The sequence below is a fragment of the Sorex fumeus genome, unplaced genomic scaffold (assembly GCF_029834395.1).
Source record: "Sorex fumeus unplaced genomic scaffold, SorFum_2.1 ptg000006l, whole genome shotgun sequence".
NCBI lineage: Eukaryota > Metazoa > Chordata > Mammalia > Eulipotyphla > Soricidae > Sorex > Sorex fumeus.
In genome coordinates this window covers 55,197,488-55,258,435 of record NW_026606063.1, presented here as the reverse complement: position 1 = coordinate 55,258,435, position 60,948 = coordinate 55,197,488, and the positions used below count along the sequence as shown (strand labels likewise).

The 60,948-nt window shown below is 38.6% G+C and overlaps 2 protein-coding genes across 2 annotated transcripts; both read right to left on the bottom strand.

Moving 5' to 3' along the window:
- Window positions 1-2,228: 2,228 nt before the first annotated feature.
- On the bottom strand, window positions 2,229-48,415 carry PNPT1 (polyribonucleotide nucleotidyltransferase 1). The gene is made up of 28 exons (XM_056123249.1): window positions 48,239-48,415; window positions 45,146-45,206; window positions 43,896-43,970; window positions 42,656-42,761; window positions 41,513-41,562; window positions 40,724-40,787; window positions 40,565-40,612; window positions 39,068-39,181; window positions 36,744-36,930; window positions 35,723-35,774; window positions 34,758-34,815; window positions 31,304-31,400; window positions 30,670-30,772; window positions 21,687-21,757; window positions 19,594-19,630; window positions 18,184-18,250; window positions 18,011-18,100; window positions 16,767-16,820; window positions 13,777-13,883; window positions 13,272-13,343; window positions 13,134-13,197; window positions 12,251-12,334; window positions 11,620-11,703; window positions 10,310-10,416; window positions 10,178-10,233; window positions 7,680-7,758; window positions 4,203-4,250; window positions 2,229-2,535 (listed from the first exon to the last, which is right to left on the bottom strand). Exons 1-28 carry the CDS (start codon window positions 48,397-48,399, stop codon window positions 2,377-2,379), a joined length of 2,355 nt encoding a protein of 784 aa, XP_055979224.1. The 5' UTR covers window positions 48,400-48,415; the 3' UTR covers window positions 2,229-2,376.
- A 2,917-nt stretch (window positions 48,416-51,332) lies between these two features.
- LOC130035852 (60S ribosomal protein L23a-like) lies at window positions 51,333-51,747 on the bottom strand (the record flags this gene model as incomplete). The annotated part of the gene is made up of 1 exon (XM_056127775.1): window positions 51,333-51,747. A coding segment is annotated over one exon (372 nt), but the record flags the coding sequence as incomplete, so codon positions are not given.
- Between the last annotated feature and the right edge of the window lie 9,201 nt (window positions 51,748-60,948).

Below are 60,948 nucleotides of genomic sequence, written 5' to 3'. Positions count from 1 at the left end.
ACCACTAATATCCCCGGTATCCCCCTACCCCCCTCCCACACATCCACCCCTCCCCCTGCCCACATGGCAGGCAATTTTCCTCATACTCTCTCTACTTTTGGGCATTATGGTGTGCAATACAGATGCTGAGAGGCTATCATGTTTGGACCTTTATCTACTTTCAGCTCACATCTCTCATCTGGGACTATTCCCCTAACCATCATTGACTTAGTGATTCCTTCTCTATTCCGGCTGCCTTCTCCTGCAACTCATGAGGCAGGCTGCCAACCATGGAGCAATATTCCTGGCCGGTCTCTATTGTCCGTGGATATTAGTCTCATATTGTTATTTTATATTTTACAAATGAGTGCAGTCATTCTAAGTCTGTCCATCTCTTTCTGACTCATTTCACAAAGCATGACACATCCATGTCCATCCACTTACAAGCAAATTTCATGACTTCATCTCTCCTAACAGCTACATAGTATTCCATTGTGTAGATGTACCAAGTTTCTTTAGCTAGTTGTCTGTTCTTGGGCACTTGGGTTGTTTCCATATTCTGGCTATTGTGAACAGTGCTGCAATGAACACACAGGTGCAGATGTCATTTCTACTGTGTTTTGCACCCCCAGTATATGTTCCCAGAAGTGGTATTGCAGGGTCATATGAAAGCTCAATTTCTAGTTTTTGAAAGAATGCCCATATTGATTTCCAAAAAAAGCTGGACTAGTTGGCATTCTCACCAACAATGAAAGAGTGTCCTTTTCTCCCCACATCAGCGCCAGCACTGGTTGTTCTTGTTCTTTTTGATGTGTGCCGGTTTCTGTGGTGTGAGATATCTCATTGTTGTTTTGATTTGCATCTCCCTGATGATTAGTGATGTAGAGCATTTTTTTTCATGTGCCTTTTAGTCCTTTGTATTTCAGTTTTGAGGAAGCTTCTGTTCATTTCTTCTCCCCATTTTGTGATGGAGTTGGACGTGTTTTGCTTGTACAATTCTACTAGCGTCTTGTATATCCTGGATATTAACCCCTTATCCGATGGGTATTGGGTAAATATTCTTTCCCATTCTGTGAGCTCTCTCTGTATTCTGGTCACTGTTTCCTTTGAGGTGCAGAAGCTTCTTGTAGTCCCATTTGTTTGTTTCCACTTGCTTGGTCAGTGGTGTTTCATCCTTAAAGATGCTTTTACCTTCAATGTCATGGAGGGTTCTTCGTACATTTTCCTCCCTGTACCTTATGGACTCAATTCTGATATTGAGGTCCTTAACCCACTTTGATCTGACTTTTGTGCTTGGCATTAGACAGAGGTCAGAGTTCATTTCTTTTGCATGTAGTTTTCCCAGCACCACATGTTGAAGAGGCTTTCCTTGTTCCACTTCACATTTCTTGCGCCTTTATCAAAGATTGAGTGATCATATACTTGAGAGTCTGTGACAGAATATTTAACTGTTCCATTGGTCTGTGGGTCTGTTTCTAATCCAATACCATACTGTTTTAATTACTACTGCTTTGCAGTACAGTTTGAAGTTGGGGAAGGTGATGCCACCCACCTTTTTCCCAAGGATTGCTTCAGCTATTCATGGGCAGTTATTTTTCCATATGAATTTCAGGAGTGTTTTGTCTATTTCTTTAAAGAATGTCATGGCTATCCTGATAGGGACTCCCAATGCAGAATCTTAATATATAATTTTGACTTAGCGATGTTCCTCTCTCTTCCCTTCTCTCTTGAAATTGAGATGATTGTGAGGTGGATACACAATTGGTTATATTACACATTGTATTCACTGGGGTTTGCATAATTTTTTTGGAGGGGGCAGCTGATTTTGAATCCAGGCCTCCTGTATGTATAGTTTGTGCTTCAGTACTTTGAGCTATCTTCCTGGATGGGGGTGGGTAGCTGGGGGGCATACCCCACGGTGCTTCTGGATCTTTGCTCAGGGATCACTCCTGATGGGGCTTGAGGGAGCATGGAGGTTCCAGGGAATTGAACTAGGTCATTCGGCTCCAAGGTAAATACCTTGCCCACTGTACTCTCTCTCTGGCTTTGTACCACTTTTGAGCTGTGATGCTCAAGCACATTTTGAATAAACTTACATTAAAATATATAAAGAGAAAGTAGGAAGAGATCCATTATAGCAAATCTGATGTTTCTAATTTTCTCAGATATCTCAGAGTAATCTTTTCTAACACGTAAAAAGGGCTTTTAATAATATTTACTGATTTATAAAGTAAATAAGAGAGTATAGGTTCCTTTGAATAAAATAAAAATGACACATGTAAAATGAGTATTTTAATACAAATGATTAGAATATATATTATATATAAATCTACATATTAGAAGACTCTAGTGAACTTTTGTCCTACAGAGCATCACTTTAGAATTCTCTTTTATAAATCATGGGGAAGAATTAGATGATGACTGTGGAATAGATTCTCCAACTACAATGCTACTTCTGTCATTTAGAGTTTTGACAACAGTTGTAGCTGGAGATTGTAGGACTTTCCGAGAAAGTCTCATTCTTCCATCAGCTGGATCACGTCCAAAGTATTTCACCTGTATTAGAGAAAGAAGGTGAAAGTTAAAACACAACAATTGACATCTGAATGAAAAGACATATTAGATAATGTCATCCAAATAAGGGGGAGATTAAAGTTTCTATTTGTTCTAAGTGAAGGGATATGCTAACGTAATCTGGTTAAGCAGTGAGTAAAGAAAAATAAGACCAGGGCCGTTTTATAATCTTCTGTTAGATTCATCCATGCCTTTTATTTTTCTATACGTAAGTATCTATACTGGAAGTCCAATTACAGGATATACAGGATTACAACTAGGTCACCTGGACTCTACTGCAAATTGGAGGTTATTGGAAATACAGTGTTAGGTTCCTTCTGAGGCTGAAATAAAAAATAAAAACAACTCTCTATAGAGATTTGTCTTAATTCTCACATCTTACCCTAGAGGTTATTTGGACAATAGGACTACAGAGTGACAATAAAATAGAAGACTTAGTTACTTAGTTTATAGGTATTAAGTATAATTGGAAGAAAATATGATGTGGCCAAAAACACCAGACTGCAGTGACATCTTTCACTTTTTGAAAAAAAGTCACTTTTATTATCAGAATTCTAGGACTGAACAATGTGGTTTTCGTCTGCTCAAAAACATTTTTTTTTATTTCTGTGCTATACCCAGCAGTGCTCAGGGCTGACTCCTGACATTCAGGGATCACTCCTGGTGGACCTGGGGGGACTATATGGGGTGCCAGAGACTGAACTGGGATCAACTGCGTGCAAGGCTGTACTATCTTTCTGGTCCCAAGCTCAGAATTTTTTTTTTCCCCAAAGCTCAAAGTTTTTTTGCCTCAACCAATGAAAAAGCAATTAAAGTCTTAAATCTTCAATGATGCATGCAAGGCCTTCAACAAAGTTTTATTATCAGGGTCATGGATTTGAGATATAATGGTATTATCATGGATTCTAGATAGCCATCGATAATTTCGTGTATTTTAAAAAATCTCTGAAGGTGACTATTATTCGAACAAAACTTTAACCTCCCGGAGCTCTTTTGGTCGCACCCAGCGATGCTCAGGGGTTACTCCTGGCTCTTAATTCAGGAAATCACTCCTGGCGGTGCTCAGGGGACCATATGGAATGCTGAGGATCGAACCCAGATCGGCTGCGTGCAAGGAAAACTCCTTCTTCACTGTGCTATCACTCCAGCCCCCTAGATTAAGTTATTTGTTGAAAGTAGTTTAAATTCTTTGGCTTGCTCTACAAGTCAGTGTTCTTCCTTGTATATGTATCTTGCTTGACTGTCTATGTCTCTTTGCTTTTTCTACTCTGAAGCCTGTGTTCTCTTTTGTACAGATTCTTCCTCTCTTTCTCTCCTCTCACATCTTTGTAAATTTTTTTTTTTTTTTTTTTTTTTGCTTTTTGGGTCACACCCAGCAATGCACAGGGGTTACTCCTGGCTCATGCACTCAGGAACTACTCCTGGCGGTGCTCTGAGGACCATATGGGATGCTGGGAATTGAACCCGGGTCGGCGGTGTGCAAGGCAACACCCTACCCGCTGTGCTATCGCTCCAGCCCCCATCTTTGCAAATTTTAATAAAAGCTATCTTGCATTACAAAAAAGTTTAATTTTTTGAAATTTAATTTCAGATGCCAAGTACAGTAAGTACAATGAACAATTTAAGGCTAAAGTTTGAATATAAAGTACCTGAATTTCTTGACCAACTTCTAATCCTAGAGCAGTGGGGTGTTTAATCTGAAAGAGAAGTTTAATTTATCAGTTATACATAACTACCAAATAGTCATATTAGTATACATTTTCCCCCAGTAACAAGTTTTATTAATTCTTCTGATTAATTATAAAGATTAAAAATAACACAGAAATGTTTAGGTTAAAGTAAAAATTATCCACAATTCTTGTTATAAAAAAACTACTGCTAGTGTCTTTAGTGTGATGTATTTCATTATAAAAGTCAATGGAATGAACAGGGTAGGTACTTGCCTTGCACAAGACCAACCCAGGTTTGATCCTTGGCACCCTATGTATATGCTTACAAAACTCTAATCACATCACAGCTGGGAATGGTTTAAAAGACTCAAGTGCATGATTTGAATGTGGGAGTCCAGGTCTGGTTCAGTTATTGGCACCTATACTGCACAATCTCCTGAGTACCACCAGGAGCAACCCCTACGCATAGACAAGTTGCTCAAACCCCCACAAAAGACACTGAACTTTTTTTGGGGGGGGGGGTCACACCTGGCTCTGCACAGGGGTTACTCCTGGCTCTGCACTCAGGAGTTACTCCTGGAGGTGCTCAGGGGACCATAAGGGATGCTGAGAATCGAACCCAGGTCGGCCGCGTGCAAGGCAAACGCCCTACTCGCTGTGCTACCTCTCCAGCCCCGACATTGAACTTTTAAATTCAGTAATATACTGAGAACATCTTTTCACATCAATAAGTGAAGTCACTGTCACTGTCCTCCCGTTGTTCATCGATTTGCTGGAGCGGGACCAGTAATGTCTCCATTTTTTTTTTTTGAGACTTGTTTTACTGTGTTTGGCATATTGAATACGTCACGGATAGCTTGCCAGGCTTTGCCGTGCGGGCGAGATACTGTGGGTAGCTTGCCGGGTTCTCCGAGAGGGGTGGAGGAATCCAACCTGGCTCAGCTGGGCTTGCTGTGCGCAAGGCAAACGTCCTACCACTGTGCTATCGCTCCAATGATTTAAAATATTATAAATCCTGATATCACAATAAAATTAATATAGTTAAAGATTTTTTAATAAGGAAGTACAGAAACAAGCTATATTGAGCATCACAATATAATTTTACATACCAAGGTAATATCTCTGACTTCATATTAATTCTTGCAATTCTATCGAAACTATAATATTTTTATCTAAAATAAGCCTTTTCACACTTCGTACCTCACACATTTACCTCTTCATATTTGCATTACTGATAAGATCTTTGTAACATTTTAGTAATCACCATAATCAAATACCATACCCTAAAAATGATTATTTTTAAAATTAATTATTTTAAAAAGATGATTATTTTTAAAGATGATTGTTTTAAATTCTAGTTAGTGGAGTTCATGCACAATTTAATCAGCTAATCAGTGGCTGAATAAATAGCAGTACTCCTACATAAAAATAAATAAATAAATAAATAAATTCTAGTTAGTTTTGGACGAGAAGTCTAATTCAGTGGGCTGAAGCTCATACTTTGTAGCAAGAAGGCTTCATGCACTAAACTGGGAATAACCCTTGAGCATCACCAGCTGCAGTCCCCAAACCAAAATAAACATGTAAGTTCCAACGTTGCCAACTGTTATCAATAGGTATTCTAAATGAAAGGTATATGGGTGTTCAGTACATATTATATATGTGGGTTTGCTATTTATTTAGCTTCCAAGGGTTCTCAGGGAGACTAAGTGGTATGGGGATCAAACTCAGGCCTCCCACATGCACTAAGCACATGCTCAGGCAATTAAGCTAAATTTTTGCCCCCCCAACCCATGTATATATTTCTATTATTCTGTAGGTACAAATTTTTCAAAAGGAAAAGCTGAGAAACAGTAAATTTTTCAGCATTTCAATGGCTCTGTATTAAAATTAGAATAAAGGTCTAACACATGGCAATCTAGGTCCAAAATTACTCTTGCACATTCACAAACACTCTCCAAAAAACTGTCAATTTACATTTCTATTAACATTTCATATGACAGTATACAAGGCTCTCCATTTTTTCTCCACACTCGAACCTATACAGGTTTTACTTGCATTTAAAAAACTTGCTAGTGGTAGAGTATCTTGGCTGAGCTAAACACACATACCCACCCCACCCCCCACCCCCTCAACACCCCCCTCCCTTCAAACCAGGGAACAGAGAAAGTGTGTAGGGAGGTAAGACACTTTGCCTTGAATGTGGCCACTCTAGCCACAACCCTGGTTTGATTCTATGCTCTATATATTATAGTTTCCCAAACCTCTCTAGGAATGACTCCAGAACATACAATCAGGAGTAATTCCTAAGTACCACTGGATATGACCCCGAAATGAAAAAATAACTAGAAGACAAAAAACCCAACAATTTTCTCTGCTAAAGACACAGTTTAATTGGATGGAGTCCATGCTTTGCATGCAGCAAGTAAGGGTCAGTCCCAGGTACCACATGATTCCCCTGAGCACCCCTAGAAAGCAATCCCCAATCCCCAAACCAAGACACTGTTTATTCAGAAGGGCATTAGGTGATGCATCACCATTACCATCCTGCTCCCCGATGCACACCAATTGAGACTCTCAAGTCAAACTAACATACAAAACCCCCTTCTTTTGGGGGGGTGGGGGAGGGGGCAGGGATTTAGCTCAGCAATGGAATACTTGCCCTGCATCTGGATTTGACCGCTGGCAAGATGAGAACCAAATAAAAAAAAAAAAGTTTTCTTTCTGTTAAACATTTTTGTTAAGTTTTATCTTTTTTAACAAAATTTTATTTTTATTAAAACACTGTGATTTGCAAAGTTGTTCATATCAGAGGTTTTTTTCTACTGATATATACAAGTATATTAAGGTTCTGTCATGTCCACTCCTGGTGGACTGGGGGGAATTGGGGATTGAACCTAGGGTAGCTTAATGCAAGTTAAGAGCTCTAAAGCATAAATAAGATTTAAAAAGAAAAATTATTTTGGGTCACACCTGGTGGTACTCAGGACTTTAACCTGGCTCTGTGTTCAGGAATCACTCTTGGTGGTGCTTTGGGGATCCTGTGGGGTTTGGTTAGCCACATGCAAGGCAAGTTCCTCACCCACTGTACTAACTCTCTGACCTAATCTAGGTACATGGAAAACATCCTATGATTTTATTACAAGAAAAAATTTGTAATTATTTTGATCAAGAAAATTTGGGAAACAGACTATAGCTACCTACTATTGGTAACATCTGTATTTTAAAATTGAAGTAACCACCTTAGATGTTACTCTACCTCAGAATACACATTCTGTCATGGAAGGAGAAATTATCAGCAGCACACAATGTAAAATCTTTGTCAATGGCATCTGTTAGTTTTTTCTTTTCTTCTTTTTTTTTTTGGTGATACAAGTCATGGAGAAAACATATAAACACTGATCACATTTCACTACGGTTATTTTCAGGCAGTTTTAAAAATAAATCTTCTTTTACCTTCCGCTGATCAAGTTGTGTGTTATGAAGAAGTACTGCAGTCATATTTGGGTATAGTTTAACCATTACTCCAGTGTCTCTATAGAAAAAGAAATAAATCTGATTGAAACAATAAATACTCTGCATAGCTACGGATAATCAAACTATGATAATGTTTTCATAACAGAACAAGTTTAAAAAAAAAAAAGGAAATCCTACCAAACATGATCTTTTTTCTTTGGGGGGGGGGTGGTGTTTGTTTTTTGGGTGCCACCCAGCTGTGTTCTGGGCTTACTCCTGGCTCTGCACTCAGGGATCACTCCTGGAGAGGTTTGGGAAATAATCTGGGGTGTCGGGAATCAGACCTAGGTCAGGAGTGAGCAAGGGAAGTGCCCTACCAACTGTACTATTGCTCCGGTACCCCAAGAACATGTTTTTATAACGTATGTAAACATGTAAAATTTATAATAATGTATTGACTGTCACTGTCACTGTCCTCCCGTTGTTCATCAATTTGCATGAGTGGGCCCAGTAACATTGTGAGACTTGTTACTGTGTTTGGCATATCGAATACGTCATGGGGAGCTTGCCAGGCTTTGCCATGCGGGCGAGATACTCTTGTTAGCTTGCCGGGCTCTCTGAGAGGGGCGGAGGAATCGAACTTGGGTCGGCCATGTTGGCTGCATGCAAGGCAAACGCTCTACCCACTGTGCTATCGCTCCAGCCCATGTATTACGAATACTTAGTTTTTTCTTTTTTGCTTTTTGGGTCACACCTGGCAAAGCACAGGGGTTCCTTCTGGCTCTGTGCTCAGGAATTACCCCTGGCGGTGCTCAGGGGACCATATGGGATTCTGGGAATCAAACCCAGGTCGGCCGAGCCCAAGGCAAACACCCTACCCACTGTGCTATTGCTCCAGCCCCAAGAATACTTAGTTTTTCAAATTGAAATAATATCCTATATTTAAATATTTAAGAATGAAAATGAAGACTGTAGTAAATATTGAATTTTAGAATATAGGATTTTTCTCTGTATTTCTCTTCGTATTTTCCAAAAATATTTTAAATTACTTTAAATATTTTGAAATAATGTAGAAGTGCTGGAAAGATAATATAGGGATTAAAGTTTTCCCTTGCTTCAATCCTTGGCACCACACATGGTCCCTGAACTTTGCCAAGGATCATTCCTAAGTGCAGAGCCAGGGATAGGGCCTGAGCACTGCTTGGTGCAACCCTAATACCAGTAAAAAAAAGTAGTGTAGATTTATCACCAACCAACTAGGTAGTAATTTAAAAGAGTGTTAAGAAAATGGGAAGCATGTTTTATTAAATTTTTTCTACTCCTACCTGACTGTGAAGTCTTAGGTTTTGATAGAAATGACATGCATTTATGCTGCCATTCTGGTGTGCAGATACATTAGTGATGAAAATTTCTGCTATGGAAATGGTGATTGCTGAGTTAAGCAAGTCTCCTCGATTCTTTTTTTTGGTGGGGGTTATTTGTAAAATGAAAAGGGGAAATTTATAGTTTAAAACCACAAGGAATAAAATGCTGGGGCTGGAGCAATAGCATAGTGGGTAGGGCGTTTGTCTTGTGCACGGCCGACCCGGGTTCGATTCCCAACATCCCATATGGTCCCCTGAGCACCGCCGGGGATAATTTCTGAGTGCAGAGCCAGGAGTAACCCTTGTGCACTGCCGGGTGTAACCCAAAAAGCAAAACAAAACAAAAACCTAACTTACCACTTAAAAAATATTATTTTCCTAAGCTTTTCCTACTCTGTTAATTTTCACCTGTGTTAGTAAACAAATTATCCCATTACCTTTTATTATTCTTTTCAAATAGCTTTGAACAACCATAGTACCTGTGATAAATTTTTTTCTTAAAAGTGGATTTTTCTGGGGATGTAAGGGGGAAAGGCACTTGCCTTGCATGTGTCTGAGCCCTGGTTCAAATCCCCAGCATCATATATGGTTCCCCGAGCACCACCAGGAATCAACTCCTGAGCTCCTTCCAGGTGTGGCCCCCAAACAAATGGGGGAAGTGGAGGGTAGGAAAAAAAATATGAAGTCTCTTTTGGGTCTGTGTGCTGAACTGGGAAAATTAAAGTGGCAGATCTGATTAAAAAGAAACCGATTAAAAATTTTTATTTAGAAAAATTTTTAAAAAATTTAGAAATTTAGAAAAATTTTATTTATCCATTAAAAAATTTATTTAGAAAAAGTCAATTTAATAGAAGCATGTCATAAAGTTCTATACAACGATATATAAAAATAGTACTAACATGAACTTATAAATTTATAATAATCAGCACAGCAGGGCCAGAGATGTAGCTCAACAGTCTGGAGCACATGCTTTGCATGCCCAGTCTAGATCCCTGGTACCAAATGATTCCCAAATTGCCAGTAATGATCCTTGAAAATTGGGATAGCATGAGTAGCCCCAGAGCACTGCTGGGTATGGCTCCCTAAACAAAAACAAAGTAAAAAACCCCAGCACAGCATATTACTTGATATTACCTAATTTCGGTTATTGTGGCAGTATACACAGCTCCAAATTCCAACTGCTGCTCTTGCTGTAAGTACAAAATAAGCCATCAGGTTCATGAAGGAAATAGTAATAAAAAGTAACTACTATAAATCTATACTTACATCATCTTTGCAGATTTCAGTAATGAAGTCTCTTGCTTCATGCATAGCACTGGGTGTTGGGGCAAATATAGAAAATGTTTCTTCATCCACCTGACTAATCGTTACTCCTTTAAAAAAAGATAATTTGACAAACTGAGATAAAAGTACTTACTTTGGTGGAGACTAGGTCCAAAAGTTAAATTTAAGCACAAAGGAGTGATCAGAGAGAACACAGAAAGATTGTGATGTGTTTAAGTCCTGCTTTAGAACATTATTCATATATTCACATATGTTGGTGAATGAAGGGACTTATTCACCATCATATGTGTCCAACATGTGGTAGGTTCTAGAGTAAGTCAACAGTAAGTCAACGAACTTCTTAGCATTTACTATCAAAGGTGGGATATAAAAGCAAGTAAATTCTAATTTTGGATGGCTTAGTGTGGCTGTCTTTTTTCTTTTACTGGGCCATACAGATCCAGCTCTGCAGTCAAGAATCATTCCTGGTAGGTTTTGCGGGACAATATGGAATGCTTGGGATCAAAGCCAGGTCAGCATCCTGCAAGGCAAGTACTCTACCACTGCTCCAGCCCCAATTCTGCTGTCTTGAGTAGAGACTGAACTAGTTTGAACCCTTTCTGTACCTTTTCTTCTTTTTCCCTTTCCCTTTTAGAATATCAAAAGGATAATGAGAGGCAAATCTAAAGTTTTTCAAGCAGAAGAAATTTCTACAGGCTGAGGGGACTCTGCTTCTCCCTCTCCTTCAGTAACCTCAAAGCTGGTAAGTACTAGCTAACCCAAAGATTGTTTCCATAAACAGAACAAAACAAATTGAGGAATACTATTTCTATACAATGTAGATTACCTAGAGTAAGTAAGAATGAAAACTAGTATAGTAAGATAAACTGCCTTCCTGAATATTGAGTTTATAACACGGCACCAAAACAAAACATACCTGATTAATTCTAGGTCATACTTCTTGAATATAATTAAGGACAATCATTTGATTTAATTAATTTATAATTTATTAAGAGGCATTTAGAAAACTTAAAAGACATGTCAATGGGGCTGGAGTGATAGCACAGCGGGTAGGGCGTTTGCCTTGCACACAGCCAACATGACCGACACAGGTTTAATTCCCAGCACCCCATATGGTCCCCTGATTCCTGAGTGCATGAGCCAGGAGTAACCCCTGAGCATCACCGGGTGTGACCCAAAAAGAAAAAAGAAAAAAAAAAGACATGTCAATGTTAATCCTTATCAGAGATAAAATGGCAAACTTACATGACCTAATTTAAAATAAAAAATCCCAAACTTCATACAACTCTTACCTGTTTCAGCCTGAAGTTTTTTTAAATGATATCCACCTGGTCCAACAAATTTTGCTCGTTTTGATAATGGAACCTGAACTGTTTCTGAAATGTAATACAAATAAAAATATAAATATAATGAAAACAAACAATTCAAATGCACATGACTCCAGAACACTTAACATTTTATTTCTGGTTTAGATATATTAAATGACATTTCAATGTAAAAGAGAAAAAGTTTTACACTTGACTAAAGTTACTGCTCAAATTTTTTATTTTATTATTTTAAAGTTACTGAAAATTTAAAACTATCCCACTTTAAAAAGAAATAGGAAAAAAGGGAAATAAATGCTCTCTAAAACTATTCCATCTACCTGTGGGATGGGAGAGAATCTAGAAACTTTGGTGGAGGAGAGGGAAGCTGACACTGATGGTGGTACTGGTATTGAATCACTGTATGCCTGAAACTCTATTATTTGTAAATCATAGTATCTTACAATAAAACAAAAAACAACAACCTATCCCACCAACTATTTTAACTATAAAAGCATTTTATATTTTTGTTTTACATATAAAAAACATTTGAAAACCGCATTAAACTTTCATATGCTAAGGTTTATTTTATCTGAAGTAAGTATTAATAGTATATTACCTACAACTGGTCCATTTTCTTTTCTAGATGCTCGAGGTTTTGAAATAGTTTTGTTCATAATTTGTAGTATCTCCTTCTTTGCCACTAGAGAAGTAGAAACATAATAAAAAATCATTCCTACATAAATATAATCAGATATGGCAGCAATCTTAGGCTATCTTTTTTTTTTGAAGGGGGGACTATTACCAGCATTTCAACCTAGGGCCTGATACATACCAGTTGTACATTCATTTTACCATTGAGCTAGCTCTTTATTCTTAAATTTCTTGCATCAAATTCAAATTCTTTAGTTTAATTATATAAGTTCTTCACATTCCAATTACCCTGATAAATCTCTACTCTTTTCCCCATAAATCCTATGTTTGAGTTAGTGTATAAGAACATATTTTCACTGATCTTTTACTTTAGTGATTAGTTATGTACCCCAGAACTTAATAGTCGTGATCTAAGTTATGAAAAAAAATTATTTTTTGGTGTTGAGAATTGAACACCAAATAGTTCAATTAGTTAGTTTTGTGTCTCACATGGGAGGCAAGCGCTCTTCTACTAAACTATCCTCCACCCCTGAAATTTTCATTTTGATTAGTCCTATCTTTTCTTGGCAGTGGGGGGAGGGAGTGATCATGGAGACAGTCAGTTGGTGGTGTTAAGGGATTATTCCTGGCTCTACACTCAGGCAGGATTCAGGGAACCACATGAGGTGCTTGGGACTGTACCTGGGTCTGTCATATGCAAGGAAAGCATGTATCATATCTAATTCCAAATTTCATTTTAAAAGCAGTATTTTAAATTAAGTCTACTTATTCATAAGCCTAATGGGAATTATTGCTCTACTGCCACAGACAATGTTGTAAGGACAATCAGGCACACTGGCTCGTCTTACCTGAGGCTTGTTGAATGGCTTCCATTACAATTTTTAATGGTATTCCAGGTAATTTAATGTCAGCCTGATATGGAAAATCAAAAAATTATATACTGACCCAACATAGTTTTATTATTATAAAAATGGGTTTAAAAATACCTGTAATGCAGTTATTCCCTTATTAGTGCCAGCTATCTTGAAATCCATGTCACCGTTGTAATCTTCAATCCCCTTCAGGAATTGAACAAATTATGATATAGTTTTTGAACAAGAAAAAAATTCAGTCAGGATCACTGTTAACTGTACTTTGAAATTTAAAAAAAAACATAGTTTTTAAAGTATGCCATGTCATCTAAACCTACATTAACTACTGCTTCAAAGTTGTGACTTTTTAAGATATAAACATTTAATCAAAGTCACTTTTTTCAGATCTTTCCCCCCATAAATGTATAAAAATTAATTTAGGATCATCCTAAAGTGAGGCATTATAGATACTTGTTCTATTTACTTTTAATTCATAACCTAAAAATTTAAGGCAAATATGCAGCAGAGAAAAGAACAAGGACCTCTATTCCTTGCATACTAGCCTTCTTCTATGCAGATGATGCTTGTAAAGTTTATATAATCTTCTCCATTAAATATTTCAAAATGTCAATATACATGCCAGAATATCTGTCAGCAAGCGATAATCTTCTATTTCACCCTTGTCTGGATTGTTTTTGGTGACTAATCCTACTGCAACGCCCGCAACAGCAGATGAAATCGGAACCCCTATAATGGAGAAAAAGATATCTGTGTTCAATATGTACATCCATTTAAAAGACATATTTATCATCTTTTAAACATTTATTTGAATGTAAAGGAGTAATGTTCTAAACTGACAATCACCAAAACTAAACTGGAGAGGTTTTAATATAGCACCTGATTATAAAAATTTCTTCTCAAACGTAAAAACCAATAGAATAAATCTAACGATTCTTATTTAATTCCTAGTTTTCTCTATTCTCAGCAAAATCCTTTAGTTTTTGAAAAAAAAAATTTTTTTTCTTAAATTTTAAAAAAAATTAGCAAACTTAGCTTTTAGTGTTTGCCTTTTTGCTTTTGATGACTTTTTCTTCTCAGAAAAGTTCCCATGTATTTTAATTTTTTAAGCTGGATAACTGTGAAATATTGTTGTTCATGATTGGACTTCAGTCATACAATGTTCCCATACCAGTCCCTTTACCAGTGTACAGCTGCCACCACTGATGTCCCCATTTTCCCTCCTATCTCTCCCTCCCACCACCTGCTTTTATGGAAGATACTTCTCTTTTGCTCTCTCTTTTCCATTTGATTTTAATCCCGAAGGTCTGAATGTTTGCAATGTGTTAAGGGTTCGAGTCCCTTGTTTTTTGTTCTGCTTTTTCCCGATCCCCCTTCATGGAGTGATTATGTTGACAAAAATGTAAAATGTACTTTCTCTTCATTCTATCTGCAGAATTTCTCTGGGCTTTTAAAAAATCTTTCCTCTTTGGTTTATGATTCAGCACTGCGTTAAAGGGGATGTTCCACTGTATTTTTGTAAATCAATCTTTCAGTCTACCTCCCCTTGAAAATTATTAGTCATTTTGTATATTCTTAGAAAGCCCCTTTATTCATCAAAGCAATAAATGCATTTATTACCTGCATCTTGTTTTTAACCTTGGATTAAACATCGTGGATAGAGACATACAACCCACACAAAGCTCCACCTTATTCTTTCAAATGACCGCATAATACTTCTTCCTGTATTATGTTTTGTAATAACACACTCAATAGAAGTGGTATTTGTTTGGAAGGCCAGGAAGAGTGTATGGCTGGATGTGGTCCATAAAGTTTAAAAAAAAAAAGAAAAGCCATGATAATCAGTGCTCTGGGATCATTCCAGGTGGGGTCAGGGACTATAATGGGTGCCAAGAATCAAATCCAGTTTGGTTGCAAGGCTTGCGCCTTATCCATGATACTCTCTCTCTCTCGCCCCTAAAAATGGTATTTCTCCACATCAAAGGAGATGTGAATTTATATTTTTATAAATACGTATCATTATTCATGAGGTTTTTTTCATGGCTCTAAAGATTTCTGCTTTAGCTTATCTTTCTCAGGCCTTGTTTTATATTTTCCAATAAAATTAAACCTGATGAATGGAGGTTCAAAGAGGACAGGATTTTTATTTTGTTTGCCAGTGTCTGCCAGCTGTTTAGATCAATACTTAGCATATAGTTGTGAATAAAGCTTTGTTAAATGGATACAAGAACATGAAAGTAATATTTTACCTGTGATCTTAATGATGAGATCATATTTTCCTTCCACTGAACAAAACTAAAAATGTACTTTTTTCTTTTGGTCCAAGTTTTTTTTGTTTTTTAAATTTAGTGACCATGAAATTACAAAGTTATTCACAATAGGACTTCAGACATACAACATTTCAATACTAATCCCTTCACTAGTGTCCACTTTCCTCCACTAATGCCCCTCCCTTTGCCTCCCACCCAACAGTCTGTCTCTATGAGAGGCCAATTTTATTTATTTTTTTAAATTAAGTTTTTGCATTGTAGTTTACAGTACTGTTGCTGACAGGGTTTCATACATAGCACTTCACCACTTTTCAGCACAGGCTTCCCTCCACCATAGTCACTGCCCTCTCCCTGCTCTATCCCCAAGCCCCCACAAGTGGCTTGTTTCCTACTGAACACCAGTTCTTACCTTCTTTCTTTTGATTGTAAACTTGGCCTAGTTTTATTCCTTCTTGATAATATTATACATTCAAACCATGCTTTCATTTTATACTTAGTTATGTAGTCTTTTGTTTCATACCTGTAGTGTGACTGTGTAAACTATCACAGAATTTTGCACAAGAACACTTGATTGTCTTTAGGCTTCTCTTTATTCTTAAATAGCCTTGCTGGTGACTTTTTTTTTTTAAAGTTTAACACGTTGATGCCTTTTGGTGTTTTTAAAAAATCCATTGTAGGGGGCAGAGCAATAAATAGCACAGCAGGTAGCGCACTTGCCTTCCACATGGCTGATCCAGGTTTGATTGATCGTTGGCACCCGAGAAGCTCCCCCAAACCCACCAGGAGTGATCCCTGAATGCAAAGCCAGGAGTAAGTCCTGAGCATTGCTGGTGTGGCCCAATAAAACTCCAAAAAAAAGAAAAACCTGTTGTGAGACTCATGCCAACTGATGTTTAGAGGCTTTCTTTTGGTGTTTTAGATCAAGGGATTATACTGAACCATTTGCAGTCTTATTAAAATTCTGTATATGCTACTATAAGGTATGGTTTTATGCATGGGTATAAAATGGAAGATTAACTACATGGTTGCTTTCCGTTATGAGTCCTAATAATAATTTCTTTAGTGACTGGAACCAACTTCAGACCTTTTCACCTTTAGAAGAAACAAGCAAAATGGCTTACCAGACCAATTAAACAGATTTACCTGCTTCTAAACCACTAATAGGAATCTTAACATATATATGTAACTGAAGCTGCAAATGCAACTCTTTTGCCTCTGGCTTATTTGGTAATTATAACATGACTTTTCAAGTTCTGTCAAAATCCAATTTTAAAGAAATCCTGTATTTTCTACAAATCAGATACTACAAAGCAGCAATAGTTTTGAAGCATAATTCTTTTACCTGCATCCATTAATGCTAAACTTCCACCACATGCAGATGCCATAGAAGATGACCCTATTAAAAAAGAAATACTTGTTCTGTAATATACTGATCTTTAAAACATTTACTATTAATATTTCCTTAGCACATTCAATTATAATAATACATATAATATAATAATAATAAATTTTCTTTCTGGGCTGGAGCAATAGTACAGTGGATAGGGTGTCTGCCTTGCATTTGGCTGACCTGGGTTTGATTCCTGGCATCACATAAGATCCCCTGAGTATGCTAGGAGGAGTGATCCCTCAGTGCAGAGCCAGGAGTAAGCCCTGAATACTGCCGGGTGTGGTCCCCTAGCTCCCAATATTTTTTTTTTCCTTTTATAAGCACTTAGGAAAATCTGTATTTAGATATTTCTAAATATTTTCCTTTTTTCCTGAATTATAGTTAATAACTATAATTATATTTAAGAAACATGGTTGACTATCTTTTCTTAACCACAAATGTGTAGATCTGCATGGCATAATATAATAGCCATTAGCACGGCTACTTAAGCTAAAATGAATAAGTCTCTCAAATGAGTGGCTCAGTGATAGAATTTCTATCATGAGAGAAATTTCTATTAAACAGCACTGCTACAGAGAGTCTGATTTCAAGACTTCATAGAAAGACCAGCGTGCCTCTTTCATTGCTTAACTGGCAAAGATACAGGGTGCTGGTTATCGCACTGGGCCACATCCACAGTCCACTTACACCTGACGAATAAACATCTCTTATTTAAATTTGTTTTATTTTATTCTTTTTAATTAGTGTCAGCTACATCTTTGAGAATTCTTGACAATCTTCAAATAGCCTTGCTCTATAGTTTATAAAACATAAAGACATGTAACCTAAACAATCTATTTTAACATCTTTACAGTAAACTGATACATTGCTTTCAAGCCAAATTATCATTTAAGAACAAACAACACTATGCTTAGTTAAATGCATTTTTTTCACCTGCAATGAACTCAGACAGTAAAATAATACAAATACCATTACTTTTGAAAGTTAAGAGCATGACAGAGCCCCGAGGATTAAATCTAAGGTTCTACATGTCCCTGGATCAAGTGTATCCCTGACTAGGGTAAACATAGTTCATAAAAGTCTTTATTTTGAGGCAGTGTGCTGGCAATAAAACCCATGACCTCATACATGCAAGGTATACACTCTACCACTTGAATCATGTCCTGTCCTCCCCAAAACATATTTTAATACCATACCATTTGATTCTAGGACTTCAGATGTAACTCTTATGGTGAAAGGAAAATCTTTGGGAATAACAGGATACAGTGCTTTCTCGGCAAGAGCACCTAGATTAGAATAAGAAACAATGATCAAAAGTGTACTAATCCATTATTAAGAATACCATATAATTTTACAGATTTGTACTTACCATGCCCAAGTTCTCTTCTATTTACACCAGTTACTTTGCCAATTTCATTAGTTGCATATGGAGGAAACTATAATGAATAAAACAAAACCCAACAAAGATGTATATACTAGCAATATAGAGATACCTAAGAAATAATACCAAAATCACAGAAATTGTAAAACAAACAAAAAAACCCCAAAACCATGAAGGCGTTTTGGGTGTGACATTCCAGAAATTTTGACCTGAGTGGTGATATATAAAATCACTGTACCACCTTTTATCTTGTAAGGTTTTCAGAATCCATATTTTTTGTTTTGGGGTCACGTTTTGTGACTCAAAACCACAGGTCACTGTGGCTTAAAGGGCTTACTTCTGATTCTGAGTTCAAAGTATCAATCCTGCTGGTGCTCAGGGGACCATGTGTCGTGCTGGGGATCGAACCCAGGTTGTAAGCATGCAAGATAAATGCCTTACCTGTTGTATTCTCTGGCCCATTTCACAATAAATACTGAAAAAAAAATGGGTGGATGAGGCAAAAGTTCATTATCCTTCTCCTGCCTCCTCTCTAATAATCAGCTATAGTTGCATTTTTCATGGTTGCCTCTTTTAAAGTGTTCCATGGTTCTTCAGCTCATGAGAAAAAATGCTTTACTCAATTACAATTTCTCTTTGGCTTCTGTAGCATTTAGTTATTATCTAATAAAGAATATTTATAAAGGATATAAACTATGAGAATTCCCAAGTTTATGGTTATTCTCTAGCAAACATTTTCTAGCTTAAATGTTTTCCAATCATTTAAGTAGATTTAACAGAATTGTTATTAGGATTCTGGAGAGCCAACAAGAATCACTAAAAAGTGAACCAACATTCTATTTTATATTAGTCTTCCTGGGCATATGTTTCAAATAACTAAAACCATAGGTATTATATTTGTGTTTGGTTCATTAAATTAGTTGGTTATATACACCAGAGTGATAGTATAGAGGGTAAGGCATTACAGAGGGTAGGGTATCTGTCTTACACGTGGCTGACCCTGGTTCGATTCCCAGTACCCCATATGGTCCCCCAAGCACAGCCAGGAGTAATTCCTGAGTGCAGAACCAAGAGAAATCCCTGAGCATCTCCAGTTGTGGCCCAAAATAAAACAGCAAACAAAAAGATCAGCTATGCATAAGTTCAATCACAAGCCCAATTATGTAATTTCATATAAAGTAACTTAATATTTAATACATTGACTTTTAAAAATTATTAACTGAGTATATAAATAACAGCATTTAAATGAATTAGATGGATAAAATGACTTGTCAGATGAGATATTTCAAAAGCCCTACTAGTGTTAGGCACAGCTGTGAATAAGTGCAAGTTTTTGCTAACTAAAACTACACTGTCTACTATATTTTAACTTTCAGGAATGGGAAAAAGTTGTCTTACCTCATAGTGCAGCATGAAATTTTTATCTTTTATCCCACTACAAACAAAAAATACACATTAAAGTAAGTTACTTATAGTAATAAATGAAATTATTAAGGGGATTTAAAAAGACAACTGGGTGTTAATGAAAGATAGCCTGAAATAAAAAATGTTAAGAATTAGAAAAATGAAGGTCAAAACAGTGCTTATGAATTTAGAAGACAGATGTGAATATTCAGTTGACATATTATTCTATACTCAGGGGTCACTCCTGGCAGTTCCCGGGGAACTACATATGTAGTGCTAGGGATTGAACCTGGATCAGCTGTATGTAGGCAAGGTCTTAAGCACCTTAAAACCCTTGCACTACTTCTCTGGTTCTATACTTATCACAATTGAGGAAAAGACCAACACACACAGGATCTTAGCGCAAATAATATTCTTTTTTTTTTTTTTTTTTTGCTTTTTTTGGGTCACACCTGGCGATGCTCAGGGGCTACTGCTGGCTCATGCACTCAGGAATTACTCCTGGCGGTGCTCGGGGGACCATATGGGATGCTGGGAATCGAACCTGTGTTGGCCATGTTGGCTGCATGCAAGGCAAAAGCCCTACCCACTGTGCTATCGCTCCAGCCCCACAAATAATATTCTTTTCAGACAAAATCACAAAAGGTATACTTCCTATGCAGAGGATTTAGCGCTAGAGCTGAATATGTAGACTATAAATTGTAATCTTGGGAAAAAACATCTACTAAGACTAAAGAACAATACATTTTGGCAGTTTAGGGAGGGGTATAGGAATTAGCACCTTTCCTGCATTTTACAAAATGAGGATGCCAAAGGCCAGCAAAACTGAGTGATGTATGTGCCCTCACGTATGCAGGTTATAGACTTAAGATCCGCACATAAATCGATGCTCTGGTCAAGTTCAATGCATACAACTTTTGGCCAAAAGAGGAACTAAAATGTAGAGAAGGTAAAAGATTTAGAAAAAGGGAATATGATTACAAGGAACACTTCACAGTTAAATATACAGTTGAATGATCTATTTATCACAGGTGTAAAAACAATGGGTGATGCTATCCTGAAATTGCTGGAGATGTCCTAATTAGATAAACATATGAAAGGGAGGCTGAATTCAAAAGTCTTCTGAGACTCTTCATCTGACAAAGGGAAGAAATGCTTTCAGTTGCAAAGGAAGGAAGAACCATGGCTGTGAATCCAAGGACAATGATACAATAATGTTGGTAATATATATTCTCATCACCTAAAATTCAATCAACACATATTTATGTTATTGTACCAACATAATTAACAACAATTAACAACACAGAAAGTCCAGTATTTCTATACACAAATTCAAATTATGAGTTGGGATTAGACAAGGATCTCTATATTCTTTTCAGCAACTATATATTTGCTCCCTTGCATATTACAGAAAAACCTATACCTAGGAACTCTGTCTTAAAGTATAATTCTAGAGACAGAATATATAAAATGTACCATCAAACATTCATGACCTTTTGGGACTGGAGTGATAGTACAGCGGGTAGGGCGTTTGCCTTGCATGCGGCTGACCTGGGTTCAATTCCCAACATCCCATATAGTTCCCTGAGCACCACCAGGAGTGATTTCTGAGTACAGAGTCAGAAGTGACCCCTGAGCATCGCCAGGTGTAACCCAAAAAGCAAAAAGCAAAAAAAAAAAAAAAAACCCATGAGCTTGCCAATATTTGTTTGACTAAATGGGTTAAAACACAGGGGCTGGAGTAATAGGACAGCTGGAAGGGTGTTTGCCTTGTATGCAGCCACCTGAATTCTATTCCTGACATCTCATTCCTGGTCCTCTGAATACCACTGGGAGTAATTCCTGAGTGCAGAGCCAGGAGTAACTCCTGAGCATTGCTGGGTGTGACCTCCCAAAAAGCAATAAATAAATAAATAAATAAATAAATAACTTAAAAGACAAACTACAACAAGAAAAATCCTTTGAAATCACCATTTTGTAAATAGAAGAATGAAGTATAGAGATACAGGTTTAAAACAGTAACAAGTAACAATGTATCACAAGAACTTCAATTTTATGTGCAACATCAGTACTAGAATATAACTTACTTTATAGCTGTTATAATTCGGTCTGACTTAATACTAGATTCTAATGAATCAAATGTAACAGTACAAAGCACCTAAAAAAGAAGGAAAAATTTCTTAGTTTTAAATTTACAAACTCACAGCTGCTTCTCCAGAAGGGAGCATAAGATGAGGTCCCCATAACCATGCCACCAGACTCCATGCCAGGCTGTTTTCATTTGGGGCACCCCAGAGGGGGGGTGGGTGAGCCCCCCCTCCCCCCCAGGGATCCAGCCCTGGAAGCCGACCTCCACTACCCAACTGCCGCCATGCTCCAGGCTGCTTTCCACAGACTCAGGCTTAGCCTCACATATGAACAAAGTCCCACGGAACCCAGGTAATGTGAACTTTGTGACCTTGGACTCTGGGCTCAACAGACCGGGAGCAGAGATTCTCTGCCCGCTTACCCAGTCTCCAGCAACCCAGGGGTCACACCCATAAGCTACCTCCTGCTGGCAGCCACTTGACACATCATAAGACACTCCCTACCCATTTTCCATACTCACCACACCATATTTGATGGGGTTCAGACAGTAGGTAAGAAATCATACAGGGAAATTATATATATATATCATTGTATCACCGTCATCCCGTTGTTCATCGATTTCCTGGAGCAGGCACCAGTAACGTATCCATTCATCCTAGCCCTTAGATTTTAGCAAGTGCCACATTGGAGGCTCTATCAGGGTCAGGGGAATGAGACCCATCATTGTTACTGGGTTTTGGCATACTGAATACAGCACTGGGAGCTTGTCAGACTCTGCCATGCGGGCAGGAGGGCAGGATACTCTCGGTAGCCTACCGGGTTCTCCGAGAGTGAGAACTAGACTATAAAACCAAGCTCCCGGAAGTGGGACTTTACTGGTGCCTGCTCGAGTAAACTGATGAGCAACGGGATGACAGTGAGACAGTGAGACAGTTAATTTACAATAACAAACAAAATCTAAAAATGTCTGAAGAACCCTAGTAGCTCTTAAAGAAATGGGATATATTCATCTTATACAAAGGTTGACATGATAATACTGATTACAGCAGACACTTAGTTATCCACAAATATTAAGAGTTATGTATAAACCACAGTTAACTAGGATAGATAGTATAGAGGGTAGGGTGCGTGCCTTCTGTGAGGCCAATCTGGGATCAATCCCTGGAATTCCATATGGTTCTCTAACACCACTGTGTAACTCCTGAGCATCTCTGGGTGCGGCCCCCAAACAAAATAAAAACCACAGTTAACTAAAGGTCTAACATTACAAGAATCAAAGATATATATATATATATATATATATATATATATAAAACTTTGGGAAAAACAGGAAAAAGGGCTACTTACAAAAATGTACCATTAAAAACACCCTACCCACTGTACTATCCTTTTGGCCCCTAGGATTTTTCTTTTGAAGCTACTTTCTGGTCTTCACACAAAGATTTGAGAACTATTGTAACTGTACTAAAAACTTCTTCCCCTTTGTTTTTAATTTTGGTGTCATACTCAGCTGTGCTTAAGGCTTACTCATGGTCCTCTGTTCATGGATCACTCCTAGTTGTACTCAGGATACAATGTGTGGACCGGGGATGGGTAGGGATAGGCTGCTTGCAAGGCTAGTCTTACCCCTATACTATCTCTCTGGCTCCATAAAAACATGTTTGAAGAAATTATGACTAAAATGCTTTAAGTTGACTTCCATCTCTCCCTTCGGGACCTCAGGCATCCCGGCAGACGCCTGGAGAAACGCAGCCGTGAGCGGCTGCCACCCCCTCTCCGGTAGTCACGCGGCACTCCTCTCTTCTCAAACCCAGGTCAGCCCTGCCCCTGGTGTGTGGCCCCGGGACTTCCATCTCTCCCTTCGGGACCTCAGGCATCCCGGCAGACGCCTGGAGAAACGCAGCCGTGAGCGGCTGCCGTCCCCTCTTCACTACTCATGTGGCGCTCATCTCATCTCAAACCCAGTTTTCCGTAGAGGTGTGGCCTCTTCAGAAGTGGGCGTGGCTTCAGAGTGGGCGTGGCCTATTTTCCGGCCAGCAGCCGCAGGTTGTTTACTAATTCAAACGAACCTAGTTCCCAAGGAATTTAGTCCCCAACTTACTCAGCAATATGAAGAAACAAAGAAAATCCCCACCTCAAGTGGAGGAGAACAAAAACAATCCAGAATATTCTGTCGATACAGCTCACCTAAGGGATCTCTCTGACACAGAATTCAGATATGAAGTCATCAAGATGTTCAATCAACTCAATGAAACGGTCAGACAGACAGCCAGTAACACCACAGAAAAAATCGACAAATTACGCGAAGAAATGAGAGCAGAAATGTCACGATTAAAAGATTCCATAGATGAAATGAGAAACTCAGTTTCTTCTCTTAAAAATAGAATGACCGCAGCTGAAGAGAGAATCAGTGAGCTGGAAGATCAGCTGCAACAAACCAACACGCAACAACAAACAGTGGCAAGGGACCTCAAAATGGCTCTACAGAGAATCAGAGTCCTAGCAGATGATTCCAAGAGGAACAATATTAGAATCATGGGACTACCTGAACCTCAGGGAAACAAACCCCAACGAAAAAAACACCGTCAAACAAATCATTGCTGAAAAATTCCCAGAGCTCTGCAATGCAGCCATTCAGGTTCAAGAAGCCCGAAGGGTGCCAGCTAAAAGAGACCCCAACAAAAACACTCCAAGGCATATCATAGTTAGAATGATTGATGCTGCCGATAGAGACACAATACTGCAAGCAGCAAGGGCAAAGAAGGAAATCACATACAAAGGAGCACCCCTTAGATTCACAGCAGACCTATCAGAGGAAACCCTGCAAGCCCGAAGGCAGTGGCAAGATATAGTCAAAAAACTCACTGAAATGAATGCTTCCCCAAGGATACTCTATCCAGCTAAACTCTCCCTCAAAATCGAAGGAACAGTACACTATTTTATAGATAAACAGCAGCTCAGGAACTTCATAGACTCAAAACCAAACCTAAAGCAAGGCCTAAAGGGGCTACTATAAGAAAAGACAAACCCTACAACCACAACACACCCTACAGAAAATGACACAAAACCCCATAACCATACTCTCTCTCAATGTCAATGGTCTAAATTCACCATTGAAGAGACACAGAGTGGCAAAATGGATACAGAGACAGAACCCAACATTCTGCTGCCTACAAGAAACTCATCTCAACAGCCAGAACAAACACAGACTCAAAGTCAAAGGATGGAAAACAATCCTGCAAGCAAACAGCCCCTTCAAAAAAGCTGGGGTGGCCATACTAGTATCCGACAACATTAATTTCACATTGAAAAAGATTAGAAGGGACAGTGAAGGCTATTTTCTCTTCATCAAGGGATACATACAGCAGGAAGAAATCACACTCTTAAATTTATACGCACCTAATGAAGGAACAGCTAAATATCTAAAACAACTGCTAACAGATTTTAAGGAGGACATCGCTACCAACACAATAGTACTTGGAGACTTCAACATCGCCTTATCAACTCTGGATAGATCAACAAGAACAAAACCCAGCAAGGAATTATTGGCTTTGAAAGAAGAAATAGAAGAGAAAGGGCTTATGGACCTATACAGGGCTTTACACCCCAAAAAGAAAGAATACACATTCTTCTCCAGTGCGCACGGAACATTTTCCAAAATAGACCATGTCTTAGGACACAAAACATACCTCAACAGAATCATTAAGATAGAAATAGTATCAGCCATCTTTTCAGACCATGACGCACTGAGGATAGAAGTGAATCACACACTGACACGGAGAACAAAATCAAACACCTGGAAATTAAACAACTCGATGCTGAACAATGAGTGGGTCAAGAACGAAGTCAAGGACGAAATCAAAAGATACCTGGAAACAAATGAGAATGAAGACACAAACTACCAGAACTTATGGGATGCAGCGAAAGCTGTATTAAGGGGAAAATTTATAGCTCTGCAAGCATATCTTAGGACTGTAGAAACGATGCACATAAACAACTTGACCTCACAGCTCAAGACCTTAGAAAAGGATCAACAGAAAGAGCCTAAATCAGGCAGAAGGAAAGAGATCGTAAAACTTAGAGCAGAAATCAACGACATGGAAAACAAAGAAACAATACAAAAGATCAATAAAACCAAGAGCTGGTTCTTCGAGAAAATAAATAAGATAGATAAACCACTAGCAACACTAGCAAAGAAACAGAGAGAGAGAGCCTTAATAAATCGAATCAGAAATAAGAATGGGGATATCACAACAGAAACTAAAGAAATTCAAGAGATCATCAGAGACTACTTTGAAAGTCTGTATGCCACGAAACAAGAGAACCTAGAAGAAATGGATAAATTCCTGGATTCCTATCATCTCCCAAAGCTGAAGCAAGAAGATATAGAGTACCTGAATAGACCTATTCACATCAAGGAAATTGAAACTGTAATCAAAAGTCTTCCGAAAAACAAAAGCCCAGGTCCAGATGGATTTACTAGCAAATTTTTCCAAACATTTAAAGAGGACCTATTGCCAGTTCTTCTCAAGCTTTTCCAGGAAATTGAAAAAACGGAAACTCTCCCAAACAGTTTCTATGAAGCCCATATCTCTCTAATACCAAAAGGAAACAAAGACACCACAAGAAAAGAAAATTACAGGCCAATATCCCTGATGAACACGGATGCGAAGATTCTCAACAAAATACTAGCCAATAGAATCCAACAACTCATCAAAAAGATCATACATCATGACCAAGTAGGATTCATCCCAGGGATGCAAGGATGGTTCAACATTCGGAAATCAATCAACATAATCCATCATATCAACAAAAGAAAAGATAAAAATCATATGATCATATCAATAGATGCAGAAAAAGCATTTGACAAGATCCAGCACCCATTCATGATGAAAACCCTTGCCAAAATGGGGATAGAGGGGACTTTCCTCAATATAGTTAAAGCCATCTACCACAAACCTACAGCAAACATCATCCTCAATGGGGAAAAACTGAGAGCCTTCCCCCTAAGTTCAGGGACGAGACAAGGATGCCCACTCTCTCCACTGCTGTTCAATATAGTACTGGAAGTACTTGCAATAGCGATTAGGCAAGAAAAAGATATTAAGGGCATCCAGATAGGGAAAGAAGAAATTAAGCTCTCACTATTCGCAGATGACATGATACTATACTTAGAGAACCCTAAAAACTCTACCAAGAAACTCCTAGAAACAATAGGCTTGTATAGTAAAGTGGCAGGCTATAAAATCAATACCCAAAAAACCATGGCTGTCCTATATGCAAATAATGAAAGAGAAGAAAGTGACATGAAGAAAACAATTCCATTCACAATTGTGCCCCAGAAAATCAAGTACCTAGGAATCGCCTTAACTAAGGAAGTAAAGGATCTGTACAAAGAAAACTACAAAACGCTACTTCGGGAAATAAAAGAGGACACGAGGAAATGGAAAAATATCCCCTGTTCATGGATGGGGAGAATCAACATTGTCAAAATGGCAATACTTCCCAAGGCACTGTACAAATTCAATGCAATCCCTATAAGGATACCCACGACATTCTTCAAAGAAATGGAGCAAACACTCCTGAAATTTATATGGAACAATAAGCCCCCACGAATAGCTAAAGCAATTCTTGGGAAAAAGAAAATGGGAGGAATCAACCTACCTAACTTCAAGCTCTACTACAAAGCAGTAATAATCAAAACAGCATGGTACTGGAACAAAAGCAGAGCTGCAGACCAATGGAATAGAGTTGAATATACTGACATCTCCTCCCAAACATATAATCATCTAATCTTCGATAAGGGGGCAAGAAAAGTGAAATGGAGCAGGGAAAGCCTCTTTAATAAATTGTGCTGGCAAAACTGGACGGCTACATGCAAAAAAGTGGGCTCAGATCTCTGCCTAACGCCATGCACAAAAGTAAGATCGAAATGGATTTATGACCTCAACATCAGACCGGAATCCATAATGTTTATTGAAGACAAAGTTGGCAAAACTCTCCACGATATTGAAGTTAGTGGTATCTTCAAAGACGTCACGCCACTGGCCGAGCAAGTGGAAACAGAGATAGACAAATGGGACTATCTTAAACTAAGAAGCTTCTGCACCTCAAAAGAAACAGTGACCAAAATACAAAGACAGCCTACAGAATGGGAAAGAATATTCACCAAATACACATCCGACAAGGGGTTGATCTCAAGGATATACAAGGTACTGGTTAAACTACACAAGAAGAAATCACCCAACCCCATCAAAAAATGGGGCGAGGAAATGAACAGAAACTTTCGCAAAGAAGAAATCCGAATGGCAAAAAGGCACATGAGAAAATGCTCTACATCACTAATCATCAGAGAGATGCAGATCAAAACAACAATGAGATATCATTTCACACCACAGAGACTGGCCCACATCCACAAGAACAAAAGCAACAGGTGCTGGCGCGGATGTGGCGAGAAAGGGACCCTCCTTCACTGCTGGTGGGAATGCAGGCTGGTCCAACCCTTTTGGAAAACAGTATGGACGATTCTCAAAAAATTAGAATTCGATCTCCCATTTGACCCAGCTATAGCACTCCTGGGAATATATCCCAGAGAGGCAAAAAGGTATAGTCGAAGTGACATCTGCAATTGTTTGTTCATTGCAGCACTCTTTACAATAGCCAAAATCTGGAAAAAACCTGAGTGCCCGAGAACAGATGACTGGTTAAAGAAGCTTTGGTACATTTACACAATGGAGTACTATGTAGCTATTAGAAAAGATGAAGTTATGAAATTTACATACAAGTGGTACTACATGGAAAGTATCATGTTAAGCGAAATGAGTCAGAAAGAGCGGGATAGACACAGAAAGATTGCATTCATCTGGGGAACATAAAGCAACAAAACGGGAGACTAACACCCAGGAAGGGCTCAGATTAGTACCAGGAATTTTGCTCCATGACTTGAAGGCCAGCCACATGTGCTAGGTGAGAAGGAAGCTCAGATAGAGAAGAGAGCACCAAATAAAGGGTGTTGTGAAGACCCTCCCAGGGTGGGAGAGACATGCTAAAAGTGGTCTATAGACCAAACATGACTGCCACTCAATGCCTCTCTGGCAAAACACAGTACAGAAAAGAAGAGAGAGAGAACAGGGAGGAATGCCCTGCCACAGCGGCAGGGTGGGACGGGGCGGGGGGGGGGGGGGAGGATGGGGGGTCGGAGGGATGCTAGGACCCGTGGTGGGGGAGGATGGGCACTGGTGGAGGGATGGGTACTTGATCATTGTATAACTGAAACCCAAGCACAAAAATTTGTGAGTCTATAAGTGTACTTCATGGTGTTTCACTAATAAAAAAAAATGATAAAAAAAAAATGCTTTAAGTTTTGTGAAATACAAGTTTATACATAAAAGTTAAATTAATTCTTGCCAGAAAAAAAAACATACTTTTCACAACTGTACTGCTAAAAACCAAGAAAAAATCTTTAAAGTGTGCTAGGGATATATCTTTAAATTGTTTAGCAATAAAGCATTTGTGTGTGTGTGTGTGTGTGTGTGTGTGTGTGTGTGTGTGTGGTTCTAGATGTGATCCCCAGTACCATAAAACCAACTAACCAACAATAACAAAAGCACATGATTTAAAAATAAAAATAGGGGCCGGAGTGATAGTACAGTAGGTAGGGTGTTTGCCTTATTCGTGGCCAACCCAGGTTTGATCCCTGGCATCCCATGTGGTTCCCCGAGCACCCCAGGAGTAACTCCTGAGTGTAGAGCCAGGAGTAACTGAGCATTGCTGGGTATGACTCAAAAAGCCAACAACAAAAATAGGACAATGGACACAAGGATTCGAATGAGTTTGGCTTTTCATCAGAAAAAACATAAGCCCATAATTCTGTGGCCAACAAGAAGATTGTACACAAAAGCAAAGAACTTTTCAGATAAACAAAATATAAAAATTCTTAGAATACTTAAATAATAATACTAAAGGAACACCCTCCTCTCTCCCCCACTTCCCCCTGGACTGAAGAGCTATAAAAAACAGGATTTTGAAAAGAAATAAAAAATTCAAAGTGATAAACTTGATCCCTGATCACCAGCAGGAGTAATCCCTCAGAGCGGAACCAGGAGTAAGCCTTGCTATGTGTGCCCCCAAAACAAACAAGAAAAAGATAAAGTTGGGGGGTCAATTTAAAAAGACAGTATTTTCCCTCTTATTTTTATTATTAAAAAAAAAATTAGAGGGCCCGCCTGCATACCTCCATTCTTTTGAGCCATCTGCCCACCTCCACTTAACTTTTAAAAATCACCTAAGTACTTTTTTAGGGACAGAGAGCTAGTACAGGGGTTAAGGCACTTGCCAAGCACATAGTTTTATACTAATGGGTTGAATCCCCAGTGCTGCATATGGTCCTCTGACCTCTAAGTAGATCCAGAGTAGAGGACCTGAGCAGAGTCAGATGTGGCCCTATACATCTAATCACACCAAAAGAGGAAAAAAAAGTATAAAAATGTATATTTTAAACATTAATTAACATATCTGAATATATAACACATTTCACATGATATATAGCAGACACCATATATGTATGTGTATATGTATGTGAGAGTGTATATATATATGTATACACATATACATATATATATATAAATAATTGTCACTGTCCTCCTGTTGTTTATCAATTTGCTCAAGCAGGCCCAGTAACATCTCCATTGTGACAATTGTTACTGTGTTTGGTATATCGGGTACGTCACGGGGAGCTTGCCAGGCTTTGCCGCGTGGGTGAGATACTCTCAGTAGCTTGTCGGGCTCTCCGAGAGGGGCGGAGGAATCGAACTTGGGTCAGCCATGTTGGCCGCTTGCAACGCAAACGCTCTACCCGCTGTGCTATCGCTCCAGCCCATATATATGTGTGTGTACACATATATACGTATGGTCTAACTCTGAATTAGAGCTAGATTAGAGGTTTTAGAATTAGAGTTATAACTTTTAACAGCTATTTATTACCTGTGTTTGTCCCCTTTGAAATAGGGCAGATCCATGAAGAATTTTAAACATATCTACTTCGCAATTTATATTTCTAAGTGAAGTCAAATCTCGACCATCACACCTATAGTAATAAAGGAAATCAGTATTCAAACAGCATAAATTTTCTAACCCCAGTGGCATAACATAAAAAAATCACAATGAATCAGAATCTCGAGGGTTTTGACTCATATACCTGTACTGTCAAAAAATACTTTTTTGCAATTAAAAAAAATACTTTTTTAAAGCATTTCAGGCTTTTCTCTGATTATGCAGTTGGGGCTGCTTACTATATACACATTCTCATAGACAGACACATCAAATAATCTACACATCCATTTATAAAGTATACAATTTTAAGGGTTAGAAATACAGTACAGGGGTTAAGGCACTTGCCTTGCATATGACCAACCCCTCTTTGAGACCCAGCACTATATATGGTCCCACATATCATACCATCAGAAATGATCCCTTAGCAGTCAGGAGTAAGCCCTGAGCACTGCTGTACATTGCCCAAACCACCCCCTTCCAAAAATTTAAAAAAAAATTTAAAAATTCATTTGGAAAAAAACACACAACTTGTCTTGAACAAGTTGCCACAAAAATGTTTATTTACCTTTTATATTCATTCAAAATGATATTTCTGAAAACTTCCTTTGCAACGGTATTAAAGGATTCTATTAGTTCATATGGATCAGCTTCTGGAAATTTTTCTATAGAAGACAAAACCAAAACAGATTTTCAGTTTGGTAATTGGATTTCCACTTAAGTTCAATAGTACCAAGGCAGTTAACTAATAAGAGGTAAGCCAAGAAAAATCACTCTGAATATTTAATCCTTAGGAAAACAAAGTACATTAAATGTTTTCAAGAAGGAGAGACATATCAAGTATTAGATACCTCAAACATGCTGCAATGGAAACTTAGTTTACTTGCTACTGGAACAATAGTACTTTTAAAATCACCTCTCATCACAATATATTACCTGACTGTTGGATATTAACCCTAAGTGCTTTAGGCTTCATCAGTTAATTGCCTCTTTTCCTCCTTCCAGAGAAGCTTACAGTGCTCTTTCGACATCCCTAATCCCGAGTTTATCTTTAACCTTTTCTTGTTTTACTCTCATTGTCACAGTTCCCCCAAGGGAACTTCATTACTTACAAGCCACAGCAGAGCCTGGCAAGCTACCCATGGTGTATTCGATATGCCAAAACCAGTAACAATAAAGGGTCTCATTCCCTTGACCCTGAAAGAGCCTCCAATACGGCAGTGTTGGGAAAGACAAGTAAGAGGAGGCTGCTAAAATCTCAGGGCTGGGAAAATGGAGATGTTACTGGCGCCCACTCGAGTAAATTGATGAACAACAGCATGACTGTGAGACAGTGATAGAGTGATATTTATAAGCCAAAACTTTCTGGTAACTCTGGATTTTGCATTTGTAGTGAATTACCTGCTTTTCTATTTCCCCTACAGGCTTTTTATATTTTACTATAGAGCAGTGTTCTCCTCTTAAACACAGAAAGACCATTAATGCTGTGCTCCTAATATTTGGGAGTTGATTAACTCTGAAATGTCTACCCCTGGGCATCTGTCATAATCACTTGACTCAGGCTTTGGTTGCTGTAGTTCCTAAAATCCCAAATGGGAGGTCCTGCCATGGAATTGGGATGGATCTGTGTGGAGTGGCAAAGCTACTCCAGCATCGAAATGGGACAGTTTAGAAAGCATAAATACATGGTCTGTTATGACTTAAGAGACAGGATTCCCATGGGGAAGGTCAAGCTGCACTGGCCTGAGAACTTAGTCTGGGATTTACAATAAAAGTCTTGCTTGCTCTCAGAGAACTAAGAGCCCATGGGATCTTTATCTTTAACTGTGTTTACCCAAACAACTGCCAAGTATTGGTAAGAAGTAGACTTAATTGTTTAACTTAATTGTTTGATATAATGACTAGAGGGAAAGAGAAAAGCAATATAGATGACCCCGAGAGACAGAGCATCTCCTTGAGTTTATCTCCCCTAGAGAATTTTACCTCTGCAAATTACACAGAATGCAATCCTATACCTCTGACCCCTTGAGATGTTCTATAAGCATGTTAACAGCTCTGCATTAAACGGGCCATTTTCAACACTAGTGTGCGGTCCCCTTTCCCTTTATCTCTATTGGGGAGGCCTGGGGAGGACAAGAAGAGGCTCTTAACCACCAAATACACAGAAACCCCCCACAGTTTGTTAACCCACACCTGACAAATACAGCCAAACAGAAAGAATCTAATGTATGCTTTTTCCCCCACGTACCCTTTTTGCGGGAGCTTCCCAAGTGATGCTCAGGGGACTTTGGGGCAATTCTCTATAATACTTAACCAACTGGCAATTCAATGTTAGGTCCTAAGGATGCAGAGCCATCCTGGGGGTGCCTAGGGGCTTCCAGGGCCACCCAGCAGTGCTGAGGGAAGGGGAAAAGAAATGTGGGGCTTGGATTTGAAACCAAACCTGGTGAACACAAAATATGTATACCTGACCACTGAGCTCTCTCCCTGACTTCTAACACTTTCTAAGAATTGTCTCCTTCACTATTTTGTTTGGGAAACACTGATCTTAGTCCGCAAAATTACGAATCTCCACCAACGCTTATTTTAACAATTATCATATAATTTATGAGTCAGGTATCTATTTGTAATGCTAGTGCCTTTAATCTATGTAATAACCTATGAAATAAATTCTATTTTTTACCTCTATAAGTGAGGTAAACTGCCTGAGATCAAACAACTAGTAACTGACATAGCTGTAATCTGAATACAAATGTTTGCATAAAGAGACTTATAATTAATTAATTTTTACTTATTTTTACTGACACACTTCAGCACAATTCCTGGTTCCTGGTATTCAGATATGATTTGTCAGGCAAAATTTTATTTAAAATATTACTTGATGAACCTAAATAATGAAAAGAGTTTATTACCCTAATAAAAAGTTACTTTTCTCTAAGTGAGATGAAATCATTATATAAACTCTGAATAAACAGGATGAAATATACCAATAAAAGTGAGAATCTTGGGCTGGAGTGGTACAGCAGGCAGGCTGCTCTTGCCCTGCAGACCATACCCACATGATCTCCAAGCACCAGCAGAAATGATCCCTGAGCTATGCCACAAGTAAGCCCCAAGGAACCCTGGGTGTGGCTCCCCAAACAAAGGAAAGACAAATCTTGTAGTGTTTGTTGCAGACCTTTTTTTATTATTAGGTTGGGGGAGGGACAAGGTTCACGGGGCTCTGTGCAAAGGAATCACATCTGGCATTGCTTATACAAGGCAAGCATCTTAACCTCTGTACAGACTTTAACACCAATGCTAACAGCAGAGTTATTAATTTTAAAACTTTATACTAAGTTGAGAGATATTAAGAACTCTGTCAAATTTGGTATATATTCAGTCTTGAGTGATTTATATATTATAAATTCTTTGCTTAATAATTTTTAGATAGGTATATTCTCTAACATCTAAGTTTTAGAATTCACATCAGCATTTAGTTAATAGTTACTGAAAATTTCCTACATGCTAAGTAACAGATGTAAATAATTTACTCACTTAATCCCCTTAAATCACATGTAGTAGTCCAATATCAGATTTAGAATTTAAAAAAAAAATCAGGTTTTCAAGTGACAGAATACAAGATACCCCATTTTACAGGGTAAGCGTCTGTAAAGTAAAGATTGCACAGTCAACATTATTTGACTACATTCTTTGTTGGATACAATGATACATTTATTTATTTTTGGTTTGGGGGCCACACCGAGAATGCTAAGTTTTCCTGTTAGTGCTTAGAGGACCATATGTGGTACTGGGAATTGAACCCGATTTAGCAAAGCATACTACCCTGGTTGGCTGTGTACTACTGTGGTCCCATACCACATTTATTAATATTCCTGAAATGTACCATTTTTGCATGATAACTGCAAAATTTTAAGAATCAGTGGAAAAAAACTGATTTTTTTACAGTTTCACAACTGACAACTTTAAAAAGTCCATTACTTTATTTAAATAATTTTGGAATTAGGGAAAAGAAAACTTACCTTTCAGTTGTTCCTCTGTATCTAACCTTATCTTGTTGACAGCTTCATCTCTGGAAATCTAAGGGTTGAGGTTAAGTTATTATACATACATTGCAACATGGAAATAGAACTATTTTAAAATTATTTACAAGCAACACATTGTAAGAGTATTCAGATTTCTTTAAAGTTAGTATTTCTTTTAAAAAAAAGATAAGAATTGGGCAGGAGTAGTGGTACAGGAGTTACTGTACAGCTGGTAGGGTGCTTGCCTTGCATGCAGAGGCCTGGGTTTGGTCTTGGCATCCCAAATAGTTCCCTCTAGCACTGCCAGGAGTAATTTTTCTGTATAGAGCAAGTAGTAAGCTTTGAGCATTGCCAGGTTTGGTCCCCAATAATAAAACAGAAAAAACAAAAAAAGATTAGAACTGGTTATTAGTACACAAGAAACATTACTCATTTAACATATTTGCACACACTCATAAAACCTGTGTATTAACAAAGAATAGAGAAGCAAACAACAAAGTTTTTCCTTAGTTTTCTATTTAAAGACTTTTTTGTTTGTTTTATTTTGGGGCCACACCTAGTGGTAATGTAGGCTTTCACCTGGCTCTAGGTCAGGGATCATTCCTGGCAGGCTCTGCTAATCACATGGAGTGCTGGGGATTAAACCCTGCAAGGCAAATACCTTACCCATTGTATCCAGCCACATAAAGAATTTTTTTTTTGGGCCACACCCCGCAATGCTCAAGAGTTCCTCCTGGCTCTGCACTCAGGAATTATTCCTGGTGGTGCTCTGGGGACCATATGGGATGCTGGGAATCGGACTCAGATCAGCTGCGTGCAAGGCAAACGCTCTACCCACTGTGCTATGACTCCAGCCCCACATAAAGAATTTTTATATAGCATTAAGATCATAACAAAATTAGGAATTGTGACAATATAATCTCCAGAATTATCATATTCATAAAAAATCCAAATATACATACTTTATCATGTTCATAATCTGTAAAAACTGCATAAAGTCTTTCCATGGCAAGTCTGTTTTAATCAAAAAATAAATGTCAATAAAACAATATCTGGAAACCACAGCAGTTTCCACTATAACAATTTAACTGAAATACTAAAGTATCAGCAATAAACATTTCATAAAAATTAAAGATATGTATTCATAACTCAATACTGCTAATAAGTTTGCTATTTATAGTGACAGAACAAAGATCTCTCTCTTTTCATCCATTTCTTGGGCATCAATCACACATAATGATACATAACCCCTTCTCATTATAATTGTCCAACTTATTTCATCTTAGATTTTCCACATATACACCCACATACTTCTTTTAATTTCTTACTAAAAGAAATTTTTTGTTCTATGCATTTTGTATACTAGAAGAAACTTGTTGGCAAGTTTCTATACATCATTCTTAATCTGATAATTCTGAACACTAAAGACAAACATTAAAATGGAAACTCATGATTTTCCATATTGATTCATTTACTTATTTTTAGGTTTTTACACAAAATCTGGGGTTTGCAGGACCATGCAGTGCCAGGGATCAAAACTAAGGCTCCTGCTATGAAAATTAAGGTCCTTTGGGACTGCCCGCAACTCACTTCATAATTACTGAGTGAACTAAGCATGTTCAATCACTACTTGAAGTACTGACATAAAGGGTCTATACCAGATTACTTTCTAAGAACCTCAGTAAGTTTCATAGATATTTAAATACCTTAAGCTTTTTTTCTCTGATAGAGTAATATGTGGATAACATGAATGTGGACCAGTATGTCTTCTCTCTAATTTTAGATTCAAACTTGGGCCCTTGAAAAATAAAGTCAGCTTGTTCCTTTTAAGGTATTAAGCTGCTATTTATGGTAATGATTCCTCAATAGAAGAATAGTTTTTACGAAGCAATGCATGCATAGTGGCACTTATCAAAGTGTTTTCCTGAGAGAAAATTAAGTCTGGTGACAATTTCAAATTTTCTTTTGTACCTAAGTTCTTACTTATGAGCCTGTTTCACAATCTCTGGTGATGGAGTAAATAACTTCTGCGGTGTCCTCTTGGTAACTCCCATTTCCTTTACCAACTGCTGGATCCCCTGAATTATTTGTTGGGTGTATTTCACTCCTACTTTGATAGCATGGCAAAGGTCCTGCTGTAAAATGTTCTCTGCAGAGGCTTCCAACATGACTATTCAAGAAAAAAAGACAAAAAAATACTGCAACTGATACTTTTAGCGATATAGCATTTTAAATACCATACATGAGCACTAACGATCAATTTTATTATCTTTTCCTTCCCTCAGAATCAACACACTGGGGTCCATTCTCTAAATATTCCAAGAGGGCAAATAGCAGTAATGAGTGGAACCATAATATAGTGACTTCTCATAAGCATAATTCAGTGACTTCTCATAACCATAGTTCAGTGAGTTCTCATAAGAAAATGAAATAAAATAAATGTATAATTTTTTTTTAAACAGCAGCTTTACTGAGATATAACTCAGATACTTCAAATATTTGTTTTTTGGTTTTCAGGCCATACTCGGGAATGCACAGAGGCTACTCAGGAGGCCATGTAGTGCCAATGATGGAATCTGAATCAGTGGCATAAAAAGACAAAACTCCATTCTTTAAATGTACAGTTGCATTTTTTGTTTGTGGGTCACATTTAGCAGTGCTCGGGCTACTCCCAACTCAGTGCTTGCAGGGGTGGGGGTCGGACATCAACTCTTGTGCTTAGTAGACTCACTTTTTTTTTCTATTTGGGTCACACCCAGCGATGCTCAGTTACTTCTGGCTCATGCACTCAGGAATTACTCCTGGCAGTGCTCAGGGACCATATGAATGCTGGGAGTTGAACCCGAGTCGGCCACGTGCAAGGCAAATGCCCTACCTGCTGTACTATTGCTCCAGACCCATGGTGCTTAGAATCAAACCCAGTCATCTTCCAAGTAAAGCACATGCTTTAGTAACTAGCAGTAGACCTATCTCTCTGGCCCCCGACTGCATTTCAATGTGTATTAAAAGTGAAATTTAAAAATATTTAACACACTCTAGCGAGATTGTATAGTGGTTGTCTGCCTTGCACGACTGACCCAGGTTCGAGCCCAGATCCCCCGCACCACATGATTCCCTGAACACCACAAGGAATGATCCTTGCGCACAAAGCCAGGAGTAAATCTTGAGCAGCACTAGCTGTAGTCCCCAAACCACAGACAATCAGACACAAAAGCAACACAGTATTTCCTACAAACGTTCCCATTTAATAATTAGATGTGCTTTCTCACTTAAGTGTGGGAAATTCACTGTCACATTATCTAATCATTCCACTAGGAGAAAAGTTTTGACAATGAAGTTGTTTCAAAATAAGTCAATTAGAGAAACCTACCTGCCACCATAAGTAGACTTTATACAAAGTAATGCGCTGTTCAGGTTGGACTCTTTTTTTTTAATTTGAATTTTGGTAGGGGTAGGACTTTGGGCTTATTTACAGTTTTGCAGCTATTCCTGGCTCTGTGTGTGTGTGTGTGTGTGTGTGTGTGTGTGTGTGTGTGTGTGTGTGTGTGTGTTAGGGGATGGGGTGAGGGATATCTCCTGGTGGTGCTCAGGGGATTGAAGATAGAACTTGGGCTTCCTGCATGTAGAACATATGCTCAATCTCCAAGTTATCTCTCTAGTCCTAGACTTTGGTTTCTAAAAGGCTTAATATACTGCTGCCTTCTGATGTTTTACTGTTTGCATATTTCATCTTGTACAAAGTGAATGATCATGCGAATACCTTTACTTGTTTTAATGTTGTTTTGGGCCTCTCTTGGGGATCACTCCTGGCAGGCTCTGGGGACCATACGGGGTCCAGAGATTGAACCCAGATTAAACAAGTGCAAGGCAAGTGCCTTAGCCGTACACTAGCTCTCCAACCCATGAATACCTTATAACTATAGCTGATATATTAACCAACTCGTACTGTCATTAAGATTATTATCTAAATCAGCATTTAGCATTTCTCAACTGGGATCTATCCTCAAGATATACTAAGAAGGCCACAAGAAATTAAGAATTCAGGTCTTTGGTTATTTATTTTAACCAGGAGACTGGGTCTTGCACATGACTTAAACCGTATCTCCAGGGGTAGTCAGGAATTACTTGCTCTGTGCTCTGAGGTTAATTCCTGATGGGCCTGGAAGAACTATATTATGGTGCTGGGGATTCAAACTAAGGTCAGCTTCAGATAAGTAAAGTGCCTTATTTTCCAAACATAAAGATATTTTTAAGAAGTCAAAACTTGCAAGCAAAATCTTGAACAAATGCAGAATTAATCTACTTACCAATCTGACTTTTAGGGGCACCAGCAACCACTAAATTTAAAGCACTGGAGGACATTTCTTTCCGTGTTGGGTTAACAACAAATTCTCCATCAATCATTCCCATTCGTACTGCTCCTAAAATATATTAAAATATTGGCAATAAATTAGTAAAAACTCATTTTTAAAGACAGTATTTCTGAGATGGTTCATATAACCCATGTTTAATTATGACCACAATAAAGTCAATTATTTCTATCAAATTTGTTTAAGGTTCACAAAGTACTCTATCCTACATTCTGGCCTCATTACTACGATTTACTTAAATAAACCATTTCTTCTGTATCTCTAATCACACTCACGCTGATCTAGACTATACAATCTCCATATATGGTCTGAATGTGCTAGGATTCAGCTTTAATTTTGACTCGTTATATGTCACTGACATCTGGTCAACAATGGACCACATATCTGGGTGGTTCCAATAAGCTAAACCATTTATCCTAGGTGTGTAATAGGCTCCTATTCAGATTTGTAAAATTACATTCTATCACTTCATACAACATAAATGCTTACTGACCCAATTCTTAAAATGTATTCCCCTTGTTAAGTGATATATGATGCATTCATTTATTTTGGGGTTTTGGCCATACCCAGCAGTGCTCAGAGCTTACTCCTGGGTCTGCACTCAGGAATTTCTCCTGGAGGTACTTGGGGAACATATGGGCTGCTGGTGATTGAACCTGCATCAGTTGTGTGCCAGGCAAATACCCACGTGCTGTACTATTCTGGCCCCCAATATATGATTGTATTTAGAGAAGCACTTCTCAGTTAAAAAAGAAAAAAATTGGGGCTGGAGCAGTAGCACAGTGGGTAGGGTGTTTGCCTTGCACGCGGCCGACCCGGGTTTGATTCCCAGCATCCCATATGGTCCCCTGAGCACCACCGGGAGTATTCCTGAGTGGAGAGCCAGGAGTAACCCCTGCGCATTGCTGGGTATGACCCAAAAGAGCAAAAATAGAAAAGAGAAAAAAAATTCATGAACACTGGGGTGGTTCTGGTGGTATTTCATGTCTGAGTTGAGCAGCACTGCATCCTTGGGCCCTATCTCTGAACTATCAGCAAGGCTCCTGGGTCTCCTGGGCATTGCTTGAGTGATTAGCCCCCCAAAAGGTCCTAAAACAGAAAAGGCAACTAAGAAGTTAAAAGTATTTCTTGAGGTATAAAACCTCTAACACAACAATATATGTTACCAAAAATAAAATAAGGATAAAAATATCAAGGAATTGAAAGGAGATTTAGATCTAATTTAACTCCCTCAGAGATAATAAATGGGAATTAGTTCATCTATGCTTTTGTTATATGCCAAACACAGTAACGAGTCTCACAATGTTACTGGGCCCGCTTGAGCAAATCGATTAACAATGGGAAGACAGTGACAGTGACAGTGATGCTTTTGTTATAGTATGTCCTAAAATTTCCCAGGAAAAAAAATAAAAGTATATTTAAATCTTAACTTACCCACAGGTCCATTCCAGGGAATATCGGATAACGAGAGGGCTACAGAAGCTTAAAGAAGGGAAGAAAAAAAAAAAAGAAAAAAGCTGTAAGAGAAAGATTTGTCTTAAAAAAAAAAAACAACAAAAAAGTGATAATTTAAATCTTTATTTTTATACATACCACCATTAATTGCTAGGATATCAGGTTCGTTAATACCATCTACTGCTAACAAATTACAAAGGACCTGGTACAAGGGAAAAAATTCAGAGTAATTATTACATTTACTTGATTTGGTAACTTATCATTTTAGTTAATATCTTTAGTTAACATATAGTGTTTAAGACAGAAACACTATATAACTGAAAATTAAGTATTATTTGATTAAAATTTGCAGTCAACCCTTCTTATTCTGGAAACCACTAAAAAACATACTTGGCTTTAGGCAAATTACTTAAATTAATTCTCAAAAATTTCTTCATCTTTAAGTGGGAAAAACTAATAGCATCTTCCTAATTGGCTCTAATGAAAACTACTGGAAATACTTTGTAGAACACATTTATAATGAGAGGCTTGTTCAAGTATTCAGCAAATGTCAGCTATTTCTATTACATGAAAATAGTGTTTCCTGTTTGTAAGCATAGATAATGCAAAGCAGTATTATTTGTTTTATATTGCAAAAATATTCCTATCATGTATTTAATATCTTTGGGCTGGCAAGATGATAATATAACAATAAGGTGCTTGCCTTTCATGCAGCCAACTCAGTTTCTAACCCTCGTACCACATATGTTGCAAGGCATATTCATTTCTTAACCAAGAAAATTAATATAATCAATTTTATTTTGTTTACTCCATATATATATACATATGTATATATATATTTTTTTTTAACCTAGGAAGTATTAAAGAGATTTATTAAGTAATTTTAACTAATATGGAAATTAAAAATGTGTCTAAAACAGAACTAACCTGTGTATCATAAAAGTAGCCAGCTGGAAAGAGAGGTCTGATTGAACGATCTGTGGCAGGAGAACACAGGAAAAGACATTAAGAATAATACTTGCTTGAAGTTGCTGCTTTATATTTCAAAACTTTCCCTCCTTTGAACACCAGACTACAAACAAAACAATCAACCAAAAAACCCCAAGACCACAAATCAAACAACAACCAAAAAACCCTTGGACTGATTTTACTAAGAGATTCAGTGACATTTATTCCCAGATAAATGTCAGTGCATCAATTAACATACCATGAACCCTAATAACTAAATTTTATAATAGAGCAGAAGTACAGAATTCTAAAATTCAGAGGATATGTTGCACTCACTCCACTAACAACAGTGACCCATATAAGCAGATGAAAGAGATGCAAAACCAATAGCAAACCAAAAGAAGATATTTCCCTGGTATCACTTGACAAATACAGATATCAATTTCTAGGATGAAGAACTTAAAAACTATCAATAATATTGGCATCAAAATTTGAAAGACTATAGGTATATTTTTATTTTCCTCTTTTTTCATGAAATAACCTTGAGATATAGTTCATGATTTGGATTAGTCATACAATGTTGTAACATCCAATTCTTCACCAATGTACATTCTGTGCAACCAGCCACTTTTCTTCTTTCTCCCCCATCCTTTCTCCTTCCTCCCTCCCCCCCCCGTCTGTCCTCTCTTCTTTTAGTCATTGTGGTTTACAATACAGTACTGAAAGGTTATCTATAACTTTACCTTCTTTCAGCACTCAATTCTTGTAAAGACATTATTTTAATAGTTGGTGAATATAATTCTTTCAAGGAAATTCACTGCTGAACATAAAAAAAATGAAAAATACTAGAAACAGATTTGAGAGAGAAGTGAGGGTCATGGAATTTATATGTTCAATCATTAGAAATTCATTTCTTTACTCAACAAATCGGATGCCTATTCTATACCTTATGTATGTTTAGGGGATTCAGTAATGGGCAAAGTTTTTATTTCCATGGTATCCACATTTGAGTGAATGGATATAGGCAGTATATAATCACCTGTGGTAATAAAATGGAGAAAAAAGACAAGAGAATGATGCTCACACACATTACGAGGTGATGCCTCTACGCTAATATCTTACCTATTACTCGACTTGTAAGAATTTCCTTATCTGAAGAACCAATCTCTCTTCTAAGATAGTTTGTGGGAATTCTACCTGCTGCAGCAGCCTTCTGTCTATAGTCAACCTGAGGAAGAAATGATGGGAAAAAAATTCATTTCATTCGTTTTTGCATTTCCCAAGAAGTAATATGCAGTTACTTATTTTCTTGACGTTGCTAACATTACAGACTGAATGTGGAATATTTTATTTACTTTTATTGTTTTTTTATCTCCTCTAGAAATCAGAGTTGATAAAGGTAAGGTAAAGGTAAAGGCCCTCCCGTTGTTTGTTGATTTGCTCGAGCGGGCCCAGTAACGTCTCCATTGGAGACTTTGTTGTTACTGTGTTTGGCATATCGAATACATCACAGATAGCTTGCCAGGCTCTGCAGTGCGGGCGAGATACTCTAGGTAGCTTGCCGGGCTCTCCGGGAGGGGCAGAGAAATCGAACTCGGGTCGGCCATGTTGGCTGCATGCAAGGCAAACGCCCTACCGCTGTGCTAAAATGTCTCTTATTATTACCTACTCTTATTCTCAAAGTAGCTTATTCTAGTGAGGCTAAACATTGTCTTTCCTTTTTGTATCAACACTATTAGATATAAAAATAGTCTCACTTCCATAATAGAAAGAAACCATAAAATCCTAATTAATTCTTTACTATAATATATACTCACAGACTCATATAAAGGTAAACGTATATAACCAGTGAATCACTTGCTTATTTAACATCAAAATACTAAGTACTTTTACTTTTGTCAAACTATGTACTTTTTCATTTTGGTTGTAAGAGGGATCAAGCCTAGGGCCTCACAAGTCCAAGAATTCTATTGCTAAGCACATCCCTGGCCTGTACCTGGACATCTTAAAGTATGTTTACTACTAACACAATTAATTATAAAACTGTTAGTTTATCTTTTTTTGGTTTTGGGTGAACACTGGTGGTACTTGGGGGCTTGTCTGGCTTGGGAAACAATGTCGTGCTTAAGACTTAACCTGGAATTACCACATGCAAAGCATGCCTGCTAGCCCCTGAGCCATATTCTGGACCCCAAAGCTATGACAGTAAATGCTCCTAGTTAGTATCAAACAACTAAGGAAAACCTATTATTACACTAAGTTTACATTTTGCACTCAATATAGACTAGACAAAAAATATTAGAAATTCTATATTTATGTTTTGTTACATAAATTTAGTTCAGATAAACCTGAAAATACTTACCACCAGAGGCATGAATTGAGAAGGTGATGGCTTTGTTTTACTGACTGCTGTGACCATTACTGCAGTGTCACCTGACTTAGTTGGACATAAACAACACAAATAAGTTATTTTAAAATCAGATATTAACATATAAGTAGCAATTCAATCCTATTCTAGTTCTTATTCTTTTTTGGAGGTTATTTTGTGACAATGAAACTGTCACTGTTCTCCCGTTGTTCATCGATTTGCTGGAGCGGGCCCAGTAACGTCTCCACTGTGACAATTGTTACTGCATTTGGCATATCGAATACATCACGGAGAGCTTGCCAGACTTTGCCATGCTGGCGAGATACTCTCGGTAGCTTGCCGGGCTCTCCGAGAAGGCGGAGGAATCAAACTCGGGTCGGCCATGTTGGCTGCTTTCAAGGAAAATGCACTACCCGCCGTGCTATCGTTCCAAGTGACAATGTCACTGTCTGTTGCTGTTTTCCCATTGTTCATCGATTTGCTCAAGCGGGCCCAGTAACATCTCCATCGGAGACTTTGTTGTTACTGTGTTTGGCATATCGAATACATCACGGGTAGCTTGCCAGACTTTGCCATGAGGGCGAGATACTCTTGGTAGCTTGCCGGGCTCTCTGAGAGGGGCGAAGGAATCGAACTCGGGTCGGCTGTGTGGCCGCTTGCAAGGCAAATGCCCTACCTGCTATGCTATTGCTCCAGCCCAAGTGACAATGAAAAATGAAAATAATTATTTATAAGTAGTTCAATCTGTAAGATAAGAAAATGTATTAGAAAAGCCATTAAGCTTGGGCTTTTTGAATGCAAGAGAAAGGGAGAAAATGGCTCACTGATAGCTTAGTAAGACCCAATTATGTCTTCTACTTCTTATGAGGACATTTAGGCTTCCCCAAGTACTACTATTGAGGAAGTAGTAAAGCAGTTTCTTAGAAAAACATTATAGAATATGTGAACAGATAAAGAGAACTTCAAGTTTAGAAGAAATATGGGATGCCAGGGATTGAACCCTGGTCAGTCCTGCACAAGGCAAATGCTTTACCCACTCTACTATCTCTCTGGCTCTAGAAGAAATTTCGAGGTATTTAATATATGCAAATTTCTGGCTCTCTGGTTATCTGAAATGGATATGATAACACAAATGCTTTGAATTTTAAGTACCACAATTCTAAGAAATTGTACTGTAAAAGTATTTACTTCCACTATTCGTAACAATTCTTAAAAATAAAAATCTTAATATCTGAACTTTTTACCTGTACTACTGCAGAGCCATCTGCAAATCTGGCCAGTTTTCCGGAGGATAATTCTAATTTTCTGTTTAAAAAAAAAAAAAGTCAATACAAAAGGACTCAGGTCATAGTTTATTTCCCAGTTTAAAATAATCAAAGATTCTGATAAAAGACCCAGCAAAACACAATCAAAGAGTTAATAGTCATAAGAATGAGAAGTAAAGGGCACCTCAAAGAAAACATTAGAAATTAAGGTACAAGATAACTCTAAATAAAAACCAATTTTTTTTTGGGGGGTGAAGAAGCTGGGTCATCTTTTTTGGGGCAAGTCCACACCAAGTGGTGTTCAGGCATGACTCCAGGCACAGTGCTCAAGGGTTGTTCCTAGTGGTGTTTGGGGAACCCTGTAAAGTTGGGAATGAACTTGGGTCTTTTAGATGCAAAGCATGTGCTCCAGCACACTAAGCTGTCTCCAGCTTCAAGAACTGTCTTTTTAAATGTATAAAAAGATGTTTAAAATGTTTAAACATTTAAAAATGTTTAAAACTGCTTCCTATTTACTACTTTATCTATAGTGGTAAACTGGAACAATCCTATGCCTTTTTGACCAAAATGACCTCTAAACACATAAATAGAATCATTTTTTTATTTAAAATTCTTTAAAATCTTGGCCAAAGCTTTCATGGAAAAATATAAATATCTGATTATTACAGTCTACACAAACCTCTTTGTTCAATAACGGTGCCAAGACAAGACAATGGTGAAAAAAAGTCTGTTCACAATGATATTGTGAAACTTGGTATTAAATTCATATTACAAATAAAAAAATCCAAAATGGATCACAGAGCGAAGAGTTAAACTTGGTCATGAAGTTTGCCTCTAAATGGATGGACATAGAGAGTATCATGCTGAGTGAAATGAGTCAGAAGGAGAGGGACAGATATAGAATGACTGCATTCATTTACTGTAGCACTGTCCTTCCTGTTGTATTTGCTCGAGCAGGCACCAGTAATGTCTCACAACAAAGTGTGAGACTTGTTGTTACTGTTTTTGGCATATTGAATATGCCACGGTAGCTTGCCAGGCTCTGCCATGAGGGCGAGATACTCTCCGTAGCTTGCCGGGCTCTGCGAGAGGGGCGGAGGAATCAAACCCAGGTCATTTGTCACTGTCACTGTCACTGTCCTCTCGTTGTTAATCGATTTGCTCGAGCGGGCCCAGTAATGTCTCCATCATAAGACTTGTTGTTACTGTGTTTGGCATATCGAATACATCATGGGTAGCTTGCCAGGCTTTGCCATGAGGGCGAGATACTCTTGGTAGCTTGCCGGGCTCTCCAAGAGGGGCAGAAGATGAACTCGGGTCAGCCATGTTGGCTGCGTGCAAGGCAAACGCCCTACCCGCTGTGCTATCGCTCCAGTCAGGTCATTCGTAGTATGTAATACATATATATTATATATATATATATATATATATATATGACTAATTCCATGGCCAGGGAAAATAGGGTTAGAAGGATATGGTTGGATCTAACCAAAAGTACTTGTGGGGCTGAGGGTAGATAAGATAGAGAAAAGACCAGCATGACAATAATAGCTGGGAATGATCATGCTAGATAAGAACTGAGTCTTAAAAGTAGATAAAGCAATATTTAAAGCAATATTCTTGATAACCTTTCAGTATCAATATTGCAAACCACAATGTCCAAAAGGGGGGGGGGAAGAGAGAGAGAGAGAGAGAGAGAAAGAGTCTGCCATAGAGGCAGGCAGGGGAGGAGGGGGAGAGGAGAAGGGGAGGAACCTGGGGACACTGGTGCTGGGAAATATACGCTGGAGGAGAGGAGGAAGGATGGGTGTTGGAATACTGTATGACTGAAATCCAATCATGAACAGCTTTGTAAGGGTTTATCTCAGTGATTCAATAGAAAAGTTAAAAAAATTAAGCTTAAACTTGGACTAGTAAAGAACAAGTCCTACATGTGTAAGACCCTCGGTTGGATCCTGGTGATGTCTCCCCCACCCTCTACCACCCACCCCAACCAAGTATTTAATTTTCTAAGAATATCATCAAGAAACTGAAAGGGGGGGAGGGGGGAGGGAGATAGAACATGCATCAGTGGTGCGCAATGTGCCACCTGGAGGAGCAGGCACAGCATGGTTCCCTTCCCCTAGTAATGCCAGAAACTCTCAAACACTATCCAGGTGGGGCTTGGTAGTCCCCAGGGCACTGCTGCAAGTGGACCTGATGGTCCCTGGTACAGCTAGGCTTTAGCTTTAAATCACACCATCTAGTTCCTTGGAGCCCAGGTCCTCTGAGTACTTCTTGAACTGCCCCCTCCAAAAAATCAAAATCTGAAATAAAACCTAAAGAATAGAAGACAATATCTGCAAATGTTAGGTATCATTACAACGTAACAATATATTTTAAAAACTGGCAAAAGACTTGAGATGTCTCTCTAAAGACTTAAAAGTCTATAGATGAATAGTAAGTACATGAAAATATGCTCAACATCATCAGCCCCTAGGGAAAAGAGAACACAATGTTAAGTAGGGCTGTCTCCCCAAGCCCTAAATAAAAATCTTTTCTGAGCCCCCGTTGTCTTCATTACAAAATGAGAGTCACAGTATGTTCACTGACAGTTTTAAAACAACTTCAAAAGCCGGCAAACTGATTAGTAATAAACTGATGTTTACCTCCCCTTCCTATCCAGGGTCAGACTTTCAGTCATATTTTTAGGCACGTGTTTAGGCGACCAATTTGGTGGCATAAATACTGTCAACTCATTATCACTGCAGAACGTTTCCCACCACGGCAAAGAGTGCCTGAAAGCAGAGAGGGGGGCGGGAGGGCAGGTGGTCAGATTGCTGAAAGGAAACCTGGAGCAGGGCAAGAGTGAAGACTACAGGGCAGAGGGCACGAGGCTGGCGCAGCACGGGCAGGATGGAGGTTGTCTGATGCCCAGCTCCAAACCCGAGAAGAGAAATTTGGAATTTTAGGGTTTGGGGCTAAGCTTGGTGGAAGAAGACACGAAGGCCGAATTCGTACCCTAGAAGATGAAAGTACAGATTTGGCCCAAGGCGAAGCCGTGTGCAAGGACAGAGAACGCACGATCCTTACCTGCTGCCCAATTCCACCGCCACGGCTCGAGATCCCGCGCCGCCCCATAGAGCTCGCACCTGCAACTGGGTGAGCGCCCGGCGCCGTCCCGGAAGACGGAGCGGACCATCGCCCAGCGGCCTGAGCCGGAGACACGAGCAGCAGCGCTTGCAGGCCGCCATGACACTCGGCACGCCATGCCCCGGGCTGCATCCTGATAGGTCGCTCTGCAGACGCTGGGCGGAGCCACAGGCAGTTTCGTTTCCGCGGGGTAGGCGAGGCAGACGCCCGGGAAGTGGGGCCCGAAGGTCTCGTTCTACGAAGTCCGTAGAGGTCCAATTCTCTGTAAACGCGGTCGCGACGACTGTCACCTTCCTCTGCACATCAAGAGAGGCGATTAGAAAAAGAGCGCCTGTTAAATGCCAAAGCTTCTTTGCTCTCAGAGTTTAACAGCAAGTCTTAGAATAATGTGTTTGATAAGAAAAGTAAAGGTAGTGATACTAGAAGTCAACGTAGTCCACACTTTTTCTTGAGGACTGAGAATATTTGTAGTGGTAATAGGCAGAGATCTCTCTCTCTAGTTTTTATAAATTCCTTGCGACGAATACATTACTGCAGAGGTTTGTGTTAACTCATTTTTAGTAAATCGATTTTATTTTTCATTGAAATGAAATCTACAGTATAATTTTATTTATTTTACTGTCATTTTGGATTAATTTCCTTTGTTAAAATTAGTAATTATTTTTTTAGCCCCTTTTGATCAAATTTCAGTATTTTCGCTTTTGGTTTTTTGGGGCAAGGGTGCTCATATTTACTCCTGGTTTCTGGCTCTCAGGAATCACTCCTAGCAGGCTCACAGGACTATATCTATTGCCTAGGATCAAACCCAGGTAAGCTGTGGTTAAAGGCAAGTGCTTGGGACACAATAGTTAATATTTTCTAATATCAGAAATTTTTTAACATAGTTTTTTCCTGTAATATGCATTCAAAATATTTGTTTGGACTAAGAATAGTTGTGTTTCTTTTAATTAAAAATTTTTGTTGTTTGGAGCGCAGCAGGTAGGGTGTTTGCCTTGCACGCAGCCGACCCAAGTTCGATTCCCAGCATCCCATATGGTCCCCTGAGCACTGCCAGGGATAATTACTGAGTGCAGAGCCAGGAGTAACCCCTGTGAATTGCCAGGTGTGACCCAAAAAGAAAAAAAAATATATTGTTTGAGGTAACACAGTTACAATAGAGTTTTTGTAACTCTATTGAGTTACAATAGAGTTGTAACTGTAAAAGTTTTTATGTTTTTGCTATAAAGTATAAACAAACTCTTAAGACAAAATGCTGGCTATTAGAAAAATGTCGAGAAAAATGAAAAGGTTTTTAGTTTTGAATTTGATTCACTTTTAGGTGATGGATAAATTTCAACAACTCTTTTTTCAATCTTTTTTTCTATTTTCTATTAAAAATTGATTGACTAACACCCAAGAATAGCCGAGACAAGTACCAGGAGGATTACTCCATGGCTTTGAGGCCAGTCACACACGATAGGGGAAAAGGCAGCTTAGATAGAGAAGGGAGCGCCAAATAAAGGGTGTTGGGAGGTTCCTCTCGGGATGGGAGATGTGTGATGAGAGTAGACTATAGACCAAACATGATTGCCACTCAATGTCTCTTTTGCAAACCACAGCACTCAAAAGGAGAGAGATAACAAAAGGGAATGCCCTGCCACAGAGGTAGGGTGGGATGGAGGTGTGGGGGGTAGGAGGGATACTGGGATCAGTGGTGGTGGAGAATGGGCACTGGTGGAGGGATGGGTATTTGATCATTGTATAACTGAAACCCAAGCACAAAAATTTGTAAGTCTAAAAAAAATAAACTAATGCCAAACCATGAAAAAAATTGATTGAGATTCTATGACTTACAATATTATTAATAATGGTTTCCCATGCACATAATTCCAACACTACACCTACCTCCTTCCCTAAGAACCCCAATGCCCCTTCCTTCTAGCACCCCGCCCCCAATTCAGATTTGTGAATTTGTTTTCCTTGTTGTGTTGCCTTTTGCTCTGTGTTGCTACCTTGCTGTGTATCTTTAAGTCTCACAATTAAGAGATCCCTTTCCTATAGACTGACTTTATTCAGCATGATATCCTTTGATATCTATGTTGTAGCAAATTGCATGATTTTGTTCTTAGAATTGCATTGCTTTTTATTGTGTATATGTGCCACATTTTCTTGATACATTCATCTGTAGTTGGGTGTTTAGGTTTTTTTCATATCTTTGCTATTATATAAGTGCAGCTACAGTTAATGGCTTTGTTTTTTTTTGGTCTTTTTGTTGTTATATTTTGTGGATTGATGCCAAGAAGTGGTCACTGGGTATGGTAGTTCTAGTCCCTTTTTTCTTTTTTTTAATCTAGAAGTACTGCTATTTATTCAGCCACTGATTAACTGTTGAATTCTGCAGAACTCCACTCTATTCCCTTTTTTTTTTTTTTTTTTTTTTTTTGCTTTTTGGGTCACACCCAGCGATGCTCAGGGGTTCCTCCTGACTCTGCACTCAGGAATTACTCCTGGCGGTGCTCGGGGGACCATATGGGATGCCAAGGATCGAACCCGGGTTGGCTGCATGCAAGGCAAACACCCTCCCTACTATACTATCGCTCTGGTCCCCTTTATTCCTAATATTGGGAGGGATCTTCATATTGCTTTCCAGAGGCCAGATACATTCCTGTCAACAGTAGATGAGTGTACACATCTCATCACCATTCCACCAACATTGGCACTTTTCCACTTTTTTTTTTTGGATATGAACCATTCTCAGTTGTGTGAGATGATATTGTTTTAATTTGCATTTTTCTAATCATGAGCAACAATGAACACTTTTTCACCTAATGCCGATTCATATGTTTTCTTTGGGAAAGTATCCATTCATTGCCTCTTCCTACTTTTTGGATGGAACTGTTGGATTTTCTGATGTTCAATTTTGTGAATGCTTTATAAACCTTGGATATTAGTTCTTTATCTGATGTATTTTGTGCAAATATTTTCTGCTGTTGAGCACAGTACTTTTACCATTATAGCTTCAGTTTCTTTTACTGTGCAGAAACTTTTTTTTTTATGGTGGAAAAGAAATTGTATTTAGGATTAGCCAGCTGAACTGTTTAGATGATCCCAATTTTGTTGGCAACATCCAAGGTGTCATAATGAGGAGCCAGCCGAACATATGCCTTTTTCTCTCCATCAGGCCTAATCAGGGTGTTGATCTTGGCTACATCAATGTCATAGAGCTTCTTCACAGCCTGTTTAATCTGGTGCTTGTTGGCCTTGACATCCACAATGAACACAAGTTTGTTGTTACCTTCTATTTTCTTCATGGCTGACTCAGTAGTCAGAGGAAACTTGACGATGCCATAATGGTCAAGCCTGTTTCTCCTGGGGGCGCTCTTCCGAGGGTATTTGGGTTGCCTTCTCGGCAGCAACATTTTGGGTCTTCTGAAGGTGGGTAATGTGAAAATCTTTTTCTTTTTCTGGCTGTGGATGTCTCTGGCTTTTGATCTCTTTCAAGATTTATGTATGGGTCTCTAAAGCAAGGCCAATAATAGAACTTACCAGGTGATACTGGAGTTGTTTCCTGGGGGTGACTACCAGTGCTTCCAGGTATATTGGGAAGTGGGGAGGGAGCCTACCACAACTCCGTGAGAGCCTGAAGATTTCAGTCACAAAACCCATACCCGAATTTTCAGCAGATTATATTTTGGTGAGGCGCTGGAGTCAGGCCTGGGGTATGGCGGCGATTTTGGATTGTGGAAGCAAGCGGCTGCTTTGGGCACTGCCAGGGCATGCACAGGCCAACCTTCCCCCTTCCCCCTCTGATTTACCCCAGTTTGTTCAGCCATGTGTAGGTCTGAGATTAACTGTGGTTTTTTTGATCTCTTTTGAGATTTATCTGTGGGTCTCTGAAATAAGGCCAATAAATGAGCTTGTATAGCTGAACTGGAGGTAGTTTGTGGGCATGCTCCCACATACCTAACTTTTGGCCATTTAATTTCTTGATAAACTTGGTCCCAAATTGTTGGGGTCCGGCCAAGGGCACAGCGACAATTTTGGGGAGTAAGGAAGCCTGAAGTCACCATCAGGCTGCTGATGCATTCGCCCCACAGGTATAGATTCACCTATTGGTGGCACCATATACCCTGTGCAGAAACTTTTTAGTTTGATATAGTCAGTTTTTTGTTGCTGTTTTTGCCCTCGTGGTCTGCTCCTTGAAGATATTCCGTGGTAAACTTCCTAGAGAGTTATGCTAATATTTCCTTAAATGTAGTTTATGGGGCTGGAACGATAGCACAGCTAGTAGGGCATTTGCCTTGCACAGCTGACCTGGGTTGATTCCCAGCATCCCATATGATTCCCTGAGCACCACTAGGAGTGATTCCTGAGTGCATGAGCCAGGAGTGACCTCTGTGTATCGCTGGGTATGACCCAACAAGAAAAAAAACAAACCCAAAAGTGTAGTTTATGTTTTACAATCTAATATCAAAATCTTTAATTTCACTAGAGTTAATTTTGTGAGAGGTAATGTTCTAATTTTATATTTTAACATGTGGCTATCCTGGTTTCTCAACATAATCTGTTGATGAGACTTTCTTTTCTCCATTTTGTATATTTAGCTACTTTGTCATAGACTTAATTGCTTATAAACCTGGGAGTTTAACTCGGGATTCTTAATTCTTTTATATTGGTCTGTAAGTGTATCTTTAGTCCTGTACTATGCAGTTTTGACAAAATCCATCTTTTTTGTCTGGTGATTTTTGTCTAATTGTCACTGTCACTGTCCTCCCGTTGTTCATTGATTTGCTCGAGCGGGCCCAGTAACGTCTCCATCATGAGACTTTGTTGTTACTGTGTTTTGGTATATCGAATATGCCACTGGTAGCTTGCCAGACTTTGCCGTGCGGGCGAGATACTCTCGGTAGCTTGCCAGGCTCTCTGAGAGGGGCGGAGGAATCGAACTCAGGTCGGCCATGTTGGCTGCATACAAGGCAAACACCCTACCTGCTGTGCTATTGCTCCAGCCCTTTGTCTAATTATTTTTTCATAAGATGAAGTTTAGGAGTAGGTTAGGTAAAATGGTATAGGAGCAGGTTTTGTTAAAATGATATAGTCCCTAGGCCAAGAATATGGCTCAGTGATAGAGCTCATTCCTTTCAGGTGTGAGGCTGTGGATTCAATTCCTTGTACTACCCACTAAACAAAACAAACAAACAAAAAAAAGGAATAACAACTTCCCCAAACCCCCACAAACAAAAAAGTGTCCTTAATCTAGTCATATCTTTTTTTTAACTTTATTTTTTATTTTATTCCATGAAGACTATGTGCATATAAATATATTCATGATCACGACCATCCTGTTGTTCGTCGATTGCCTCGAGCAGGCCCCAGTAACGTCTCCTTCATCCTATCCCTGAGATTTTTTAAAAAGTGCCGTACTGTGACCAGTAGGCAGGGGTCACACCCACCAACTGGCCCCCTGGCGCCTTGTAATCCCATCAACGGCCAAGACCCAGAGACTATAAAACCCAGTGGCTGCGCGACATCTTATTATCTCATTCTTTGGACAAATTGGCAGGCTACTGACTGTAACTTGCCCACACGGCAGAGTCTGGCAAACTCCCCGTGGCATACCCAATATGCCAAATACCAGTAACAATGATAGGTCTCATTCTCCTAACCCTGAAAGAGCCTTGATAAATATATTAACATCAATAAAATGTGTATAATAATTATTTTTTTGGGGGGGTCACACCTGGCTGTACTCAGGGCTTACTCCTAGCTCAGTGTCCAGGAATTACTCCTGGAAAGTTCAGGAGACTGAATAGGGTGCTAGGGATCAAACTAGGGTTGGCCATGTACGAGGCAAGCACCCTACCCCCACTATACTATCTCTCCAGCTCTCAGTATGTCTTTTTCTCACCTCTGTATTCCACTACTGGTCCTATATTCTATTGTAAAGAAAGTTAGAAGAGGGGTTAAAACATTTCCCTCCTCTGGAATGATCACCAAATCTTGCTCTACAGGAAGCAGTCATGTCTCTTATATCTTCCCTGGATCTAAGTGAGCCAAGTATACTTGGAGCTTTTGAAATCATTTCTTTAATTAAAAATTCCCACAATAGGATGAAGGATAGGAGCAGATTAGGTAATAAATGAATTATATTGGTTGCTGTCCTTTTAGAGAAGACTAAGGAATAGTAAAAATTCCTTCAGCATGTATTTTTCTCTCAATAGATTGAAATTTCTCTTCATTCCCATAAGATTCAGTCAGAGTTCTGTCTCAATGAGGTTGTCAAGTTTAATTTTTCTTTACTTTAAAACATCTGGATTTAATATTTAGATCATCAGACTCCTGGGTATATTTCTTTATGGTGCCATCATCATTATTTGTTATTTCCAATGTCAACAGACACATAACTAGACATTTTTACCAGCCATTGACTATATTTCTCATGTCTTTATTTGTTGTCAAAAATGAGAGAATTTTATGGACTGTAATAAATGCAATCATTTAAACAGTAAGGGTATGTTTGTGTGTCTTTAGCAGCTAACTGAAGGAAAATTATCCATTGAACATTATTAAACTTGTTTGAAGGTCTCCCGTGGAGTACTCAGTAGGTCCAAGGGGCCACTTGCAGAGATTCTTGGCCAACCAGACCAGCAGTTTATAGCATGGACCTGAGGATGCATTGCTGCTTGTGTCTTGTGGTGTTGGGAATACTAGAGCCAACATATTGCTGTTTAGGGGTGTCTAGGGCTGCTCATTCTTAGGTATGTGTTATCTCTGCAGCACCTTAGTGTGTGTGTGTGTGTGTGTGTATGTGTGTGTGTGACTGTATGATAGTGGGCACCAATCCCAAGGCCTCATGCTGGTTAGTTGTTTTTAGGATAGTGGCATCATTTTTCAGAACAACATAAATGAAACATATTTTTTTTTTAAATTTTAAGTTTTTAAAATATTTTACCTGGCCAACTCTACATTGCATGTTCAGTCAGATTTTGTTCAGATCATTATGATTTACATTGTCATTATCACTTGTCACTCGTCGTACTGTTGTTCATTGATTTGCTCGAGTGGGCACCAGTAACGTCTCCATTCATCCCTGTTGCGTGATAGTGTAGCCCAATGGTGTATTGGGGGCTGCTCTTTCAGGGTCAGGAGAATGAGACTCATTATTGTTACTGTTTTTGGCATATCAAATATGCCACAGGTAGCTTGCCAGGCTCTGCTGTGCGAATGGGATACTGTCGGTAGCTTGCCCGGCTCTCCTAGAGAGCAGGAAATACTGCATCGGTCTCTTCGGGGAGCTTTATTTTATAATCTCTGGATCTTGGCCATTGATGAGATTACATGGCACCGAGGGCAGTTTGTGCGTGTGGCTGCCAAGCTATTGGAAAAACAGGGGACTTGGGTAGAGGAGGCCCAGTCCCAATCCAAGCAGGCTGAGAGATCTCAGTCATGGGTCCCGCATACCTGGGTTCCTCTGTCAGTTTCTTCTTGGGTGAGGCTCATCACAGGGTGTAGAAAGTAGCCTTGAACATGGCTGTGGCTGGGTTCTGGAGGTTTTCGGCTGCTGGGGCTCTGCTTGTGGCGGGAAAGGAAACTCAACCCACCCTCTTCCGGGGTGTCCCGGTGAAGATAGCCTGACATGGGGTCAGGAGATTCTCCGCACTTTAATGATTTACATTAAAGTATTTATTATTTGTAGTGTAATATGCTATGTCTGTCTTAGGGGTGAACAACTGTACTTCTTTTAGAATGGTGTGAGAAGGCCAAATTTGGGGGAAATGAGGTGAGTTTAGGTTGGTAATGTTTATAACATTTACTGAGTCTTTCTTTTCTAGTCTGTACACTTCATCTGTTTTATTACTATCCCAACAGACACCCTGGTGTCTGTTTGCAAAGAAAGTCCTTTACATACTATGCTATCTCTCTAATCTTCAATGATACCACTCTCAAAATATTTTTCAATATGCTTTCTTGGGGGTGGGGGGTGCACACCCAGTAGTGTCCAGGGCTTACTCCTGACTCTGTGCCCAGGGATTACTGCTGATGGGTATTACTGCCAGGTGTGGCCTAAAAACTAAAACCAACTAACCAACCAAACAAAAAAAAATGACATGCCATCTTTGTAATGTTAATTTTTCCAAAAGAGTATTTTCTTCCATATTATTTACTTTTGTTTCTGTTTTTGATTTTTAGTAACACCCAGTGGTGACTCAGGACTTATTCTTGGTTCTATATTCAGGGATAACATTTTTTAGTAATATATGTGTTAGCTGGGATCAACCAGGGTCAGCCACGTGTAAGACAAATATTTTAAGCCCTGTGCTATCTCCTCGTGCCATATAATTTATTCTATTAAGACATATTGTATTCACACAGTAGATATCTACACTTTTGTTTTTGTTTTGTTTTATTTTGAGCCACACCTGGCAGTACTCAGGGCTTACTCCTACTTCTGTGCTTGGTGGTCATTCTTGGTGACAGTGGTGCAGGGGATCAAATTAGGATCACAGTTAAAGCAGCAACATGCAAGACAAATACCTTACTTCCTATGCTATCTCTCTGTCTCCTTTATTTATTTTTAACATTCTATCTATCTGTCTAACTATCTACTATCCAAGATAACATTGGTTTACCTCATTGTTTTAAGAGTGCTTTTACATACCTCTTAAGAAAAAGTAAGTTGTCAACCATGTCCATCACAAAAGTGCCAAAATACATCAACCATTTGTTTTCTTTTCTTTTCTTTTTTTTATTGAATCACTGTGAGAACAGTTACAAAGCTTTCATGTTTAAATCTTGGTCATGCAATGATCAAACACCCATCCCTTCACCAGTGCACATGTTCCACCACCAAGAACCCCAGTATACCATCCCAGTATACCGTCCCATCCCTCCCCCTACCTGTGTGGCAGATGATTTTCACTTTACTCTCTATTTATGTTGATTACATTCAATTTTTCAACAGAAGACCCACTATTATTAATTGGATTTCCCCCCTAACAATTGACCTGCTGAAAAGACATCATTAGATAATTTGTTTTCTATTGCTGATAATGAAAAGCAATGATGTCGCACGGCCACTTTTGTGATTTTGGACTTCTGGTATTCTAGTAATTAAGTTCAGAGGGATTTCTGCCAGAAGCCGCTGGATTCTAAGATTGGTTTGTGTGCCTCTGGGATCATGACCATTCAGGAGCAGAGGAGCTGTTCGTGGGCGGCAACTCGGGGTCTCCTCTGGGCAGGGGGAAGAACCATTTGGTTCCTTTTTTGAGCTCTATTCATTCTTTGTTCCACTTATGCCTTCCCCTTTTGGAAACTTTGGTTATACAGCCAAATTACAAAGTTTAGCTTTGTAATGCTTTTGTATGCTTCCTTGCTTTGCTTCTTTATATTCCATATAAGTGCTATTGCTGGCATAAATAATTTTTATCATGTAAATGATGCCCACAGGGGGAATATAACCAAGAGGTACTAGAAGAGGAGTGATTGAGGAGATTAAAATAAGATTCAACAAAAGTAGAGAAACAGTATATAGAAGTAAGAGTATATTCATGGAATTGGAATTGATTTAATATTACTAGATAACAAAATAAAGTATAAGGTGGTAGGACACAAAACTAAAGAATCAATGAGTCTATGCTATGGATTTTGGACTCCACTATATAGACAGTGAAGAACTATATTTTAGATTAATCGAGGAGTTATGGGAAGACTCGAATTTTAAAGAGATATCTTATGAGATGGTGTAGACAAAGAATTTGAAGGAACAGTTAAAGCCCATAGGACAAAGGCTATTTAACATAGGCCATAGAGCTAAAGGCTAATTGCTACTGCTCTGTGAGTCATGAGAACACAAACTAGGACATTAAAGAAGACTGAGTGGGTGATGTCTAGAAATGCTCTTAGAGCATAAATTTTGACTTCTGACTCCAACTAAGAGGTGATGCTAATGAGGAAGGATTTAGGATAACTCCTAAATGTTTAAGGTTACAGTTGTGTAAGTTTTGGTCATGCAAAGTTTAAGTTTGAGGTGCTTGTAACCAATGAATTAATCCTGTAACTAATCCATTGAAAATAAAAATGCCCAGAGAAATAGAAATGGAGCTCAAAGGAACAGAAATAAATTTCAGTTTTCAGAATTAGGGCAGATTAAATCATAGCATTGTAGCACTGTCCTCCCATTGTTCATCGATTTGCTCAAGTGGGCACCAGTAACAACTCCATTGTGAGACTTGTTGCTGTTTTTGGCATATCAGATCTGTCACAGGTAGCTTTCCAGGCTTTTCTGTGAGGGTGGGATACTCTCAGTAGCTTGCCGGGCTCTCTGAGAGGGGTGGAGAATCAAACACAGATCAGCCGCTCGCAAGGCATATGCCCTACCCACTGTGCTATTGCTTCAGCCCAGATTAAATCATAAAGCAAGTATTTGAAATAAACTTTGAAGGATTCACAAGATTTGGGTATAGTATAAAATGGAAGGTAAAATCTTAGTCAATGTATGAATTCCCTCAGAATATACATTTTTGAGAATAACAAAATTGGTTACCAGAGTAGGGAATTTAGTAAAGACGAATAAGCAGATATGACTGGCATTATGGGATAGAAGCAAGTTATGATAGGCTTTGGTGTTCTGAACGTGATGGGCATTGGGCAGTGACCTAAATAGAGCCACATTTTGGGAAGAGTGGGAAGAGATACTATGTGGCAGAATAAAGGTAGAAATATTGATGTAGACAGTGGAATTAGGAGGTCATATTACAATACAAGAAACTGGAATGTAAAGAAGATCAGCAACAAAAAAAGAATAGGCAGTTTATTGCATACGACAGTTGGGCTCAAGTTTGAGAGGTTAAAGATGAAAGGATTGAGATGTTACTTCCTGTATGGAAATGAGAGTCTTATGGAGAAACAGATTTATATGAAAATGCGTGGTAATGTTAAGTGTCAGGGCAACTTCAAATGTCTTATTCTCTATTACAAGCAAAAACATTTAAACATGAAAACAGTGTGTGCTATACTTGTTAAGAATGTAACTAAAATTTTTGGGTTTAAAATCTCTATTCTGTTTATTGCTCGCTGTGGGACCTTAGGCAAGTATTCTAACAACTTTAAGATTAATGTCCTGACCTATAAAAATATAATAATAGAAGGTTACAATATCATGTATGGTTGTGAATAGTATATATCTTTGAATAAGTGCTACCTAACATTAGATTTATGAGAAGAATGGACCTCAAAAGATGGAGCAAGAGGTAAGGCACTTGCCTTGCATGCAGCTGACCTTTGTTTAAACCCCCAGCATCACTTATTGTTAGCTGAGCACCACAAAGGGTCACTCATGTGTACATAGTCAGATTTCTGAACACTGAAGGGTGTTTTTTTTACAACCCCATGCCCCAAAGGAACAATAAAAAATGATTGAAGCATTGTAAAATATAAGTTTAATTATATCACCATGTCCAAAATTTTAATTCATTCAAAATTTTTATTAGCTCCCCTCATGAATTGAAGGATTGGTACAAAATAAATAAAAAATTGATTTTTATAATAATCCAGTAATAATAATATAACATTCTTTCAAAGCTTGTTGTTAGCTCTTAGATTTAATATTTTAGAGGTGCCTTTGTTTTGTTTTGTTGTGTTTTTGGTTTATACCTCGCAATATTTGGAGCCTACTCCCTGCTTAATGCCTGGGTGTTGTTCAGGGGACAAACTGAAATGCTCTCACATACAAGTTAAGTGCTCTGCCTCTGAGTCACATCCCTGGCTGTTGAAGATGCTCAGAATCTCTTAGATCTAGTTCTGAACTTATGGGCATGTGTTGTGAATCCCAAGAGATCTATGTATCAGGTCAGAATACTTTACAAAATGTAAAAGAAAGCCCTGCAAAATATCGAGTAAATAAATGGGAATAAAACTGGCAACTTCAACAAAATTTTTAAGTATTTTTGTTTTGGGGGCCACAGCTGATCGTGCTCAGAGCTTACTGCTGGCTCTGTGCTCATGGATCACTTTTGATAGTGTTCAGGGATTGCTCCTAATTCCATGCTCAGGAATCACTCTTGGCAGTGCTAGGGATCAAACCAGGGTCAGCCATACATTGTAGGGAAATAAAAATATTTCCTGTGATTATAATAGATACAGGCAGGATCACCAATGGAGTTAAAAACTAATGGGAGAACATTTAAGGAACATTTGTTAATTTGATTTAAGTAAAAAATGGATCTAAAATTGGGGGGCACAGAGATAGTATAGTAAACAAGGAGCTTGCCTTGTATGTAGCCTACCCAGATTTGATTTTCTGTACCTATACCCTGAGCCCTCTGGGAGTAAGTCCTGAGCATTGATGGGTGTGGCCCCAAAATTAAAAAAAATTCATTCTGTTTTCATAAAAACATTCTCAAAAATATTTCTCCTCCCATCATTTTCTTTACATATATATATTTTTCCCCATAAAACACCAACTTTAACTTGAAAAATAATTGAATTTTTTTTTTTTTCTGTTTTTCCACGTAGGCACTCTTCTGCAGTTTTCCAACAATGGAAGAAATCATTTCCCACCAGAGGGAGCTCTGGTTTTACTTAAATCACCTCTTTAGATTCTAGGCCCTTCTTCATAACCCAAACTATAAAATGGAATTTGGAGTAATAGCACAGCAGGTAGGGCGTCTGCC

Coding starts and splice junctions, on each gene's coding strand:
- PNPT1 (XM_056123249.1), bottom strand. CDS start 48,399: ATGGCGGCCTGCAAGCGCTGCTGCTCGTGTCTCCGGCTCAGGCCGCTG. Junction 39,182..40,564: donor TCCCTGGAATGGACCTGTGG/GTAAGTTAAGAT, acceptor AATATATTTTAG/GAGCAGTACGAATGGGAATG. Junction 16,821..18,010: donor TGAAGTCCTAGAATCAAATG/GTATGGTATTAA, acceptor CTTTTTTAATAG/GGTCATCTTCTATGGCATCT.